General features: G+C 42.6%; 2 protein-coding genes across 10 annotated transcripts; both read right to left on the bottom strand.

The window, feature by feature from the left end:
- Nucleotides 1–554: 554 nt before the first annotated feature.
- Nucleotides 555–6,766, bottom strand: KRBOX1 (KRAB box domain containing 1). Of its 2 annotated transcripts, none has more exons than XM_007983836.3 (5): nucleotides 6,638–6,765; nucleotides 4,266–4,348; nucleotides 1,998–2,124; nucleotides 1,279–1,392; nucleotides 555–810 (listed from the first exon to the last, which is right to left on the bottom strand). In XM_007983836.3, exons 1-5 carry the CDS (start codon nucleotides 6,756–6,758, stop codon nucleotides 701–703), a joined length of 555 nt encoding a protein of 184 aa, XP_007982027.3. In that variant the 5' UTR covers nucleotides 6,759–6,765; the 3' UTR covers nucleotides 555–700. The 2 variants fall into 2 exon arrangements, with proteins under 2 accessions (XP_007982027.3, XP_007982026.3); XM_007983835.3 differs by having other exon boundaries at nucleotides 561–810; nucleotides 1,279–1,395; nucleotides 6,638–6,766.
- A 19,680-nt stretch (nucleotides 6,767–26,446) lies between these two features.
- On the bottom strand, nucleotides 26,447–35,561 carry ZNF662 (zinc finger protein 662). Of its 8 annotated transcripts, XM_073010303.1 has the most exons (6): nucleotides 34,988–35,095; nucleotides 34,275–34,481; nucleotides 33,282–33,408; nucleotides 32,536–32,652; nucleotides 30,073–30,174; nucleotides 26,447–29,747 (listed from the first exon to the last, which is right to left on the bottom strand). In XM_073010303.1, the coding sequence occupies exons 2-6, from the start codon at nucleotides 34,335–34,337 to the stop codon at nucleotides 28,720–28,722; spliced, it is 1,437 nt and encodes a 478-aa protein (XP_072866404.1). In that variant the 5' UTR covers nucleotides 34,338–34,481; nucleotides 34,988–35,095; the 3' UTR covers nucleotides 26,447–28,719. The 8 variants fall into 8 exon arrangements, with proteins under 8 accessions (XP_072866404.1, XP_007982017.2, XP_007982016.2 ...); XM_007983826.3 differs by lacking the exon at nucleotides 34,275–34,481 and having other exon boundaries at nucleotides 32,536–32,649; nucleotides 34,988–35,561; XM_007983825.3 differs by lacking the exon at nucleotides 34,275–34,481 and having other exon boundaries at nucleotides 34,988–35,561.
- Nucleotides 35,562–52,387: the final 16,826 nt, after the last annotated feature.

Here is a 52,387-nt window from a genome sequence, read left to right on the forward strand (position 1 = left end):
TATTAAGTGATGGTGAGGACGTGAAGAATTAGGAACCCTTATACATTGCTGGAGGAAATGTAAATTGGTATAGCCACTTCGGAAAAAGTTTTGGCATTCCTCGAAATGTTATACAGAGAGTTACCATTAAGACCCAACAAGTATCTATCCAGAGTATGTACCCAAGAGAAAACACATTTGCATTATAACTTGTATACCACTATACTGATGCATGTTACAAGATGGATTAACCTTGAAAACATTATATTAAGTGAAAGCCAGTGGCAAAAGGCCACATGTTGTATGACTGCATTAATACCAACTATCCCTAATGAGAAAATTTATGGAAACAAAAAGTAGATAGGTAGTTGCGTAAAACCAAGAGTTGGGGTTGGGTATGGTGAATAATTCCTAACAGATAGAGGTTTCTAAAGATCTAAAAGTAGACTGTGGCATGCCTGCACAACTCTGTGAATATTCTAAATACCACTTAATTGTATACTTTAAATGGGTGAATTGTATGATTTGTGAATTATATCTCCACAAAGCTGTTTAAAAAAGGACACGAGAGCCTGCTTTGTACATCAGAATGAGTTATTTTAATGAATGAAAAACATTAAATCTACCAGTCTACAGAAAAAGAAAATGTGTGTTTGATATCGTTTAAGGTGGCTCTTACATCAACTCCTTACTTGGAAAACTGGTATTTAAATATCAAGAATTAAGCCTTTCTCCTGTCTTCCCAGCATTGACGATTTTGAAAAATCTTTGATACTATTGTACGTAACACTGCTTTAGCTAAGTAAGTATATCTTCTTAGTTCCAAGTATCCTAGAGGGGAGGAAAATCGTAACAACTGTAAGCTACCTTAAAATATTTCAGTATAAAATTATTTAAAATTTTTAATATATTAGTTTTTATGAAAAACAAAAATAAATTTTTCTACTTGTTCTATTGGTCAGGGGACAAGATAATACTGCACCAAGTTTATCAATTTTGTAAAACTGGAGAAACTGGAAAAAAGTGATCACAAATAACCTGTGAAGTATTTAGAAAAACTGTTCCACATATCCCCAAGAGATAAAAGCATTCCAGTGTGTGAAATACAGAAGCAGAGTGTTGTGCACTACACTTTAAAGGGATGGGAAGCTATGAATAATACACCAGTCAGAAAGAATGTGATCGAGGATCCCAGTGTACTCCATGATGTTGGGCACAGAGAACATACACTTTTCATTTTGATGAAATGAAGGCAAAGGAAGAGACAAAGCTGGAGAAGACCCCCCTTGTTTAACTCACCTATCATGCCTGCTCTCCAGTCACTCCTGCTTAGGACTCCTGGTGGCCGAATGAAACAGGACTCTTTCCCTTGCTCCAGATGAGAGACCAAAGCTGGTTTGGAAGTGGGCGGCACTGCTTGAAAAGAAGAAAACATAACAGAATAATGAGCATAGTCATAGGGGTCAAAGTCAAGCCCACGGCTGCAAGAACAAGCAAGGGAGGTGAGGAGGGTAATTCCTGGGTGAGCTATAGAAGAGGTACCCTAAAGAGGTACTGGGAGGGATCCTGGGAAGAAGAGTCAGGATAGTTCTTCCAAGGAAGCCTGAAATACCCTGGAAGGCAGATTTCTATTTAAAGGGCAACAAGATTTTTTACCTTCTTTGTCAGAAGATGAAAATCTGCCACTATGGTAAAAAGACAAATGGCTCCTAGGAGTAACTCCCAGAGGGAGACAAAGTGGCTGGGTTCTCTCAAGATAAATTGGAGGTTCAATACTAGGCTAAGGGTATCACGATATAGCTCAAGCCCTACTGTACTCAGAATCACCTCTGAGGCAGGTAGGGAAGGAGGGCAGCTTTTACGACAGAAAAAGAAGGAAAGCCCTTTGCAGGTCAATAGACACCAGGGCTTTCTATACCTGGCAACCTCTGACGTCACTATTTGGGGTCAGCTAATAATTATAAAAGAGCCCTTCAACCTGAGGGCCCAGGCAGAAACCAACAGCAGAGAGGCCTTACCTACAAAGGCCACAGCCTCATAGTTCTCCAGCATCACATCCCTGTACAAGGCCCTCTCGGCAGGCACCATGATGGCCCATTCCTTCGTAGTGAAGTACACAGCCACGTCCTCAAAAGCCACTGATTCCTGAAACGACAAGTTCCTACTTTCCCAGACCTCAGTACTTTGGTGACGGTCAAATCTGTCAATGAGACACCTATAATGATACGTAATCAGTATTGGGTCCTTCACATGCCTACAGAGTTTTTTTGTGTAAAATTTAGGTGTGGAGGAAGAAGATGCAGAATTAAAGGTAGCCAGTCAGAGTTCAGGATACTTTCCCAGTAAGAACCAAGTACACCTCCACTATGAGCTTCTAAACATGTGACCTCCACACAGACACTGAACCTGCTACATAGGATCTGGGCTTGGGCCCGAGCATAGAAGTGCGCATGCGGAAGGAGAACTGACCCCTGAACATAGCTGTCAGCTTAGCTCTAAGCCCCTCCCTAATTTGTGTATATCCCAGTGATTATTTCGGTTACTCATATTACTTCATTTCCCAATTCTACTTTCATTCTAATCCTTCTTTCTTGCCTGTCTCCTTGCCCACTACCCCAAGCACAAAGCTCTCCAATCAGTCAATGAACTCCCACCCGCAGCCTGTCTTTAGAACTCCCACCCGCAGCCTGTCTTTATGCAGAGGTAGTGAGGTTAGAGAGGCATAGGAAAATACTGCTTACTTGAGAAAGGCTACGGTGGTGCATAAGGCTCAAGATAGGCCTAAAAAGGTGGCTATTTCAAGTTTTTAAGCCCTGGAGTCAAGCTCTGTATTTCAGAAATAGAGCTTTAGTGGAAATGGTCTTAACTTGGAGTATGAGATTAAGGGAACTTAAAATCTAAGGGATTTTAAAAACAGACACAGACGTATATGTTCACCAAATGTATGACAAAGTAACTAGAGCAATTCAGTGGATAAAAGACAGATTTTTCAATACACAATCCTGAATCAATTGGATATGTGTATGGAGGGAAAAAGAACTTTTGACCCATGCCTCACACCTTTAATTTGAGATGAATCACACACCTAAGTATAAAGGTAAAACAATAAATCTTCTAGAAGAAAACACAGAAGAACATCTTCATGATGTCTGAGTAAGAAAAGATTTCTTATACAAAACAAACTGATATACTGGACTTCATTAAAAGTAAAATCTGTTTATCAAAAGATACCATTAGGAGAGTGAAAATGCAAGCCACTGACTGAGAGAAGTTACTTAATAACACATATATCTGACAAAGGACTTATAATAAATAAGAAACAATGCAACTTAGGAGGAAAAAGGGTACAGTGTAATAAAAAATATGAAAAAATATCTGAATAGGGAGTTCACATAAGAGGATATGTCAATAAACCTATGAAATGGTGCTCAGCATCACTGCTTACTAGAGATGAGGAAATTTTTAAAACCCCAATGAGATACTACAAACGAGTGACAACAAGTATTGGTAAGGATGTGGAGCAACTGTACACTGCTGATAGAAATATAAATTGGAAGAATCATTTCAGAAAATTGTCGGGCAGCATCTACTAAAACTAACCAAATGTATACTCTATGAGCTAGCAATTTTACTCAAAGAGACATACCCAAGAGAAATGAGCATCTATGTCCACAAAAAGACAAGAATGTTCACTGCATTCTTATTCATGGTAGCCCAAAATGGGAACAACCAAAAGTCCATCCACAATAGAATGAATAAAATGTGCTATTATCACAAAATGAAAAACTACTCAGTAGTGAAAAAGAACAAATCACCGCTGTGTGCAAAGTCAGTGAAGTTCACAGACATAATGCTGAACAAAAGAAGGCAGATACAAAACAATGCATGTTTAATGATTCCACTTATATGAAGTTCAAGAACAAACAAAACTTTCCCATGGTGACAGAGGTCAGAATAGTGGTTAACTTTGGGATGAGCAGTGGATTGCTTGGGAGGCAGTACGAAAGGGCCTTTTGAGGTGCTAATAATGTTCTATGTGTTTCTGTGAGTGAAGTCATACAAGTGTACATAGTTCTAAAAAGTGAGCTATACTGTTAAGACTTGTGTTATATAAGTTAAACCTCAATGAGAAATATGTGTGTGTGTGTATATATATGCATATATAAAAGTATGTTATATATTTATGTAAACATGTATATATAGATATTTCTATGTATGTATCTAATAAACATATATGTATATACACACAGGGATATGTACAGAGACAGAAAAAAGCAGCAGCTCACCTGGGACCTGGTTGTTAAGGACACAGCTGTCATCATCTGACCTCTTTTATTCCTTTCTTGGATAAAGGTAAAAGTCTCAGGTGCTGAAGGTGAAGAAAAAAACATTAATGGCGATAACTTTATTGACCATAAGTCCTACATACAACCTCTGACCCATCCTGTTTTGAAGGCTATATAAATAACTGTTCATTAGTTGTTTATCATCAGTCTCACAAAGGCGAGATAGCAGGCATACAGAGAAATGCAAAAAGGAGGTAGAAACATCCAAGGAATGAGTCATTAAAAAGTGGACTGAGAAAACTGTAATTTCAGCTAATCCAGAGAAGATATCACAGGAAAGAAAACAGAAAAGGAAACTAAGGTAGACAGTGGACAGAGTGTTATAGGTGGAAAAGAAAGTCGGAATTCTGAACAGTTAAGATCCCTGAAATCCATACAGTACAGATAAGAATGAGTTATATAAAAGAAATCCATTAAACACTGTAAGACCTCAGCATGTTTTTCCTCCCATGCTACTTAATATTAGAACAAGACAGTTTCTACGACTGAAGTAATAAAAGTTTAACAGACTTTGAAAATAGTTATTAGGAATATTCTGATGTCTCCCTACTACTATTTTTCCCCTAAATACAAGATAATCAGTTTTATAAAGGTGTCGGGAGTGGGTAATGAGAAAGAAAACACTACCATATTAAAAGAATCCATCAACTTCATAATATGTCCCAAATACTCCAAGTTCCAAATGTTATAGTATAAGGAAACAAAACAATTTCATTTCTAAACTAGTTCCAACTCTCATTCTGGGTCATTTAATTAGTTCATCATTAGGAAGTAAGTCTTTTGCCTTTCAAGAGTGAATCATCAATATTTATGCATTAAAGGCAACACCTGAAATACAAAGAGCTGCCAACGGGTGGATCAGAGATATTCAAAAAGCATATAAACACATAAAAGTGCATGTACTCATAGACCTTAAAAACAACTTCCATTCCAACTCCGTATCTGCAGTTTGCCATAAGTCTTAGGATACTGCAACAGCATGGGACAAAAGACTATAAAGCCAGTGCACTGCCCCTCCCTCCAATGACTCTTCTTAGTGAATCCAGAAAGCCATTCAGGAAGGTAGAGGAAGCTGAAGGTGTCAAAGACACAGCTGTCAGGAGACGCTAGAAACGGCATCTTGGAAGTTAACAGGGAGTCCAGTAAGGAGAAATATTTATGAGTGTAAAGAGAAGTACTTTAAAAGAAAACACAATGTAAACCTACACAAGTAATGCTGCTAAATTCATGGATGGCTTCTGTCCAAGGAAGGGTAACAAAAGCAGTGATTCATACTGAGTAAATAGATAACCCTTGTAGTTGTGGTGTCTAATTCTCTAAAATCATGATACTACAATTGTATCGGCAATAAATGTCCCTTACAGTGGACACTTAATAGGATTAGCACATCAAACAAAAGGACTTAAGCAAAAAGGTCTGATGTGCACAGCTGACAATCTGTGAAAGGGAAATCATCTGGAAATGGAACTACAACAGAGGCCACCCTACAAAACACAAAATACTCCCTATGGAAGTGTCTTCCTATAGGGAAAACTATGTGGAGGTGAAGCATAAATAACAAGCCACATTGGAGAACAAGTCACACTCCCAACATAGTTGACTAACGGCAGGGACATCGAATGTTAACCTTGACAATTAAATTATAACAGTGGAGTAAAAGTTCCGAGAATGTAATGAAAAGAATATAATGAACAATGTTAAGAGGTCAAGAAATCTTTCTGGATACGACTAGTCCTTTCAGATTTAACATTCATATGAGCCAATCCAAATCACAGGGCTCCATATTTTCCAAAATGGGACATCCTGGGGACAGGTAGGGAATACATTTTAGTGTTCTCAAATTTTTGGTTGCTCTACAACAGTAACAAGTTTCAAGACTGGCGTACACTATGCCAGGTGAAAATAACTGATCACCAACCGATTTTCTGTGACCAACTGAAAACGGGGAAACTGACAAGCTGAGGGGTAGGGTTGGGGTTTCCGCATCCGGGGCAAAGACAAGGGGGCTGGAGCGACCGAGGGGCATGTTCTGTTGCTAGAAGGTTCTGGAGTGTGGACAGTTAAAACTTTTTGTGGGCTTCGAAGTTAACATGTGAATGTGTGTCAGTATCTGACTCTGAGTGGGCCACGGGCTACCCCGGGTACAGAGAAACGAGGGGGTGGGAGTCGCGGCCACCGTTCCGGGCCTCTGCCAGTTCCCCGTCTCGACGCTACCGAGCTAAGCTCGGGGATCGGCATGAGGACCCCAGTACCAGCAGTAGCCGCGCCCGCCTCCCTCGTGGCCGTTTCCCGTCCTCCTCAGACCCGCTCACCGTGGACTCCTGGCGGTCCCTGCAGCTTTTCAGCAAGTAGAGATGGTGGGCACCCCTCGCCGATCCTCACAAACCAAAACCTCACGCGACAAAAACGAAGGCGGTCCCGGAAGTGCGTCATCACACTGACTGGCCAACCCATACACTCTCTGGATTTCTCTCTAGGACTCCTGGAGGACCCCACATCTTGGTGCTTCCCGCCTAATTCCCGCGAGGAAAAGGGCACGCTGGCGAGATAGGCTCTTGGCGTTCCTCCAGAGCCCGATTCTGAGTCGAGGCACCTTGCTCGTGACACTGCATCATCCTGCCAACCTTGAATACTGGCTTCCAGTGCCTTTATTACTGTGCTACAATAATTGCAACTACAAGGCTTACCCAGAATATGCAAGAAAATGTGATTGGTTATGTGTTTTACTGATCTTGTTAAATTTAGCATTTGGATTGTTATAGCATAATCAACGAATCACACATTATACAACCAGGACTTCTCTTGAATTGCTGTAATGACTGCACTCCTAGAATGTGATATGTTTCAATGTTGCTGACGCATCTCACTTCCATACATTACCACTAGCAGAGAGGATTAGCAATGGACCATGGGCAAAGTGAGAGTGGTCAGTTTACCCAAGAAATATTCATCCCCTGTCCAGCACAGCTTAACACTGTCCCAGGAAAACAACATCACTGCATCAATCAGAGGTAAGAAAGGATACCTATCATGATGGGAAACCTGTTGAAAGCCCTTAGAGGATATAGGTGTGGCCACCCCAGAGAACTTCCTGACATGCTATGCCAAAGCCTGTGGCGAGGGTAGAGTAACTGCCTTGATGCCAGCAGCGAAGGGTGTGAAGAATAAGGGACATTTGCTCCCACCTCCATTGTCCTTGAGTGTTGTGTATCACATGACATCACTGTAGGAAGACAAAGGAGCACAGGCTGACACAGGTGCCCACACATGCAGCTCACATCTGCTGCAGGGGTTTGCAGTCTACCCCTAATAGCCCAGAGCCTTGAATTCACCCTGTGCCTGACATAAGTGAGAGCCACCCAAAGTCACTGCTGGCACCGTTCTGGTAGCTCAGTCCCTTTTCTTTATTTTTCAGTGTTTTTAAAAGTGTGATTCTTTTTTAAAAATCAAGACATTCACCTCAAGATGCAGAAAACTGAAAAGAGCATGGCCCCACCCTTACAACAACAAAAAACAGCCAGATAATCTAAAATTTTCTCTTGAACACATCAGAAAGCTAAGATCTGGGGACAAACAACTTAATCTAAAATCTGATGTAAGACAGGCACTTTCAAGGAGAGATGGTTGTAAGCACGTTTTATGTAGGACAGATGCCATTGGATGCCATGTAAGCTGTTAAGAAGAAATCAGCTAAAATGTATAGTGAGTTGCTGAGGTCCAAGTATTGGCTAGCCTGAGAATATAGAGACTACAGAACTCCTGTGAACCATAGACACAAGCACAATTTCCACCCTCTTGTATATTCTTCTCTATGGACATCATCAAATGTGTGCACACACTCATACACACATACAATTGACAGTAAGGCAAGAAGAATCTTAAGAATCCAGGTCCTTCTCCCCTATTTCCCCTGCAGAACAAAAGCCCTAAGCCTCTGAGGATGAAGAAGCAAATCCTGTCACCCTTAGGGACTGGTTAAGAACCAGTGGAACTGAGGGGAGGAAAGAGAACAAAAAGCTCTCTATTCATGAAGTAGGGGTAGAATTACATCCTGGGTCCAGACCATAGAGGTCTCCTACAGCTGGGGATAGGGCAACATCCCTTAATAGACCCCACCCTTAAGTCTCAGAGACACAGTGCCTACCTAAGATTAAAGCTGAATCACAACAGAAAATGCCATCCCTCCTACCACCATCAAAATATCAAATGCTGAGTCACTAAGAACAGCAGTCTACTGCTAGAAGGATAAGAACATGGAGAAAGACCCCTCTCTGAGGCACAGGAATGAAGGGAAGGCCTCAAGGTGAGAGTGGTGCAAACACTAAGAAAATCTCCTTTAGCAAACCATCCCACACACTAAACTGAAGGTAATACTGGAAGAATTCAAAGCCTGTGGATAACCATAGCAACAAAAACATCTAAACATAGTTTAACTCCTGATTAGATCAACTCAAGCCTCCACAATAAAGATCTACCAAAAGAAAAAGTATGCCTGTTTCATTTTTCCTTAGTCGCTATATGTATTTGTGTGTATGTATGTGTATGTGCATATATGAGTGTATACTATATGTGTATAGTATGTGTATATAAATATATATATACATACACAAATATTTGAATGCAGCCAGAGAAAAAGACACTTTACATACAGAGAAACACAAATAAGAATTACAACCAATTTTGCATCAGAAACCATGCAAGCCAGAGATAATGTAGTAACATCTTTAAAGTGCTGATGGTAGGTCGGAGAAAGGTCAGGAACTCATCAACCCAGAATTTTATATCCCGCAAAAATATTTTTCAATAATGCAGGAGAAATAAAGATTTTTTCAGATAAACAAAACAAAATTCATTGCCACCAGATCTGTACCATAAGAAATGTTAACAGGTGTTCTTCAGGCAGAATAGATATGATACCAGACAAAAACTTGGACGTAGACAAAGAAATGATGACCTCTAGAAATGTCAAGAAATGAAAATAAATATAAAATTAACTTTTTTCTTATTTTAAAAATTACTCTAAAAGATAAGTCACTGTCAAAAGAAAAATCGTATCAAGGTACTATGTTAATACCATATGTAAAAGTAAGACATGACAAAAAATAGCACAAATGTTGGGAGAGAAGTTTTGGCAGTTTGTGTTGCAAAACCCATACACTACATGAGAAGTGACATAATATTATTTGGAAATAGACTCTAATTATAGATATATATTGTAAGCTCTGAAAACATGCATTAAATTTTTCAGTAGAAATAATAAATCAATTATGGGGATAACACGGAATCACAGAAAATCCTCAATTCAAAAGAAGATTTAAAAAAGAGAAAAAAAAAGAACAGATAGAACAAATATAAAACAATTAGCAAATGATAGATTTTAATTCAGTCATATCAATAATTATATTAAATAGTGCTCTAAAGGCACTAATTAAAAGACAGAGGCCGGGCGCAGTGGCTCACACCTGTAATCCTGGCACTTTGGGAGGCTGAGGTGGGCAGATCACGAGGTCAGGGGTTCAAGACCAGCCTGGCCAACATGGTGAAACCCCGTCTCTACTGAAAATACAAAAATTAGCTGGGCATGATGGCGCATTCCTGTAATCCCAGGTACTCAGGAGGCTGAGGCAGGAAAATTACTTGAACCAGGACCCAGGAAGAGAAGGTTGCAGTGAGGCAAGATTGCACCACTGCACTCCAGCCTGGCGATAGAGTGAGACTCTGTCTCAAAAAAAAAAAAAAAGAATGTAAGATTTGATTTCTTTTAAAATGCAAGAATCAACTGCATGCTGCATACTAGAAACATGCTTTAAATATAAACACATAGAAAATGTTAAGTAAAAAGATGCATGAGGTTCTAGGTAAGATATAATTAGCCTATTCTACCTAGTTGTTTCTACTAAATGCAGGTCTAAAACTTGGGTAGAATGCATACAGTAGGTATTTGACTCTGAAAGATGAACAGGAGCAAGCTGTTTGAGGAGGAACAGAAGTGAAAATACCACAAGATCGACACTGAGCTTACCATTTTTTCTTCTCATATTCCCTAACCTGAACTGTACATAGCCCAAATTCTGAAAGTGTGCATCAGCAGAGACAGAAGTAAGGGAGAAGCCCTCGAGTTCTATGATAGCTCAAGGAGTGGAAAGTAGTCATCTGATGCTCTGGAAGAGAATAGAAATCCTCTGATTTCTTTTCTTTATACTTCCATGCCCCAGTCCCAAGTAATCTGTGCTGGGGATAGAAGCAAGACTAATGGGTGTTGTCCAAAACCTAAAACTCAGAGAGAGTAAGAATCTTTCTCTCTGATCAGAGGAGCTGTGATCTCAAGAGGGCGAGAGAAACTCAAGCTGCTTTTTTTGTTTCCCTGTCCTCTCACTGCTTAGTGTGACCATAAGGGAATAGCATACAGTTTCAACTGCAAAAAGTTTATAACAGAGAGGTCTAGATAAAACCTCAGCTTTCTACCTGGAGGATCAGAAAGGAGGGGCAAGGGCCGGGCAAGGTGGCTCACACCTGTAATGTCAGCGCTTTTGGAGGCTGAGGAAGGCAGATCACTGAAGGTCAGGAGATTGAGACTAGCCTGGCCAACATGGCAAAACCCCATCTCTCCCAAAAATACAAAAATTAGCTGGATGTGGTGGCGGGCGCCTATAATCCCAGCTACTTGAGAGGCTGAGGCATGAGAATCGCTTGAGTCCAGGAGGTGGAGGTTGCAGTGAGCAAAGATCGTGCCACTGTACTCTGGCCTGGGCAACAAAGTGAGACTGTCTCAAAAAAAAAAAAAAAAAAAAAAAAAAAGAAAGAAAGAAAGAAAAGAAAGGAAAGAAAAGAAAGAAAGAAAAGCACGAATAGACCAGAAACTACTAGCGAAGTTTCAGAGAAGGTTGAGGTCAGTTTAAAGAACCAAATGAAAAATTTAGAACAACAACAAAAAAAAACAATAAACAAGAAACTCAGTGCATGAGCTCAATGGCAGAATGGAGAGGATAGAGGAAAAAAACAGTGAACTTGCAGACAGATTCATAGAAATTATCTAATCTGAACAACAGAAGAAAAAGATGAAAAATGCAAGGTGCCTTAGGGGCCTATGAGGACAATATCGAAAGGTCTAACATTCACAGCATCGGAGTCTCAGAGGGGGAAGAGAAAGAGTGTGGTGTAGAATGAATATCTGCAGAAATGAAGGCTGAAAACTTTCCAGATTTGGTGGAAAAACATAAACCTACAGATTCAAGCTTGGTGAATTCCAAATAGTATAAACACAAACCCAGGCCTAAATACAGCATAATCAAACTACAGAATAAAAAATATTTAAAAGCTGAGCGCAGTGTCTCATGCCTGTAATGCCAGCACTTTGGGAGGCCAAGGTGGGAGGACTGCTGAAGTCCAGGTGTTTGAGACCAGCCTGGGCAACAGAGCATGATCCTGTCTCTACAGAAAAAAATTTAAAAATTAGCTGGGAGTGGTAGCATATGCCTCTGTCCCCAGCTATTCAGGAGGCTGAGCTTGGAGAATTGCTTGAACCCAGGAGGTCAAGGCAGTGAACCATGATCTCACCACTGCACTCGAGCCTGGCCAACAAAGTGAGACTCCATCTCAAAAATAGAAATGTATTTAAGAAAAAGAAAAAACTTGGAAGCAGTCAGAAAAAAAAATGCATTATTTATAGGGGAACAATGATTCACATTACTCTAATTTTAAATGGAACAACATATTTTAAAGTGCTACAAGAAAATAATTTAAATGAAACAATTTTTTGTTTTTTGTTTTTGAGACAAGGTCTCACTCTGTCACTGTCACCCAGGCTGGAGTGCAGTGGCACAATCTTGGCTCACTGCATCCTCTGCCTCTCAGGTTGAAGTGATCCTTCCACCTCAGCCTCCCGAGTAGCTGAGACTACAGGCATGCACCACCACTCCCTGGTTAATTTTTGTATTTTTTGTAGAGACAGGGTTTCAGCATGTTGGCTGGGTTGGTTTGAACTCCTGACCTCAGGTGATCCACCCTCCTCAGCCTCCCAAAGTGTTGGGATTACAGGCGTGAACCACCATGCCTGGCCATAAATGGAACAATATTTTTAAAGTGCTAAAAGAAAAGAACTGTTCAACCCAAAATTCTACGTTCAGTGAAAACATCCTTCAGTCAGAAAAATGCAATGCATTATTTATAGAGGAACATTGATGCACATTGCTCTAATTTTAAATGGAACAATATTTTTCAAGCACAAAAAGAAAAGAATTGTAAACCCAAAATTTTATGTTAAGTAAAAATATCCAAGGGCCAGGTACAGTGGCCCACGCCTGTAATCCTGCATTTTGGGAGGCCAAGGCCAGTGGATCACATGAGGTCAGGAGTTCAAGACCAGGCTCACCAACATGGCAAAATCCCATCTCTGCTAAAAATACAAAAGTTAGCCAGGCGTGGTGGCAGGTGCCTGTAATCCCAGCTACTTAGGAGGCTGAGGCAGGAAAATCGTTTGAACCCAGGAGGTAGAGTTTGCAGTGAGCCAAGATTGTACCACTGCACTCCAGCCTGGGCGACAGAGCAGGACTCTTTTTCAAAAAAAGAAAAGAGAAAAGAAAAAAGATCCTTCAGGATATTTTTCAATGTTTTACTTTTTCAGGGAGGTCTTACTCTGACAAACATTTAAAAATAGCAAACCCAGGCTGGGCACGGTGGCTCACACCTATAATCCCAACACTTTGTGGGACTGAGGCAGGCAGATCTCCTGAGGTCAGGAGTTTGAGACCAGCCTGGCCAACATAGTGAAACCCTGTCTCTACTAAAAATACAAAAATTAGCCAGGCATGGTGGTGGGCATCTGTAATCCCTGCTACTCAGGAGGCCGAGGCAGGAGAATTTCTTGAACCTGGGAAGTGGAGGTTCTGGTGAGCTGAGATCATGCCACTGCACTCCAGCCTGGGCAACAGAGTGAGACTACATCTCAAAAACAAAAACAAAAACAAAATAGCAAACCCATCCCCAGCACTCACAACTCCTTTCCTTCAAGCATATATGATTTATTCCTTTTGCTTATTGGCTTTTCCTCCTGACAACAATATGAACTCAAACACAGTCAATTCACTGTTCTGTCCTCAGCATCTGACACTTAACAGGCACTTGTGAAATACTGTGTCACAATAGGCACTTGTAAAATACAGAAGTATAATGTAGGGTGACCACATACATAGTAGTCTGTAGACTATGTATTGTGGTCACCCCATAGATACAGCATGGTCTCTCACCCCAAATTTGGTTTGGATGTCTAGACTTAAGACATCATGCTCACACCAAGGGGGTAGAAAAAGATTTACTACTCCCATAACGAGTAATGGCAGGCTCCCAAGCTGGTCTGAATGGCTTGAGAGAGCAGGGGAAAGGCTCTGGTTTTGGGTTTTATGGTGTTTGGAAGGTGGGGCTGAAGTGAGGGTTTCTCCATATGGGACAGGTAAGGAAAGCAGCACCTGAGGGTTTTTATCAGCTTGCCCAGATATGAAGCAGATGGAGAAGGAGGAGTGATGGGGCTTGAAAGCCGTCAGCAATCAAACATCAAAAATGGAGCCAGACTCCTTCTTTCACTGTGTAGCATGCAGTGTGGTCTTAGCATTTCCTGGTTATCTGGCTGTTGGGGCAGACTAGTGCCTAGTAAACTCACATACACTCACCAACTATCACTGTGTCTACTCACCCCAGTGCAGGGAAGCCTGAAGGCTATGGCAAAATCTGAGCCTAGAACGTTTGAAGGCTCATTAAACATTTCCAAAAATAAATGGGATCACCTCTCTCCATACTCTTTTTGTCTATATGTACTGCCAAAGCGAAAACCAAACATTACCACTTCCTTGCTCAAACACCCTCAGTGCCTAATTCAGTTTCTCCAATCCCTCACCCAAGGATTTAGGACTCCACAGTATGCCCCAAATCATCTCCAACGTGGCCTCCCTTACCTCCCTGCCCACACATTTCACTGCCACACTTAAATTTCATCTGTGCGATAAATATGTTCCTGCCTGTGCCTGTTCTCTCTGCAATGCCTGCCTGCCCTTCCTTTCTTTCTATCCATATCCCTATTGCCAAATGTTCAGATGTCACTTTCTCCGTGAATCTTTACTAAGACCTACAACTAAAATAACTTCCTTCCCCTAAATACATCTATTAATAACTCAACCTACCCATCCCACTTACAGAAATTCTTCTCACAGTTTCAGGTATTACAGACATTTGGTACTTCTAAGAGACTCTTAGTTGTCCCTCAAAATGTTTTTCCCTTGTTGACAGAGATAAAACAACAACAAGAATAAGATCCTTGTATTTAACTGGTCAAGGGAATGTTCAGAATAAAGGTATTTCCCAGATGCCTTTGCATCTAGACTTGGCCACAAAATGTGAAAACCAATGAGCATGTGAGTCAGGACTCAGCAATAGTAAGCTATCTTGGGCCACACACCCCTGTTCAAAATCTGCCATTGGCTTTCCTTCATACTTACAGCAGAATCCAAAGTGATTACCATAGCCAAGTGGGTCCTATATGACCTGACCCCTGGCTCTGTCTTTGATGTCATTTCCTCCTATAATAGTTTCCTGGGGCTTCCATAACAAAATACCACAGGCTGGGTGGCTTAAACAACAGAAATTTATTTTCTCACAGTTCTGGAGACTGGAAGTCCAAGATCAAGGTGCTGGCAGGGTGGGTTTCCTCTGAGCCCTCTCTCCTTGGTGAGCAGATGGCTGCTTTCTTGACGTTTCTTCACATGGCCATCCCTCTATGCATGTACACCCCTGGTGTCTTTCTGTGTGCCCTAATCCCTGCTTCTTTTTGCTTGTTTGTTTTTTGTTTTTTGTTTTTTTTGAGACAGAGTCTCTCTCTGTCACCCAGGCTCGAGTGCAGTGGTGTGATCTCAGCTCACTGCAACCTTTGCCTCCTGGACTCAAGCAATTCTCCTGCCTCAGCCTTCTGAGTAGCTGGGATTACAGGTGTCCACCACCACGACCGGCTAATGTTTGTATTTTTAGTAGAGATGGGGTTTCACTACGTTGGCCAGGCCAGTCTCGAACTCCTGACCTCAGTTGATACACCTGCTTTGGCCTCCCAAAGTGCTGAGATTATAGGCGTGAGTTACCGTGCCCTAATCTCCTCTTCTTATAAGGACAACAGTCAGATTGGATTAGGGCACATTCTAATGGCCTCATTTTAATTGTATTACCATTTAAAGGCCCTGTGTCCAGATACAGTTACATACTGTAGTACCAGGGGTTTGGGCTTCTATATATGAATTTTTGGAGGACACTATTCAGTCCACCTCCCATACTCTGAACCCATCCTACTCCTAAGCATTGCCGTCTCAATGTCTCTCTCTCTCTCTCTACTTACACACTGCAAGCATGCTCCCTCCTGCCTCAGGCCCTTCCTATTTGCTATTCCCTCTACCTAGAACGCTATGCTCCCACTCATCAGCATATCTTGCTCCCTATCTTACTCTGGTCTCTGGTTCAAATGTTCCTTCATCAGAGTTTGTCTTTGACTGCCCTATCCCTCTCTATCCCCTTTCCCGGTTTTGTTGTCCTTCATAGCACTTACTATTACTTGGCATAACAATTTATACATTGTGGGGTTCTCCTTGTGTTAAAAATATACCTGGGATTTGTTTTAATTGGTTACAGTAATTGACAGACAAAGAAACAACTGCCTTTGAAAGAAGAATTTATCACATACAGCTCCCAAGAGAAGGAGTATGCCACACCAGGCAGAGCCATATGGGGAAGTACCAGGTCAGGAGAAAGAGATGTGAAGCAAAATCATAGGAAAGGCCTTTATTACGTAGTGGCAGGAAGCTGTTAGGTGGGAATGTCCTCTACTGGGCAGGAAGTGAGACACAGATACTGGGGTCTATAGTTAGAGGTTTATAATATGATTTCACATGCCTGTGAAAGCCTTACTGCAGGAAATATAAACAACTTTGGCCTTTAGTTTGACCCTGTGATCAATGAATGCCAAATTATCAATCATATAATCTATAAGTGTTTGTTAGAACCTCTTGCATTTTGATGTTTTGCCAATATATTCAAATATTAGTTTAATAAAGGATTAGATTCCCATATAACTGGTTTAGTTTGCCCTTCATGTATTTCCACGTCCTAAGGGCATCTCTTGCTGCCACCACTCTGTTTCCAGGTTTCATCCTGTCCTCTCAGGCCAGGTGCACTTCTGTGCATCTATCTCATCCTACCTGGGACCTCTCAAAGGTCATCCTGCTGGTGAATACAAATGGATACATCTTCGCCTTTGGACACAGATTCAATGAAATGCCTCCATTGACTTACCTCAAAACTCAAGTGAACAGAAGTTTGAAGGAACCCAAGCTCACCTGAGGCCTGGCTTTAAAAGACACAACTGTCAACCTCTGGCTTAATTTCTTTCATTGAGAAAAGTATGATTCTTATGAGCTAAGGCAATATGTCAGCAAGACTGGACTGATCACAACTCCTGAACAGAACCTCTACCCCAGGCTCTATTTTAACATTTGACATTGTATATTGGTGGCATGACTCTATGCTCACAAAAGGGAGATAACAGGCACCTATCAGAATGCTGAGGTGAAGCACAGATTAATCTAGGTAGAAACCTGAGAATACTGGAAGTTCCATGGATCCAGGCCCATAATCACAAGATCATAGGATCACAGGAAAGGAGACTGGAGGAATCAATGGATAGAGGATTTATAAGCCAAGAAAAAAAAATGGAGCCCCAAACTGAAATCCAAGGAGGGGGTCATGTGAACCCCAGTTTGTAGCCAGTTGTGCAGAAGGATAAGTGACAACCTACTATTGTGATTGGCACATGAAGTGGGAGGTAATAGTGTGTGACTTAATATGTGGGAACTAACCCTACTTCAAGTAGTGTCGAATTGAATCAAATCATAGGACACCCAGTTGGTGTTTGCTGGAAAACTGGTTGATGGTGGAGTGAAACCCCTATGCATTTTGGTGATCAGAGGTGAAGTGTTGTATTAAGTGGTATGAGACTGGGAAAAACACTTTGTTTTTTTCTGTCTCTCACAGAACTAAAGCTTCCAAGAGAAGCATCAGAAGAGTGGAAGGTTGGGACCAGCAAACACAAGTCCTAGGCCCCAAACTAGGGTCAAGTGGAAAAGAAGGGTATAATGGTGAAATGGCCCTGCTCTCCACCTCTGCAGCTCTAGTGATGTTGTTCCTACTTATTGTCACACTCAAATGGTTGCAGGATGAACATGGTCCTCTGGAAATGGAGTGAGTCCTCGGTAAGGCAAAGTGACTGTCTCAGATTCTGCTTATTGGAGAAATTTCCCTTTTCTTGGCCCTCCAAGTTCACATCTGAAAGGAACACGAGGAAGGATACTCATTGAGAGGGTTGAAGGGGATACTGTTCTGACTTAACAAACCATTTCCTTTTGGCATGATATTGGGGACTCAGTTGACTGCATAAAACAGAGTACTTTTACTTATAATAGAAACATCTGAATTATAGATATAACCATAAAGCAAATTTATTGGTTCATTTAACAACAACAACAAAAAAAACTTTACAGGTAGTTTGGCTTTCAAATGTGGTCTGATCCAACAGTTCATGTTGTCATTAGTGCCAGTGGTGCTACAGCTCCATTTCTCTGCAATTCTCTTGACTCTATTTTCTTCCCTCTTGTCCTCATAGTGACAAGAAAGTTAGCTACCTCTTGCTTCTGGAGCCATATGTAGGAAGCTCCACATATAGTTATGCAGTTTTTCCAGGAAGAACGTAGGGGCAGAAGTTTAAACTGTTCTGTTAGGCAAGCTGTGGTGCAAGCTGTCTGCACCCATAGGTAGGGTCAACTTTGCTTAGTACAGAGACTCCAAACTTGAACCTATGGGGCTGCACCTGCCCAGGGGAGTACCTATTTCTAAGTTCTCCACCTAGATCAAGCATCTTTTTCAGTCCCCCAGGGGCTGTACTTTAATCTATTTTTCCACAGGGAAGCTTTCTTTCTAATTTGTACAAAGGCACTATATAGACTAGTAGTGGCCACGGCTATATGCTATTCAATTTAAATCCAGGGGCAAAGAGAGGAAATCTTTCCCTTAAACTATTTTTTAAAGTACTGAGCTTCACTCTGGGGAAACCCTGGTCACATGCCCATCCCTAACCAATAAACGTAGCAAAAGAAATGGGACCATTTGAATTGATTCAAGCCAGTCAGGGCTTACCTACTGGTAGCTGGTAGTGTAGTTAAACCCATCTTATATGGCTTTGAAATGTGGCTACCTATTACAAAGAATAAAAGTGAGACTGAATGCTGGAGGAGCAACCAATCAAATCCACTGCATCACCTAGTATTGATTGCAGGGAAGTGAAAGGGCTTCTGTTCGCTCTTGAGCACTACCAAAGATTTTGTTAAGATTTTTTTTTTAAATGTGGCCTTCCTGATTCTGTAGTTTTGGTCTTTAAGAAACAGGATTAGGGGTTTGTCCCTATCCTCCTATATCTCCATTAAATCATTTCCGTTTCAGCAGTGACTTCAGAGAAGTTTTAAAAATTAAACTGGCGAGAAAAGGCAGAGTCCCATACCTCCAGATGCTACCTCAGTTACCGGTGCTTTAGGACAAGAGCAGTATTGCATCAGTAAGGCAGAGGGTGAGCAGCAGTAGCTGTTTAGGAGAAATTATGTTGATTTTCTATTCCCACTTTTGTGGTTCCTCTTTAATATCTTCTAGTGTTTTCACTCACTTTGACTAAGAGAGAAAATTAACTTTCCAAGTAGGCAGAGTGACTGACTTTACAAATGATTTGAGTACCCACCATACACAAAAACTCTTCCTCTTAATAAATTTGTGTTCCATCCCCTGGTGTTCCCTTTATGCCGAAATGTATTCATCCGTTGTCACAGGCTTTTGCTTGTTTGCTTGTTTTTTCTAGATCCAATCCTAAATTCAGAGGTAGCAGGTTTTTAAAGGCTCCAAGACATGACTAACACACTTCCAGATGGTGTTGGTCTATACAAGGGTTTCTCCACAGCGGCACTATTGGCGTTTGGGGCCAGACAATTCTTTTTTGTGATGTGACAAGAAAAAAAAGTCACATAGGTAGGGTAGGGAATCTGGAAGTTACCTCAGAAAAATGGGAAGTTATCCATTAGAGAATCTAGAATTCAGAGTATATTTTCATCAAGTTTGAAACGTGTATCATGATGATAGAGACAGGAGTCAGCAAAATGCTGCCCAGGTCATTGCGCACATGGGGCTTGCCTAAACATGCCCATGGTGAAAAATTCCATCCCTCAACACATGCACAATATGGGAAATAAATCAAAGTGGAGGGGCTCAGACTAAGGGCCCACATGCACTGACAGAATGGGGTGGGGACACCAGGAATTTGTGCCTTATTTAGCGGGGAGGAGCCTGGCCTCTTCAATTCATGTGTGGGTGGCCTGTTATTCAATCTGTGAGGTGGAAAACTTGCATGCAGGACCCCTCTTTTTGTTGAGAATTTTTCTTTTCTCTTAATAAAATCTGCCCTTCTCACTTTTCAATGTGTCTGCACATCTCATAGTTCGTGAGACAAGAACCCGGATTTTAGCTGAACTAAGGAGCAAAAATTCTGCGTTACTTTGGTGGCTCATACAGGGACATGAGGAAAGGTGAGTAAAATGAAGACCCAAAAATCTGTTTTCCTTTCGTTTCTGAGCTTTCTCATCCTCGGACATCTGCTGAAGATAGAGGAAACTGCAGTCTCCCTGCCTTCCACTGACACTCGCAGGTGGTTGGGAATGTTGGCCTCGTCCAACCCAGTCTTTTCTACGGTATTTTCCTTACTCTGGGGGGGGACTGTAATGTCACCTATCTTTTCTTTTACAATATTGGGGGTGTTCCACCCCCACCTTAATGACCACAGGTATGTGCACAGGTTGGACAGGTGAGTGGCAGCTCCCCAACCCCGCTCCCCTCCCAGTTGGGACTGGGGCACATGGCCCAAGGGCTCCATGCGGCAGGCTGGCTGGCCAGCATTCCCTGCCACTCACCCAGTGTCTTCCCCTCCCCCGGCCAAGGTGTCCAGCTCAGTCCAACAGCAATAAAATGTTTCTCTCCCTGTTGGAGAAACCCATAGTCATACGAATAGGAGGATTTTCCCCCAGGTATCTTTCCCACCCTGCCCTTAAGCTGTTTTTTTTTCTTTTCTCTACCCTGTTGGCAGTTAACACAGACCTGCACTTAAGCTGTTTTTTTATCTTTCCTTTACCCTGTCAGGAGTTAACTTTTATGCAAGAGGCTTTTTTTTTTTCCTTTTAGAAGACATTTTACTAGGCCAGGACCCAAATTCACAAGATAAGATTTTCTCTCCCTTGTTGGAGGAGGGCTCAATTTTACAGCTTCACCTTTAGTATTTGGTTTATGTTAAGGAGTCCATGTAACCCCCGAGACATATTTTTGTCGCAAACTCAATTCCAAGTTTATAAACTTGAAGGCTACTGATAGCATGGGGACAGGGTGTACGTAGGCAAGAGTGGATAATCCCACCACCTAGACCCCTGTTAACATAGGTGAAAGCCGCACTGACACCCATGGGCAGCACTCTTTCGTGGTCAGTAGAACTTAGGGATATAAGGATGGAATAAGTAAAGAGGGTCCTTGTTCCTTCTCTTCCTCACATACCCCAGGCATTTGCTAGGAAGAGAAAGGGACCAGGAACATCTGCTTCCCTCTTTCTAGACAAGAAGCCATTCATCTTCAGTCTAGTTGGCTTGGAATTGAGCTTGGGGGATGGGGACCCAGAAGCCTGACATACCGGCAAAGGGTAAAAGTTGTTTTTATCAGTCAGGCCTTTGGCCTCTCTCTCCCTGTGCAAACCAATAAAAGGAATGCTAAGGATCACTGTTTATATTCTCTGTAAAGTTCTGATTAATGAAAAAGGATTTATGAGGTTGATCTTAAGCTGTAACCAACCTGGTGTGCTTTGCATGCCTTAATTGAGACTTGTTGGTATGACCTGTGAAATTACTTTCAATAAAGATCAAAAGCCAGAAATATTGGCTGCTTGGTATGGCTAAAGTTGGGTAATAAGGGATTTAAAAGGATTTTATTAAGGAACGCTCAGCTTAATTAAAAGTGGATATCCAAGGCTGGGCGTGATGGCTTATAACTGTAATGCCAGCACTTTGGGAGGCCAAGGTGGGCAGATCACTTGAGGTCAGGAGTTTGAGACCATCCTGGCCAACATGGTGAAAACCTCTCTACTAAAAATACAAAAATTAGCTGGGTGTGGTGGCAAGTGCCTGTAGTCCCAGCTGCTCCAGAGGCTGAGGCAGGAGAATTACTTGAACCTGGGAGGCGGAGGTTGCAGTGAGCCAAGATCACGCCACTGCACTCCAGCCTGGGCAACAAGAGGGAAACTCCATCTCAACAAAACAAAAGTGGATATCCAAGTTCTAGGCATATTTAAAAGGCCTTTATGTTTTTCTCTTCTTGGATCTTGTTTTGCTGGAAAAAGATTTTTTTTTTCTGTCAATTGAATTATTTTTCTCCATTTTGCCTTGCCACCCTTAATGCATGCATGAGAGGCCCTAAGATAATTTCTAAAGCCTGAACTCCTTGGGAAAAATGGAAAAGGCAACACAGATTCCATTTTGGGAGAAACCTCTGCTTTCCTCATGGAACCCCGGGAATTAAAAGCAGATCCTTCTCAAAATCTATTTTTGTCTTCTAGCCATACCTGTTTATTGGGCCCTGGAAACAGCATGATTTCCTGGCCATGCTCTTAAAGGGCCCATGCAGAGGCCAATAATCCAGTTAGGAGATTGGTAAACAAAAAAATCTTATAGCTACTGATCTTCTTCTGTCTATGTAGTTATATATGTGTTGTGTGTGATGTCTATTAAAAAGAGCTCTAATTAATTGGCATAAAGAAAAATAAGTGCTTAGATCAAATATATTTTGAAGGAAAAGTAAGAGCTGTAATGCCTCCTAGTTCACGTGACTTTAATCTTTGAGAAATAAAAACCATCTTAAAGATTATTGGTAAAATATAAATGTCTTCAAAATGTAAATATGTGATCTAAATTATGCAGTTCAGATACTAGGTTTGCTAAATGTTTTAAGGTTATGAAGTCCTTCTTTGGCTTTTGAGAACTGTTCCACTTGACTGCTTTACAGCTTGGTAAGGCCTGGGGACATATGGAATTAACCACTCCTCTATGCTGAAAAGAGTCAAGCCTGACCTGCCCCTAGAACAGAAGTAAAACAACTTACCAGGTTTTACATTAAAGTTAAGAATTGCTAAGAGTTATCATTGTAATGTGTAATTGAGACTCCTGAAAATAGATTTACATGCAAGGTGTGTAAGAACAGTAAAATGTACTTTTAGTAAAAGATTATAAGAAGGCATGGAAATGTAAATTTTTGCCTAGAGTTAAAGGATTGTTTTAAATTAGATAAGATAAAGCTAAAGGTTTAAACAAGTTATGAAAGGTTTCTAAAAGCTAATCTTGCAAAAGAAATTCTGTGTGTGAACATTAAATTCAAAAGGGTATTATATGGTTTTCTGTAAAATTGAGAATTAAAATAAAAGTACAATAAGATTTTCTTAAGGCACTAATCTGCTCTTTAGCAAAATGTGTAACAGGTTATAAAAGGTTTATAAGAATCTTCCCTCATGGTCAAACTGGTTAAGGTTTGATAGAATGGCCTATAAGATTTCATTTTTTAAATTGGGGTTGACAATGCAAGGGTGAAATTTGGTTTTCTCTCTCGAACAGGATTTTCATGTAATAGTAAAGGCTAATTAAAGGTTTTTGCTTTTTCAAATTTTTGAGTTATCATTTTGGCAAAATTAATTACTTATAGTAACCTGGAATTCTATTTTTTTTGTGAGATGGAGTCTTGCTCTGTCACCCAGGCTGGAATGCAGTGGCACCATCTCGGTTCACTGCAATCTCTGCCTCTTGGGTTCAAGTAACTCTTGTGCCTTGGTCTCCCGAGTAGCTGGGATTACAGGCACCTGCCATCATCTCCAGCTAGTTTTTGTATTTTTAGTAGAGACAGAGTTTCATCATGTTGGCCATGCTGGTTTCAAACACCTGACCTCAGGTGATCCACCCGCCTCAACCTCCCAAAGTCCTGGTATTACAGGCGTGAGCCACCATGCAGGGCCTGGAATTCTATTTCATAACATCAAGTGTTTTAAACATCTAACATATGTGACAGGCTTCCCAAAATCAAATTTCAGCTTCAAGGTTCTTTCCCTATCCCTTGCTGCTGGATGCTACAGAGAGCCCCTGAAGCATCCAGAGGAGAGGTAAACAGGATTATTTGACATGTTTATGCACATGGAATTGTCAAAATGATGTTTAATCTTCATATTATATTTTAGTGAATATTAATATTATATGTTCCAAAATTGTATGGGATGTCTACAATTCTAATGTCTGAGTATATGCTATCAATCATAATTAAAGTTATTATGTTATTGTAAACCACAGAGATAACCAAATTTTCTTTGTCAATCATGTTTTTAACTGTAACTACCCTGGACATTTTGTCATTCATAGACAATTGTCTTGTTTTGATCCTCTTCGAAGGATGGTTTATAATCAGCCATAAGGCTTTGACAGGTGCTCTCGAATGCAGGTTTCTGATAACCTTGGAGATTGTGACATTGGAAAGAAGGAAAACATGCAGGACTCATGAAGGGCTGAAATGTTAATTAATATCAAACAGAACAAGAGTTAACAGAACATACTGAACTAAAAGAAAACTGAAGTGATCTTTTTTTAAAGTTTTTGCTCGAAATGTTGCTGATCCTTGTTTTGTTTTCAGAGTCAAGGAAACTTATTTTGAGCCATTTACAGCCTTTAATAATTGAGTAAGGTATATTCATGTGATAAAAATTTGGAGCATATTTGTTTCTCTCCTACTTGTTTCTCCAGAATTTGGAAACTAGTTGCCAGTATTCTTAATTTATAGCAATATAGTTTTTTGCATCAGTGCAATAAGAATCACTTTCTTTTGCAACAGGACACCATTGGAGAAACTGGTTGCTTTACCAAGGCTTTGATTGGAAGGGTATGCTTCCCTTTTAGAAATCGAGCTTGACTTACAGAGCCGATAAAAGCCCCTTGGGAAAACTGACTTCATACCTTGTCTATACAGTCCCCATACAGGTTTCCTAATCTGCAGTGAGTAAGGAATGTCACATTCTACAAGGCCCAGGAACCCCATATTCTTGGGACCTCAAGAAGAGAGGAATTCACCCAACTCATAGGTATGTGAGGGTACAAACCCATGGCTGGGCTCAGCATTAAAAATCCTAAGATTCCTTGCAGAATAGAATTCCATCAAAGCCAATTTTAAAAGCCTATGTAAAAATAATTATTCTTGCTGCACTTTATGCAAATAATCAGGCCAAATACAAGACTAAAGTTTATTTTGCAAACAACTCCATCCTATTGTGATTTATTTTTAACAAAAATGAGAACTGGAGAGAGAAACTATGTTTCAAGACTTATACATTTGTCTTTAGATTCTAGACTCATTAGTTGTTTTTAAGTTTTTTGCCCACATTTTAAACTAACGCTGATTATTCCTGTGAACCAACCAGCAATCTCCAGCTGCAGCTCAGAATAAGTAAAAGGGATGAGTAACATAAAAATCTGGATCAATATTCTAGTTCTGGGCAATTACCCTGCAAATCCTGCCAGATGATTAGAGTAAATAAGGTGCTCATAACCTGGAGGTATCTTTTTTGGGAAAATAAGACCAAGGGAGCTAACCAAAGCCAAGCCCCATACACCCAAATCTTAGCAGGCATAACTACAGCTACCAGTTATCTGGGTGTGTCCACAGCTTTAGGATTTTTTTTAGCTGTCCTTACCATCTCCCCTTTGTTTCATTTTTATTATGTCTTCTAATAACCTAGTTTGTCTCTTCTCACCTTCAGGCCATTGAACTCCAAACGTTCATGCAATCAGAGCCTCAAACGATGGCTACCTTTTACCAGGGACCCTTAGATAGGCCTCAGGGAGATCTCACTGCTGTTTTCCCAAAACAGTGCCCCCATCAGCAGGAAGCAGTTAAGACTGATCACTATCCTTATCCATATTCTAAGAATAGATGTACTTATCCTTATCCTAAGTTAGATGTACTTCTTTAGAGGGGGAATGATAGAGTCAGGAGACAGACAAATGCTGCCCAGGTCTTTGTGTACAGGGGGATTGCCTAAACATGCCCATGATGAAAAATTTCATCCCTTAACACATACACAGTAAGAGAAATAAATCAATGTGGAGTGGCTCAGACTAAGGGCCTGCCTGCACACTGGGAGAATGGGGTGGAGCCACCAGGAATTCATGCAGGGGTAGAAGACTGGGCTCTTCAGCTCATGTGTGGTGGTCCGGTATTCAATTTAGTGAGATGGAAAACCTGCATGCAGGACCCCTCTTTTTGTTGAGAGTTTTCCTTTTCACTTAATAAATTCTGCCCTCCTCATTTTTCAGTGTGTCCCTGTGCCTAATTTTTCCTGGTCATGAGACAAGAACCTGGATTTTCGCTCAACTAAGGAGGAAAAAATCCTGCATTAATGGTATGACTTAAAGCATCAATTAGATAGTATGCATGAAATTAACCTTAGGTCATAAGAGCCACCTATTTATTATTTATTTTTTTTTTTTGAGATGGAGTTTCGCTCTTGTTGCCCAGGCTGGAGTGCAATAGCACAATGTCGGCTCACTGCAACCTCCACCTCCCAGGTTCAAGCAATTCTCCTGCCTCAGCCTCCTGAATAGCTGGGATTACGGGCATGCGCCACCAAACCTGGCTAATTTTTAGTAAAGACATGGTTTCTCCATGTTGGTCAGGCTGGTCTTGAACTCCCAACCTCAGGTGATCCGCCTGCCTGGGCCTCCCAAAGTGATGGGATTATAGGTGTAAGCCACCACACCCAGCAAGAGCCACCTATCTAGATGCTCAACTTCCAAGCAACTGAGATAAAACTGAGGAGCTTATGAGACTACTAAGCAAGAGGAAAAGGTGACACTGAGGAGCTGTATGAGAAAACAACGATTTCAAACACAAGACAGTATTAGTGTGGCTAAGTTGCAAATAACAGAAAACTCAACTCTAACTCGTTTGACAAAAGATGTTTATTGGCTCACATAGCTGAAAAGTTCTGAGGTAGCTCTGCTTCAGGTAAGGCTTGGTCTAGTGGCTCAAAAGATGTCACCAAGAACCTAGTTTCTCTCTGTTTAATCACTGTCTTCTTTGGTATTGGCTTTAATCCTCAGGCTCCATATGGTAGCACCTGTAAGCTTGAGAATCTCCCCTTTTAATAGAAAAAAAAAGTTGCTATAATTCTAGGCCTCACATTTTCCTATGTGCCACAAAGAGGACAGATAATATCTCTTCTGGTAGCACTCAATGAAGAAAAGCCTCTCTTTTCCAGAAAACCCAGTATCTCCTCATATCACAATGGCTCTGTGGCCAAGGGGATGGGATAAGCTGATTGACACAAGCCAAACAGGGTCCACTCATGAAGTTGGTGGTGGTGCTAAACCACATAGCTGAGAAAGGATACCTTCCCAAAGAACACCTGGGTAACTGTTCCCAGAGGGAAGGGGAAGAGATGATGGAAACCAATAAAAGATGACCACTTCTAAAAACGTTGTTTTATAAACTCCTGATTTCAAGTAGTTAGTTAACTCTATAATTCTTAACTTTCCTGTATAGACTCTACATGTTCCTCATGTTTATCGCTGGTCCTGGACCTAGGGAGGGCATTTCTGACGCTGATGCCGATACTGGATTATGTGAAAACTTTTAAACTACTGACTGGATGAAGCTATCTAACAAAGCATTAACCACCACCAGAAAGTGACCATTTCTCCCTCCCTTGGCAGTGGCCTCACAGCTTATCAGAATGTAGGTTATTATGGTAGTGAAGGATGCACAGACTGGGAGAGGATTTAGGATAGGAAGCAATGAGAGGGGCTGGAACTATATAAATTTTTATGAAAAAAATCTCCAGTTGAGTTTACATATTCCCAATCCCAGAATGATGTCTCATAAAACAAAGGCAATCAGGTCTCTTAAGACCTGGATTGGCCAGGCGTGGTAGCTCAGGCCTATAATCCCAGCACTTTGGGAGGCCGAGGCAGGTGGATCACAAGGTCAGGAGAGCAAGACCAGCCTGGCTAACATGTTGAAACCCCGTCTCTACTAAAAATACAAAAAATTAGCCAGGCATGGTGGCGGGCACCTATAGTCCCAGCTACTCAGGAGGCTGAGGCAGAAGAATGGCATGAACCTGGGAGGTGGAGCTTGCAGTGAGCTGAGATTGTGCCACTGCACTCCAGCCTGGGCAACAGAGCAAGACTCCATCTCAAAAACAAAAAAATTAGGAAAAAAAAAAAAAAAACCTGGATTACTCTCTGCTGTTTCCCTAAATTACTTTGGTGGCCTCAAAAGGAAAGTAACTTCTGAAGAAAAGGTCCTAGAGTTGATAATGTAACTGCAATGTTGCTTCCATCAAATAAGGTTTTCAGTGAGACAGAGTTATGAAAAGCAGTACTAATGAACACTTGTATACAAAGAGTATCTACAGAGATACACAACCAGTAGCAGTGATTGCCTCTGAGGAGAACTCAAGAGATAGGAATGACAAGGAAATTTTTCACTGAACACCCTTTTCAACTATTTCAATTCTTTTTTATCATGAGCATGTTATATCTAGTCAAAGATTAATGTTTCAGGATTTGAAAAACAAAAGAAATGCAGTGTTGGTCCTCAGAGTCATTTAGCTGGAGTTAAGATTAAGAGACTTGAGACTATTAGAAAAATATAAGATGGCACATAATTAAATACTAACTTGGGTGGTACTGATTACAAGTAGAAGAGGAAGAGAGATCTGCTTAGTTGAAGGAGCTGGATCTGAGTGATGAAGGGAAACTAGAAGTACAGGAAAATAAGCAAATCAAAACGGGCAGAGACATAAATATGCACAATTAAGTAAAGAACGGTAAACTCTGCAGTCAGAGAGGCCTGGCTCCAATTTCAACTCTATAACTTACTGAACAACCCTGAATGAGTTTTATAACCTCTTTCAACTCAGATTTCTCATTTGTAAAACAGGGAGAAGAGCACCTACCTTAATAGGATTGTTATGTATAATGTACTTAAAGTGGTTAGCACCTGATACAGAGTAGCTGCCCAACTAAATGATGCCTTGTACAAACATCATAGAACAGGGGGACCAGTCTTGCTAGACTAAATGTTCAAAACGGCAAGATAATACTGGCTATTAAAGTTAAGGGTTACAGCAAATTGTGAACAGTCATCTCATTTTGTCTCTGGGGTTCCTGTAGCATAAGAATTATAAACAAGTATCACCATTATGCACTCTCTAAAGTTCAACAAGGTGAGAGATTTGACAGTTATAGGGCTTTTCTCTAGCATGGCGCCTCTGGTGCTTAATTAAGACAGAATTCTGACTGAAGGCCTTCCCACAGTCATTACATTTATAGGGTCTTTCCCCAGTATGGATTCTTTGATGTCGAATAAGGTGTGCCTTGCAAAAGAAGCTTTTCCCACAGTCAGTACATTTATGAGGCTTGTCCCCAGTGTGGACCCTCTGGTGCTGAGAAAGATCTGAGTTCCACATGAAGCCTTTCCCACAGTCCTTACATTCATAAGGCTTCTCCCCAGTGTGCATTCTCTGATGTCGAAGAAGGGCTGGGTTTCGAGTAAAGCTTTTCCCACATTCCTTGCATGTGTATGGTTTCTCACCAGTGTGGATCCGTTGATGTTGTGTAAGGCTTGTGTTCTGACTAAAGCCCTTCCCACATTCCTTACATTCAAAGGGTTTCTCTCCAGTATGTATTCTCTGATGACGAATCAGGTTTGACTTCCAAACAAAGGCCTTAGCACATTCTTGGCATTCATAGGGTTTCACCCCACTGTGAATTCTCTGATGTGCAATGCAATGTGATCGAAAACTGAAAGCCTTCCCACATTCCTTACCTCCATAGACCTTTTCTCCATTATGAGTTTTCTGGTGTTGATCAAAGTCCTCACTTTGATCAAAACACTTGCCACATTCCTCACATATATAGAATATTTGCTCACTTAGAATTTTGTGATGTATACCAAGGAGGTTATTGACATCAGTATTCTCTGAACTCTCTTCTACTGAGATCATCTCATCCTTGACAATCACTTCTATAATATCATTTGAAGAACTTTCCATACTTCCCCCATTGAGGTAACCAGGCCATCTCTCTAACCTGCTTTTCTCTTCACAGGTTTTCCCAAACCATAATTCCTGGGATCCACACCACCGGGGTCCACTTGATAGGACCATGAGGTCTTGTGCTTCCTCAAGAATTTCCTCCTTCAGAATAAAATCTTCTTTCTTCCTCTTCAACACACCCTCTGAAAAAAGAAATCAGAGCTTCAAATGTCATCATTATCCATGACAGAGTGACAAAGGTCACCAAGTGGTATTAATACGTCTACTTCTCTCCAACTGCCACCTGTCTCAGTGGCCCTGTCCTAGATGAAAATGGCAAAAACAAGGCTAATACACAGAAAGAAACCAAAAGTAAAGACAGCAACTAGATAGAATCCCTGAGGGCTATGATTCCTGGCCCCCAAATTTGTTTAGAACATGAATGGCAAAATGGACTTTTACATCTTATAAAAGACAGACAGGAAAAGGTGTGACTGAGAGAAGAATGCTCATTTCCCTCTCACTTACCAGGACAAATTAGGCTTGGACCCTCTTTTTGCAGTTTCAGGTTTAATGGCTCTTCCACCTGCTCAAGATGGGAAACCCCAGCAGGTTTTAGAAATGGATATCCTGCCAGGGTCAAGATACAAATAAGGCTGGTTCAGTCAGAGGAGTGAGGCCCATCAGGAAAAGAGCAGACATGGAAGTGGTAAGGAGAGAATAAAGGTGGGTGAAAAGACTGGTAACATAGATAAGCAGAAATTTGAAGGTATAGAATAATAAGGATAGGCTGGGCATGGTGGCTCACACCTGTAATCCCAGCACTTTGGGAGGCCAAGGTCGGTGGATCACCTGAGGTCATGAGTTCAAGACCAGCCTGGCCAACATGGTAAAACCCTATCTCCATTAAAAATACAAAAAAAAAATTAGTCAAGCATGGTGGCACACACCTGTGGTCCCAGCTCCTCAGGAGGCTGAGGCAGGATAATCACTTAAACCCGGGAGGCGGAGGGTTGCAGTGAGCCGAGATTGTGCCACTGCACTCCAGCCTGGACGACAGAGCAAGACTCTGTCTCAAAAAAATAATAATAATAACATAAAGGATAGAAAATACTGGAACAGAGAAGTTGCAATTCCATCAGTTCCCAAAGATATGAAAACATATAACTCACTTGAAAATGTCAAGAAGAAATAGAAAAGACTAAGGCCTCTTCGTCACCTATCCCTAGGAGGTGAAATCAAGTTCACAAAGAAAACAATCAGGATAGGATGGAATTGCAAAGAGCTATTCTTGAGGACTTCCTGTCTAGGCAGGCTATTCTGGGAAACCATAATCTCCTAGTTTCCTTCCTATCCATTTATTGCTTTCTCATTCCACAAAGATTCAATGGATGGGGTCTCTCTATGGCATCCATAAGAAATGGACTCACACCTTCACTCGGCCACTTCCAAAAGTCACTTCCTACTCAATAACAGACATCTCTGTTCACAGAGATCTACTCTAATACACCTTACTTCTGCTAGAACTGTCGCTTTGTAAGTTTCATCCAAAACCTCCTAAGAAACAGATCAATTCTACACCTTCAAATGACAACCTTTTCTGTTGCCAAATCCAGGGACTATGTATCCTCCGAGTATTAACTTCTGTAAGACAAAAGTGGACTTTGAGTAAGGACAGGTATGTGCCAAGAAGTCAGCTGCAGGTCAGAGAGTTAGAACGCTGCTCAAGGAGGAACTTAGCTGTTAGTTTTCTACCTAAAGCAAAACAAAGCAAAGCAGAGAAATTCCCTTAGGTGGTGAGGAGAGGAAGCACTGAGAATGTAGAAGACACTGTGGTGGGCTCCCCACACCCATTCCACTCCTCCCCACTGTAAAGTAGCTATGCCCTTTGTAGGGAGCTGGAGTGGGGAGTTGGGTATCCCAACTCCACTCCCTAGGGTAGGCTCTGACTTACATAAGCCAAGCAGGTTAATCCCATTCCACTCGCTACATGGGAGACTGATTCAGAGATCGGCAATTCAGACCAAGTCAATCAGTGCACGGTAGTTACCCTGCCACAGTGATTGATTTAGAGTTGGCATATGACTTAAGGTAGTCCATTAGAGCATACTTGGCACTTTGATTCACAATGTTTAAAGCCTAAGGAAGGCCTGCCAGGTTTCTTCCCCTAGGTATGAAGCAGCAGAGTCCTGTTACTATCACCAATCACCTTACAACGAAAAGGGGAGCCAGACTGTAGACAAAGCCAACACATACAGAGACAGAGCAGAGAATGTAATTCTGATCAAACTGTACCTGCAGCCCACTCTACCTCAGACTTCCCAGTTACATTAAACAACAAATTCTTCTTTTTTGTTTAAGCCAGTTTGAATTGGGCTTTAACACTTGGAATCAATAATATTCTAATATGAAAAGACACAACAAGGAACTGTGAGAATGAGGAAATTGGGAGCACAGCTCAAGTCTCACTGCGCCCAAAGAAGAGCCCTATGGGAATATGAAATGGGGCCAAGGAGGCAACCAGGAAATATAGTTATCACAAGGAAACTAAGAGTAAGAAAGTCCTGTTGGGCCTAAAGTAATCCCAGGGCTTTCCCCTGAGGAACAGGAACTATTTGGCTGAGGGTTGAGAGTTCTTGGTTTCTAAAGATAAACATGGCCATTACATCCCAAGCTGGAAGACTGTAAACAGGCCAGGAAGCAGAAAGGGCACCAAAGATCGGAGTAAACAGGAAACTCATGGGTCAAAGATACATCATAGTCATGATAACAGCAGAGATGGGGAAGAGGCAGGTTAATGAAGATGGCACACAGAGGAGTCAGGATGAATAAAACAAGGACTCAAGAAGATGGAAAACTACGGGAACACAGAGAAGAAATGGAATCCCACTAGTGTCTACAACACTAGGTTAAAAGAACATCTATCTATGACATTTTAAAGATCATGACAAGCAAACTGGTCAGATGACCGGCATGTGTGCCCTCACTCACCTGAGGAGATGCCCCTTGGGTCCTCTCCATCCAGAGCTCCCCAAGGAACCGAGCACCAGGGTGCTTCCCCTCGCTCCAGCTGGGAAATCAGAGCCGGTTTGGGAAATGGAAATGCTGCTTAAGAGGAAAAAAATGGGACAGGCAGGTGAGTGGTGTGACACAGAGTAATCCCAAGGCTCCTCCCAGGCCAGTGTCTTCAGGGACAAGAGGGGAAACAACTAGGAAGAACAAGAAAAGGAATTTCAGGGGAAAGAACAAGAGAGGGGCCAGGAGACTTACAAAGGTCAGGAAGTTGACAGACTCAGTAACTGTTTGAGTTAGCAAATGGATGATTTCACTCATTGAGGAATTGCGTCCTCAATTCTTACCTGTCCTCTCCCTCTTAGAGCTCTCATGTTCAGACATCCTCATGAGGATGCTAGGAATTGGCCTGGATCTTGCAAACCGAGAGGGCGAGAAACTGAAGGCTCAGTGGGGCACCATGAATCTGCTCTCCTCTCACTATACCCACAACACAAGGGTAGGGGTTGGGCAGCTCTCACTCTGGGGCAAGGAAGTCCTGTATAAGGCCCAAACTGATACCAGGACTTCCTACTTCCCAACAACTGCTGAGGTTGGGTCATTAAAAATCCAAGAGCCTGAAGCTGCCACTGAGCTGAGGGTTATCAACAACTCCTGAGCCTTTGAGAAAAAAGGAGCCGGCAAACTCTGAAGGGTGGAGGCAGGGCCCAAAGGGAGACCCTTACCCAGGGAAGCCACAGCCCCATAATTCTCCAGCATCACATCCCTGTACAGCGCTCTCTGAGCAGGGCCCAGGCCGATCCATTCATTCTCAGAGAAGTAGACGGCCACATCCTCGAAGGTCACTGACTCCTGAAACAACATGTGTTTAAATGCCCTAGGACAACCTCAGGACCAGGCCAGGAGGAAGGGGAGACAGGGCACCAAAAGGTACTGTGGGGGGTGCCTGCGGGGATTCTGGATTCTGAATGTCTACAGGAACTCTATCAGCAGAAGATTTTTGCCTCCTATGTACAAAGAGACAGGGCATCAGCTATCAATTTTCTCATGTCTCTTCATCTCTATTTCAGCAAACATTTTCTCCTCTTTTTCATGAGTCTGCAAAAGTTTTCTCGTTTCATCCTTATACCCCAAATCACATCTGTGCTCTAGGTCCCATCCTTTCTCCACAATGTGTCCTCCTTCAGAGGTCACCCACCCTTGATAACAACTATCATTTCTTAAGCCTGTGCCAAGCATTTGACACGTATTGTTTATGTCTCATAGCCTACTATCAGATCCATTTTATGGAAGAGGAAACTGAGACTCAGAGGGATTAACTTCCCCCAAAGTTCCAGAACTGAGACAGAACCCAGGCCTGTTTGACTCTGACTCTTGCCTGTTATGCCACACTGTCTTCCGTCCCCATTCCTACCCCTGCTGCCCCTGTGTAGCACTCTTCCTCCTTTGTCCTCCCCAGTTACTGCCACTAGACACAGAGGCAGCTGGGGCTCCTCAGAACATTCAGGTTGCCCTGGACACTGTACTCAACAGGACAGATCCTCGTTGTGACTTTATTCCCTGCACCCCCCGACTCGCAACACACTCTCACAAAGATCCCACCTCACTTGCTTCCCCACGTCCCAATCTCCATGTTCCCATTTTCTATATCTCTAGGAGTCTCAGCTCCTGCACCTTCTTTCTCTTATCCTCTTCCTTAAGAAACAAATACTGCTCACCTCCAGCCATTGAGACTTCCTGTAATTCTCAGCTACTGCCTCCTTCAGGGTCTTAGTCTCCATACTGTGGAGGAGCCCATTCTGGTCCACTGCACGTCAGTCCTTGCGCACTACAAAGTCTCCACAGCTATTGATCCAGCACTCCAGGGCTCCAAGGCTTTGGCTGGCTCACCTTTGTCTGCCTAATAGAGTCCACATTCCTCTGCACTACAGAAAATTCCATTTACTACTCACAGACCCAGCTTTCCTGGCCAAGATCATCAGCCACCACCACTCTCATCCCCTATCCTCTCACCATTCCACTGGGAAACCAAATTCTTTCCTCGCCCTGTTCTGTGTCCTTGCACCTGCGGCTACTCTTGCCTGAAGATCCAGTTCTTCCCTCCTGATCCTGCACTGCAAATTCCTTTTCAACCTAATACCCAGCTCAAACATAACCAGCTCTGTAAAGGTGGCTCTGAAATTCTGGCCATTCTTCGCCCCCCACAGCACCCTGTGCGCTCTGCCCCAGCAGTCGGCTCAACCACGTGCCGCTGCACGTCTGCTCTCCTTGAGGCTCATGTCCCGGGGGTGTCGACTCCGCTGTGCTGCCTGTCCCTCGAGGCCTCTCACGCTGGGTTGTAACCCCATTTCCCAGCCGCTGCACCACCCGTCTCTGGGCCTAGAACCCAGGGCAGGGCAAGCCTGCTTCCAGGCTCCGGCCCCGCACTCACCGGGCGCGCCCGGGGCGGCGCCGGCTGTCCCTGCGGCAGCTCCAGGTCAGGGCCGAGACGTGTCCTGCTCGCCAGGGCCGCGGCCGCCATAGCCCGGGTCGCCCTCTGGGAAAGCGAGCGCGCGCCAGACCCGACCGGAGGCTGTTGGGGTCAGGAAGGAGCGCTCTGGACCTGGGCAGGTCTGACACGGCTACCCTGAACCCTGCAGGCACCTGAGTAAGACCCCGACTCCGCTCCCTGCCAGCCCCACGCCCAACTCCTCGTGCTCCTCGCCAACCAGACCCCCGCATCCGGGAGTCCGGGGCTCGGGCGGCTCCGGTTGCTCTAGGACGGCGGAGGGCGCCGCGTCTCTGTGGTCCTCCTTTCTAGCTCTGGAAGGGAGGGGAGAGCGGTCCGGTTCTCCTGGAGACACAGACGATCCCAGGGGCCGCTACCGGGGTAGGGGTGCAGGCGGCTGGGGAGGAATCCGTCCCCGGCGCTCTAGGCCATCCCTTCCTCTCCAGCTCGCTGCACCTGGGTGGACTGGTATTTGCTGACAGGAGATAGCGGGTACTTCACTGGACTGCACCTTCTCTTTTATCTCTCCTTTTATCAGTTTCTACATTTCCAGAGCAGACCTGTATTTTATGTTATGTCTTTTAACATTCTCATCTTTGTGCCTCTAACATGCGCCCAATGTCTAGCACCTCCTGGGGAGTAATTTCTTTAACTGCCAAGAAATATTTGTAGAATTGTCCACGAAAAGTCAAACTGTAAAATATTTGAAGAGATTTATCCTGAGCCAAATATGAGTGACCATGGCCTGTGCCACAGCCCCAGGAGATCCTGAGAACATGTGCCCAGCGTGGACGGGCTACAACTCGGTTTTATACATTTTAGGAAGACATAAGACATCAATTAACACATGTAAGATGTACGTTGGTTTGGTATGGAAAGGTGGGACAACTGGAAGAGGAGGCTTTCAGGACATAGGTGGATTCAAAGATTTTCTGAGTAGCATTTGGTTAAAACAGTTAAGTTATTGTCTAAAGACTTAGAATCAATAGAAAGGGATGTCTCAGTTAAGATAAGGGCTTGTGGAGACCAAATTTTATCATGCAGATGGAGCCTGCAGCAGGCTTCAGAGAACAGACTGTAAATGTTTCTTATCATTATCACACTACCGGATAGTCTGTGAGACTTAAAGAGGCTGTTCTATCAGTCTTAAGGTGTGTGTTGATGTTAATGCTGGTCAACTGGGCCTGAATTTCAAAAGGGAGGGGAGCATAATGAGCCATGTCCAGCTCCTCCTTTCCATCATGGCCTGAACCAGTTTTTCAAGTTAACTTTGGAATGCCCTTGGCCAAGAGGAGAGATCCATTCAGATGGTCAGAGGGCTTTGAATTTTAATTTTGGCTTACAGAAAAAAAGAATGAATAAATGTTGAACCAGTTTTTCAGTTAAAGAAAGTAAGGCCCAAAGAGAAAATGGCTTGCCTAACATCACGCAACATGCCAGGAAATTAAATTTTTTAAGAGTTGTGAAAATAAATAAAGACTATTCAAGTGAGAACAAAGACTATTATTCAGAGCTTACTATATATGACAAGAGAGTCAGCCCTCATCACTTGCATTCAGCAGACTGAAAGTCAGACAGAAGAGTGGGGAAGGCTTCACAGTGGAAAAAAGGAACGGCTTCAGGTATTCCCTTATTGGAAGTTGCTGGCATGGGGAAACTACAGGTGGGCTAACTAGAAGCAGGGCATCCTATGTAATTGGTTAGGGGGAAATATTTGGCTTTCTCTGGTCCTAAGTTGGAAGTAGTATGGGAAAAAGTAGGGAATCTGATAGTTTTCAATCAAATCGCTACCCCATCTCTACAAAAAAAAAAAAAGAAAAAGGAAGGAAGGAAAGGAAGGAAGGAAAGGAAGGAAGGAAGGAAGGAAAGAAAGAAAGAGAAAAGGAAGGAAGGAAGGAAAGAAAGAAAAAGAAGGAAAGAAAGAAAGAAAAGAAAGAAAGGAAGGAAGGAAGGGAGAGAGAGAGAAAGAGAGAAAGAAAGAAAAAAGGGTCAGGGAGGAAGGAAGGAAAAGGGAGGGAGGGAGAGAGGAAGAGATCAAATCCCAGCTGTTTGGGGTCAATTGCTACCAGGGTTACTGTTTTGGTTAGTGGACTGATTGCCACAGGAGTGGTTACCATAGAAAATGGGTTCGCTTCCTGGACTGGTTGCTACAGATTGTGTGACAGAGTCCTGTTTTTCTATGTAGTCTGGCCGTTGCCCATTTGTATATTCAGTGTCTCAGGATGAGCAAGGTAGGAAGATAAATATGGAATTCAAGTCCACAAGCTCAGATGCTCTGATGCATGAATAGCTCCCCAGGTACTGAGCACTTGCAGATACCATACCTGTAAAAAATCACAGAGCAAAAGAGACCTCAGATGGGCTCCCAGTCTTGTTTGTATGCAAGAAGATGCTAGAGAGGTTCTTAAATGGACAGTACCTGATAGTCTGTGAGTACTGAGATGGAAGTGGTAACTCTTACCATGGGGAAGATCACGAGGTAGGTTGAGGATAAAATGAAGTCTCTTAAGATGTTCTTGGTGACAAGATGGAGAAAATTGGACTGGGTGACAAAACAATTATGAGGGTTTTAGCTCAGAACAAGGAACCCTGGAGATGCATGATTACTAAGTCATGGTCCACCAGAAGGAAGGTCTCTTATGGCTCTGAATAGTGTTTTGGTTCAAAACTTTTAGAAATCTGAAGAGGAGAAGAATAGGTAGTCTATTGTATTTACCCATATTTTTACTCATTCCATTGTCCTTTCTGTCAAACACACAACAGCAGCCAAAGCCATGGCTTGACTGATTTGGCTAATAAAGATATAATAGGCGGGGTGCAGTGGCTGACGCCTGTAATCCCAGCACTTTGGGAGGCTGAGGCAGGCAGATCACCGGAGGTCAGGAGTTCGAGAACAGACTAGTCAACATGGCGAAACCCCTTCTCTAGTAAAAATGCAAAGATTAGCTGGGTTTGGTGGCATGTGCCTGTAATCCCAACTACTCTGGAGGCTGAGGCAGGAGAATCGCTTGATCCTGGAAGGTAGAGGTTGCAGTGAGCCAAAATCACGCCACTGCATGTCAGCCTAGGCAACAGAGTGAGACTCTGTCTCAAAAAAAAAAAAAAAAAAAAAAATACAATAAGCCATTTTTAGACTCATACAATGTATTATTTACATAGACAGCAAAAGGAAGAGTAGACAAACAGGCCAGTTCCCCAGGTCCTCATCCTACATGCTAAAAAGAATGCCATGAAACAAAAGGGAGCTGGATGCCTGCAATGTGAGTTGTTGGATACCCCGTTTCTGAGGAGCCAATTTTAGACTGCAACAAAGTAGACGATAGCACTACTTTGTTGCAGTCTAATATTGGCTCCTCAGAAACGGGGTATCCGACAACTCACATTGGGTTGAGTAATGAACCTATGTGGTGGCTTATGCTCTTGAGAATTCTTAACCATATGTGTGATAGGTTGGGAGGTGGAATTATGGACTTGGGAGGACCTACCCTCCTCAGGATATAACTGCAGACTACACTACTTCCTTCTGGGGGACAAAAGTCTCATGCTTCATCAGAACCTTGGAGGCGACGAAAACCTGTCTCATGACAGCCTCCCATAGGAGATAGGAAAGGGAGTGAGGGATGACCTTGTAAGGCTCCTCTCATCCCCTTGTGTTCTGGAGGATCAGAAGACTTAGATTAGCTGCTAAGACTTAGATTAGCTGCTGTTCATGCCTTTTCCTGTGTGGCCTATGTAGCTATGTGCAAGGTAGCCGGGGTACCATGGCAGAGTCATTCGCCTACAACTCTACCGCCCAACCTATCACACATATGGTTAAGAATTCTCAGGAGCATAAGCTGCCACTTAGGTTCATCAGATACTCTAGTTAATTGTGCTGATAAAGACTTGGACCAGATCCATTCCATTTCTTTTAGGCAACATCAAACCAGAGTAACCATGATTACGAGTCCCTGTAGTTTAATCAGGCCCACTGGATGGTAGACATATTCCCAATCCAGAACCAAGCCAATTAATATGGCTGAATGCAGGCGAGGCAGGAGGTGTTGGCAATGGCACGTAACGCAGCTGCACTGACCAGTGGGAAATCCAAAACAATACAATTGTCCACTATCAGTCATGCTAGAGAATTTAGAGCAATAAGTGGTCTGTGAAAAAATGTGCAAAAGAGTCCAGTGATAACAGAATGAGGCTAAAGGGAATAATATCAACTTTCAGAAAGTTAACTTTGTTATATTGTATCTTAGTGAGGCTGTTCCTTTCTGGAGCCAGTGGTTTTGGGAAGATTGTGATAGTTTTAAAATTAAGATTGTTTGTTGGCCAGTGGTCAAGTTGATAGTGGTAGCAGAAGTCTAGGTTAAATTGGCCAGATATCCTGCAGATAGTAGCTAAGAGAAATTAATGGACCTTCCTTCTGAAACCACCTTTGCAAAAATTATGAGAGAAAATTATGATGGTGAAAGAGATCTGAACTAATCGACTCCATCTTGCTTTTAACTTCCAAGCTGTCATTGTTCATTCCTGGGCACTGCCAAACTAACTTTGGGAGGCCCTTAGTTTATAATTTAACTTTGAAACAAAGATAGTAACAGCCCTTTTCCAAAACAAACCCCCTTCCTGCCTGCAGACTAGACTGCCCTTGCAAGACTAACAAATTAGCCACAAGATTAGAAATTATGGTTTAAGAGTCATGCAGCTGGAGGCTGGAAGATTCTGAACCTCCCCAAATTGTTCCTGGGGATCATATCACTCTTATAAAACCTAAGATCAGTGCTTGAGATGTTTTGCAGACCCTGCATGCAGTGGATCAACTGGCACCACCCAGATCGGTAAACTGGCCCATCTGGTATTGTGACCCCCACCCAGGAACTGACTCAACACAAGAGGATAGCTTCAACTCCCTATGATTTTATCTCTGACCCAGCCAATCAGGACTCTCCACTTTCCAACCCCCTACCCGCCAAATTATCCTTAAAAACCACAACCCCCAAGTTTTCAGGGAGACTGATTTAAGTAATGATAAAAACTCCAGTCTTCCATACGCTAGCTCTGCATGAATTAAACCCTTTCTTTATTACAATTGCCATGTCTTGATAAATCAGCTCTGTCTAGGCAGCAGGCAAGGAGAGCCTGTTGGGGGGTTACACCTCTGCCCTGACAACCCAAAGTCTAAGGTGTTCTCTTCTTACCAACCAGGATTGTTGTTCCTCTTGTTCCACAGCTACGTGATCAATATGACTCGTCTCTGCAACAATCACTCCACCTATTTCCCAACTCCCCTGTGTCTTGCCCACACCATACACTCAGACTCATCTCTAGTTAGTTCAGTAGTTTCTTTCTTATATAACTTGTAGAATCCTAGAATGTCTCCCACCTTCTGACATGTGGGCCACGCCAAGACCACCTTAGGAGTTGTCTTCTCATATTTACGATTTATGGTCACTATAATCATTATCTATAATTGGCCAAATCCAATTAGCACAGCTGGGTGGCAACACACACACACACACACACACAAACACACACAGTGTCAGTCTCCCGCTCCCTGGCTCTTATTTCCTACTGTCAAACTGCAGTAGTTCAGTTTCCCAGGGTTAAGCATAGGAGGGGAAAAAATAGAGAAGAATTAATTATGTAGTTATGTCTCTTGCAGTCAGGCCCTTCTCCCACTCCTGAACCTTGTGAAAGTGTTACTGCCAGCAAGTCTGCAAACAGTGGCGAATCTGCACTGATCCCGACCCTTGTCTTCTCAGAGGAAAGATTTCAACTGAAAGACTGAGGCAAGTTTTAAAGCAGAGGCAAAGGTTTATTAAAAGAAGCAAAGCACACTTGGAAGAGGGCCAAGTAGGGAACTTGAGAGATCAAGTGCCCTCCTCAGCCTTTGGCTGGGGATTTTTATAAACTGGCTTTTGGTTCCGGGATTTTTCTTCTCTTCCCTTGATCCCTCCACTGGGGTGGGCTGTTGCTCAGCTGCCGCATTTGCAGTACCCTGCTAGTACTTGGGAGGAGCTGCATGCACAGTGTGCTTACTGAGGTTGTGCGCATGCTCACTTGGAGCAATTTTCCCTTACTGGTTGATCACCCCCGGAGGAAGGTCATATACCAGTCAAAGACCACCATTTTGTCCCCTACTTTTGCACCCATGCTTAAGACCAGATCAGGGGCTGGGCACAGTGGCTTACGCCTATAAGCCCAGCACTTTGGGAGGTCAAGGCAGGTGGATCATTTGAGGTCAGGAGTTCAAGACCAGCCAGGCCAACATGGCCAAACACTGTCTCTACTAAAAATTTTTTTAAAATTAGCCAGGCGTGGGGGTGGGTGCCTGTAATCCCAGCTACTGGGGAGGCTGAGGCAGGAGAATCACTTGAATCTAGGAGGCAGAGGTTGCAGTGAGCTGAGATTGTGCTACTGCACTCCAGCCTATGTGACTGAGTGAGACTCTGCCACAAACAAAAAAAAAAACTGATCAGGGAATTGTGATTTGCTGGCTCCAGATGTTTTCTATCTGTTGGGGAACTCCTCTTCGTCTTGGTCCCAGTCATGGCGACTTCTCATTTCAGAGGGACAGTTTTATGATAGCTTGACCATCACCTGATGAGTGCCTGCCATTTTCAGAATTCTCTCTACTGCCACCTCCTGGGGCAAGTGAATGGCCTCTAGTAGCTCTAAGATTTGGGGCCCGTACTTAGCAGGAGTATCCCAACTTGCTGGGTATTCCGTTTCCTTCCAGATAGTGGCTTGGGCGTGAAGCACCAAAAGGTCATATTTGGAATCTGTATAAATGGTTATTCTTTTCCCTTCCCCTAGTGTTAGGGCTCTGGTTAACAAGACGACTTTTGCTAGTTGTCCTGAGGTCCCCGAGGATAGAGCTTTAGCCTCTGTGTATCCTGCATACATAGTTTCATTCTGAACAAAACTGCTCCCATCTGAAAACCATATTTTGTCCAGATTGTCCAAGTGATCCTTTAAGTCTTCCCATCAGGCATAAATTTGGTTATCTCACAACATGAATGTGTTGAGTCATCCTCTTCTGGTAATGGCAGTAAGGAGGCTGGGATGAGGGTAGATCACCACTCAACTGTTATCTGTGGGATTTCTAACAACAAGACTTGATACTTTAGCAATCTGTTGTCAGTGAGCCATTGTGGCACTTTTATGTCCAGTAAGGAGCTTATTTGTTGGACATCAGAGGAACTGGATTGACTGTATCATGGTGCTTTTCAGGACCTCCTCCAGTAGGAGGGCTGCTGCAGCCACTACCTTGAGGCAGTTTGGCCACCTGTGTGCTACTGGGTCTAGGTTATTTGAAAAGTAACCTACAGGACATTTGATTGACCCAACAGTTTGAGTTAGGACACATAAGGCTACACCTTGGCTTTTGGTGATGAAAAGCTCAAACAGTTTGGTTAGTATAGGTAGCCCAAGGGCTGGGGCTTATGAGAGAGCAGTCTTTAGCTGCCTAAAGGCTTGTTCCTAATCTTTTCCCCAGAGAAGTGAGTCCCTATCAGTCCCTTCTTTTAGAGCCTAATATAAGGACTTAACAATCCCACCATAACCCAGTATTTAAAGTCTGCAATATCCTGTGATCCCTAGAAAGACCTGATGCTGCTTTTGGGTGGCTGGGATAGGTATTTTAAGGATGACCTGTATCCGTTCTAGGGAAAACTTATGTTCTCAAGGGGTCAGGATTATCCCCAGGTTCTGGATCTCTTGTCTTAGTAGCTGTGCCTTGGCCTTGGATGCTTTGTACCCTTTGTCTGCAAGAAAATGTAGTGTCTGGACTAGATGTTGGATTCCCAGTTGTCTTGTGGGGGAGCAGATTAGCAGGTCATTCACGTACTGTAGGAGACATCTGCCCCCCTCAAGAGTTAGGTCCTGAAAATCTTTAGCCAAGGCTTGCCTAAACAAATGGGGACTATCTCTAAAACCCTGCAGAAGCACAGTCCAGGTGAGCTGTTGGCTCCTTCCTTTTTCATTTTCCCATTCAAATGCAAATAGCAATTGGGAAGATGGGTCTATGGGGATACAAAAGAAGGTGTCCTTCTGGGGTGCCTGGGTCAAGGTTAGTATGTTTCACTTGGGCCTTATGTAGCCTCTCTAAGAAAGCAGTGGGATTTTCAAGAGAGCCTTGATCTATTAAGGCTAATTTATTGTGGTTTACGGGCTTTCCTCTGCTATCCTTCATCCCCATTATGGAGATGTGGTTCACTGCCCATATACCGCCCTGGGTATTGTATTCCCAGTTGGAGGCCAACGTGGGGAAGGGCAGTGGCCCTCACATGGTAGCCACCAGGGTCAGTCATGTGCATTGCACTTGCAAATTGCTGGGCCGCCTCCATAGTGGACTCATGTTCTCCCTTAGAATTTGGCCTAGTGTGACTGTGAAGTCCTTCCAAGTAAGTTCAAATGTTAAGCCTAGTTAATGGAACCCTTCAATGTATTAGTCAGGGTTTTCCATAAACTTCCATAGCTCTATTTTGATCTAGCTCAGGTCTTACATAGTGAATGGTGTCTGGACTCTAGTTGGCCCACTGGAGCTGCTAACCTCCTGAAAGGGAGATAACTTAAGGGGGTGGTGTCCAGAGGGTGACCCTGGGTAAGCAGGGGAAGGTTATGGGACTGGGAGACTTGGATATAATGGGGATAGAAGAGGCAATGTTGTTTGAACTAAATTCCACCTTTGGTTCCTCTGGGGCTTCAGCCCTGTGCAAATCTGATAAAGAATCTCCCAAATCTACTGGAGGAGGTTGCCTGGCGATTGCTGCTATCATCGCTGGGTCCATTTTACAAGCCCAACAGAAGTCAGGTTTGTCTCTTAGGGCCATGAAAGCCTGCACATAAGGGATTTCTGTCCATTTTCCCTGCTGGCAGCAAAACGAATCTAGTTGATGGATAGTATTAAAATAAATACTTCCATTTTCTGGGCAAGATTGCTGGTCCCCAAGTTCATATCAGAACCAGGCTGTGTTACAAAAAATATTAGCCTTTTCCTTTTTAGAGTTTGGGGGTCAAACTTTTCCCAGTTCTTGAGGATGCATCCAAGGGGTGTGTCCTGTGGTATGGAGATGTGATTGCCCATCTGTGAAGAGAGAACAGAGGAGAAAAGGGAAAAAAAGATACCCCCTTGTTTCCCTACTATCTTTTGCCTGCATTTATGGCATCAGAGTGAAGAGGCCATCCTCCGTTCATTCTAGGAGTTCCTTTACTTATGGCAGACCGGAGTGAATAGAGTATCCCCATTCATCCTTGGGGTTCCTGCACTTATGGCAGACCAGAGTGAACAGGGCATTCCCCCATTCAACCTACGTATTCCAGAATGAACCAGTGCTTACCAGGTACCCCTAACTTTGGTCCCATCTTGTTTTATGGAGGCATGATTACCCACCTATGAAGAGAGAACAGAGGAGAGAAAGGAACAAGAAGACATCCCCCCTCATTCCCTTAATCCTGCACTATGGCAAACCAGAATGAACAGAGTACCCCCTGTCCCGTTCATCCTTGGGATTCTGGAATGAACTGGTACTTACTGGGTACTCCTAACCCTGATCCCATCCCATTTTGGGGGTCAGCCTTAATCTCTGTTCTGTGGGTAATTTGGTCTCCTGAACCTGTGGCCTTGGGCTGGCCTGTATCTCTGTCTACAAGACTTTGCAGTGACCTTTGTCTGAAGCATTCTTGCAATGAAATGGTTTCCTATCCTCTCAAGTTCCCATTCCCCCTGTCCTTTTAGGTAAATGAGGACCCTGTTCCCAGCCAATAGCCTTAAAGAGACTGGGCTCCTTTTTCCCTGTATGCAGGCTTTGAGATCTAAGTGAATGTTGAGGATGGCATGAAGGGAGGCAGAGAAAGGTAGGAATATTTCATCCTCTGTAGGCAGCATGCAAAAGTAATGTTTAAACAAGCAGGGCAATTCTTCTGCAACAGGTAGGAAGGGAGGAAGCACTGGGGCTGCTTATGGAAAACCTTTCCTTCACAGAAACAACACCACCCAGTCCCTAGGGGACAGTACTTGTCTACCTTCTTGATATAAAGGAGAAACCTCCAGAGAACCAGGGAATTTTGAACAAGGGCTCTTATGGTGACATTATGGTCACCATAATGGTGAAAATGGCAGAATAGGGACCTCTAAAAATTGTCTTTTCTTTAAAAAGGTAATTAGAAAACTAGCAAGAAAGAATTGTCAGAATCAGCTTTTTCAGGATTCTGGAAGCTAACCTAAGGCTTATAGCAACTTAGAGATCATTTATTCAAGAAAACAGCTGAATCTTGGTAGAAGCAACAAGCTTTGTGGTGTTTTAACTTGCCCGATTCCCATCCCTCCTCTCCAGTTTTGCAATATCCTTGAATACCAGCAGCCCACAATCATAGTGAAAATCAGCAGCCTGGCAGCCACCAGAGGGGGAAGATGGGGTTAGAGTTCCTTCAAAACCTCATTCCTGGAGAATTGTCATTATTTGACCTGTCTAGTGGTTCCCTGGGAAACCCCACTTGCAAGGCTATCTTTATTTGACCCAACTTGGAGTTCACTCAGTGCAAAAGGTTTTTCATGAATGAGTCAGTCAAAAACATTTAGAATTAATTGTTCAACTTTGCAGCTGCCTAAGGTGATGGATAACAATTGGAGCAGATCATAGGCTAATTAAAGAACTTAAAAGGAAAACCTGGAGAATGAGATGTCCATAGAGCTTTGAATAACTCTGACATATTCCTAGGAATATAGATGTCCCCATACATGCATTGAGCTGTGCATATGTCCAGGAAAGATATGAGGAAGCTCTAAGATCTCACCTCTGACTGACTCTGAGGGTCTGTGCAAGCAGGAAGTGAAAGCTAAGGCAGAGTTGTCAAACACCCCGCTGAATGTTGAGGGTGTACCTAAACATGCTTATATGGAAGTGGCACAAAGTTTTCTAAATGGTGAAAGAAAAGAACTGTCAACCCAGAATTCTATGCCCAGTCAATATATCCTTCGGGAACAAAGATGAAATCAAGATATTCTCAGGTTAAGGTGATAACCTACAGATCACATTTGCCAGGCTTCCAAATTAATCACCTGGGAAGGATCTTGTGATTCACGGCTTACATCCTGTTTCAGAGTAAACAATCTTGTGGTGAATTACCAAATATTATTATTAGTTCCTCAAACTGTTGATGTACTAGTTAATATGTAACTGCTGACGTTGAAAAGGACAATGAATTTTTTCTTTTTTTTTCTGAGACAGAGTCTTGCTCTGTCATCCAGGCTGGAATGCAGTGGTACAATCTTGGCTCACCGCAACCTGCACCTCCCAGGTTCAAGTGATTCTCCTGCCTCAGCCTCCTGAGTAACTGAGATTACAGGCACACACCACCACGCCCAGCTAATTTTTGTATTTTTTAGTAGAGATGGAGTTTCACCATGTTGGCCAGGCTGGTCTCAAACTCCTGACCTCATGATCCACCTGCCTCGGCCTCCCAAAGTGCTGGGATTACAGGCGTGAGCCACCATGCCCGGCCAATGATTTGTTTTTGAATCACGAAGTTTTGCTGATTTGTTTCTAAAGCATAAAGTTTTACTGATTGCCTTGCACATAAAACATTTTAGCCTGTATATTGTCATATGTAGCCGATGATTGGAACCTCTATATTATACTTGCCAACAAAAAAGGACAATGCCTATAAGTAGTACCCTCAAAAGGAAGGTAGGGTACCTATATAGTCTATTGACTCCTATGTAGTTCCAATATCTCTAACTGTTGCTCCAGAGTTCACTTTACTATTCACTTGTGTGGCTGGCAGTTCAGTCCCCACCCATCATAAACCCCAAATACCAGAACCACAAGAACAGAACAATTTCAAGGCTTTGTTCCTGACATTCCCATTTGGCTGCCCCAGCTGTGGCACAAGCAAGGCCCAGGTATTGTTTGTGCTGTCCCTCCAGAAGTCATAGAAGAAAAACCACGGCACCATCATGGAGCTAACTCTCCAAATGCACAGAATGCAAGAGCTGTGGGGGCATAACTAGATGATTAAATTTCAAATGATGCCCCAGAGAGCCTCAGGGCCCAGGCAGAGGAGTGCCACAGGGGCAGGGCCACCACAGAGGGCCCCCACTAAGGCAGTGCCCAGTGAACATGGGAGCAGGGCTGCCCCCAAGATCCTAGACTGGTAGAGCCCCAGCATGCAACTCTATCTAGAAGCATCACAGGCAGAAGACTCTCACTCATGAGAGCTACTTTGTGAGCTGCATTCAGCAAAGCTGTGGGACAAGGCTGCCTGGAGCCTTGGGGCCCCAGTCCCCACCCCAGTGTGTCCAGAAGTGGGAACATGGAGTCAAAGAAGATTATTCTGCAGCCTTAAGATTTAATGTTGTTTTCCTTGTTGGGTTTTGGACTTACTTGGGACCTGTTATCCTTTCCTTCTTTCCTACTTCTCCCTTTCAGAATGGAAGTATTTATCCTATGCTTGTCCCACCATTGTATTGTAAACTAAAAATAAAATTCTACATCCCACAGCTGACTGAATGGACCATCTCTTGGCCAAGGGAACCAGAGGGTAACCTTGAAAACTGAGTTCTTGGCCATGATTAGACTCACCTCATTACACCCACTCCCTTGCTAACCACAATGAGGCTTTCTTCCCTAAACGTAAACAGAAACCAGACCTTTCAAAATACTCCACCTTTGATATCAACAAACTGCCTAATGCTATCACTCCTTTTTGACTGATAAAAAACCCACCAACCATTGAGTGGTTCTGGTACAGAGAATGCACAGTAAGGGTGAAGCACATCCTCTGCTTCACCTTTTGACATCAGAGGGCCAAAAACTTCATCTTCAGCTCATGCTAATGCTGCCATTTTTTGAATATGGGTCCCATGGAGAAGCACAAAGCTCAACTGTGCATGTGCACGTGTCTCCTCAAAACTACTCATGACTCTTCCTATAGACTATTGAATATGTATATTTGGCTGTCTTGCTCAGCATAAATTCCTATTCCCTTTTCACCTCCCTCAAAGTGTCTGTTTCTGGCTTCTGGCTGGAGGCTATGCCTCCCAGCCTGTCAGAATGGCCACCCTGCAAGCTGCAATCCTATATAAGAAATAAAGGTCTCCTTACCAAATGTATGAACTTCATCATTCTTCAGTTGACAGTATTTTAGAAGCACATAACTTGTTTAATTTCACAGGCTTACAGCTGGAGGAGACTTTGCCTCAGGATGAATCGCTCCTTTGAGTCTCACTCATATCTGATTAGATGAGAGTCTGGACTTTAGACTTTTAAGTTGATACTGGGACATGTTAAGACTTATGGGAGTGACTGGGCATAATGGCTCATTCCTGTAATCCCAGCACTTTAGGAAGCCGAGGCAGGAAAATCACTTGAGGCCAGGAGTTCAAGACCAGCCTGGGCAACATAGTGGGACCCTATCTCTACAAAAAAAAAATTTTTTTAATGGAAAAAAAAAAAAGACATATGGAGTTATTGGAATGGAATGAATGTATTTTGCCTGTGACACGGATATGAATGTTTAGGGCCAGGGGCAGAATGCTGTGTCCTTCCAATATTGAAACTTAATCTTTTTTTTTTTTTTTTTTTTTTTTTGAGACAAAGTCTCACTCTGTTGCCCAGGCTGGAGTGTAGTGGTGTGATCTTGGCTCACTGCAATCTCCACCTCCCGGACTCAAGCGATTCTCCTGTCTCAGTCTCCCTAGTAGCTGAGATTATAGGCACGCACCACCAGGCCCGGCTATATTTGGTATTTTTAGTAGAGACAGGATTTTACCATGTTGACCAGACTGGTCTTAAACTCCTGGCCTCAAGTGATTCGCCTGCCTCAGCCTCCCAAAGTGCTAGGATTACAGGCGTGAGCCACATGCCCAGCCATGAAACTAAATATTTATTGTTATGGTATTAAGAGGCAGGACCTTTTGGGAAGTGATTAAGTCATAAGAGCTTCATGCATGAGACTAGTGCCCTTATAAAAGAGGTTGAAGTGAGCTCTCCAACCCCTTCTGCCATATGAGGACACAGCAACAAGCCACCATCTGTGAAGGATGGGCCCTCACCAGATACTAAATCTGCTGGTGCTTTGATCTTGTACTTCCAGAACTACAAGCAATTGATTTCTGTTGTTTGTAAATTACCCAGTCTAAGGTATTTTGTTATAGCAGCAGGAAAAGACTAAGACAAAGGAGCCCCCTGCAATTAAATATGAATTTGAGAATCAGCTTTTCTACGTCTGTGAAAAAGTCTATTGGAATTGTGATTGGGACTGCATTGAATCTGTAGATCACTTTGGATTGTATTAACATCTTAACAATGTTAAGTCTTCCTTCCTGTTCATGAACATAGGATATTTTTTCATTTATTTAAGTCTTTAATTTCTTTCAGTAATAGTTTGTAGTTTCAGGATACAAGCCTTTCACCAACTTGGTTAGATTCCTAAGTGTTTAATTCTTTTAGATGCTATTGGAAATAACATTGCTTTCTTAATTTCCTTTTTGGATTGTTCATACCTGCTACATAGAAACACAACTGATTTTTGTTTTGATCTTACATGCTGCAACTTTGCTAAATTAGTTTATTAGCTCTACTAGTTATCTTTTGGACTCGGATTTTCTGTATATAGGATCATGTTATCTGCAAATATAATTTTCCCTCTTCCATTCAAATTTGGATGACTTTTATTTTTTTTCTTCTACTATTGAGCTCTAACTTTATCCTGTTTGGGATGGAGAAGATATGTATAATATCTATCTTTATAAATCTATTAAGACTTGTTTTGTGGCCTAACATTTGTTCTGTCTGGGAGAATGTTCCATATGCATTTGAGAAGAATGTGTATTCTGCTGTTTTGGGGCGGAGTGTTTTATATTTACCTGTTAAGTCTAGTTGGCTTATTGCATTGTTCAAATTCTGTTTTCTTATCCTCTGTCTGAATGATCTATCCATTATTGGAAATGGGGTAAATAAGTCTCCAACTATTACTATAAAAATGTATTTATCCCCTCAATTCTGTCAATTTTTGCTTTATGTATTTTGAGGGTCTGTTATTAGGTGTGTAATGTTTATAGTTGTTTAACTTGCCTGCTGTATGGAACATTTTATTAATATATTGAAACTGCCATGGCAAAGTTATAACTGATACTGTGAAAGAGATCTGACCTAACCAACTCCATCTTGCTTCTTACCTCCAAGCTGTTCTTGTTCGTTCGTAGGCATAGACTGAACTAACTTTGGAAGAAACTTAGTTTATAGTTTAAAACAAAGATGATACAGCCCTTTCCCAAAACAAACCTCCTTCTTGCTTGGGGACTAGACTGCCTTCATAGGACTATCAAATTAGCCACAATATTAGAAATTATGGTTTAGGGCCGGACGCAGTGGCTCACACCTGTAATCCCAGCACTTTGGAGGCCAAGACGGGCAGATCACTTGAGATCAGGAGTTCGAGACCAGCCTGGCCAACATGGTGAAACCCCGTCTCTATTAAAAATACAAAAACTACTGGACGTGGTGGCAGGTGCCCGTAATCTCTTGGGAAGCTGAGGTAGGAGAATTGCTTGAACCCAGGAGGTGGAGGTTGCAGTGAGCCAAGATTGCATCACTGCACTCTAGCCTGGGCGGCAAGAGTCTGAAAAAAGAAATTATGGTTTAGGAGTCTTGTAGCTGGAGACCACAGGATTCTGACCCTCCCCAAATTATTCCTGGGGATAAAATCATTATTGTAAAACCTAAGACCAGTGCTTCAGATATTTTGCATACCCTGCACTTGATGAATCAGCTGGCACCACCCAGATCAATAAACTGGCTAAGCTGGTGTTGTAGCCCCCACCCAGGAACTGATTCAGCACAAGAAGACAGTTTCAACTCCCTGTGATTTTATCTCTGACCAATCAGCAGTCCCAGCTCACTGGCTTCTCTGTATCCACCAAATTGTCCTTAAAAACTCTGATCCCTGAATGCTCAGGGAGACTTATTTGAGTAATAACAAAACTCTGATCTCCTGCTTATCTGGCTTTGCATGAATTACTCTTTCTCTATTGCAATTCCCCTCTTTTGATAAATCAGCTCTGTCTAGGCAGTCGGGAGGGTGAACCCATTGGGCACTTACAATATAATGTACTTCTTTGTCTCTTATAACCTGTTTGTTGTATAATGAAACTATACCCATTAAATACTAATCCCCATTTCCCTCACCCTTCGGCTTCTGGCAACCACCATGCTTTCTGTCACTATAAATTTAAGCACTCTAGGAAACTCATTTAAGAGGAATCATACTATGTTTATCTTTTTTGTGACTGGCTTATTTCATGTCGCATAATATCTTTAAGTTTCATCTGTGTTGTAGGAAGTGTCAAAATTTCCTTCATTTTTAAGACCAAGTAAATACTCCACTGATGTGTGTATATACCACATTTTATTCATTCATCTGTCACTGGTTACTTCGTTGCTCCCACCTTTTGGCTTTTGTGAATAATGTCACTATGAACATGAGTGTGCAAATATCTTGAGTTCCTGCCATCATTTCTTTTGGATATATACCCAGAAGCAGATCATGTGGTAATTCTATGTTTAATTTTTTGAGGAATCATACCATTTTCCAGAGGCTGCATTTTACATTCCCGCCAGCAATACGCAAGGGTTGCAATTTCTCCACATCCTATCACTTGTTATTTTCTTTTGGTTTTTTAAAAAAATAATAGTTTTTCAGAGTTTATCTTACTTGGAGTTTGTTGAGCATCTTGAATTTGTAGATTTGTATTTTTATTGAGTTTAGGAAGTTTTCAGACATTATTTCTGTGGCAGGCCAGGTCTCACTAACGCAGGCCTCCATAACAACTGTTTCAGTACTAAGTGGTTAAGTTAAATATTCAAAGCTGAAAGAGCCAATGCCCTTTATACAAAGGCTGGAATGTAAGAAGTGCCCACCAAGAGTTTTGCCTAGGCCTTTCCTGGGCCTTGAAGCATTACAAAATAGCAAAGGAATTCTTAATAGGACCCATTTAGGATTAAACAAGTTTTACTGGGGATCTGAAGGAACTCCCCAAACCTCTGTGATTTAGCAGGAGACAAGATAAGGGTAATCACCCACCAGCACCTGGACCCATTTAGATTAAGTAAATTTATTGAGGCTCCCGAGTCAGGACTCAGACCTTAGTTATAGATTATAAGTAGCATCACTTATGTCTTTAGATGAATGCACACTTCCACATAGACATATAGCTTAGAAGGCATAGAAGCTCTGGAAAACTTTGTAATTTTGAGCTGGTCTGCCAATAATTTCCAGGCCTTCTCCCTGTAACCGGTTACAGAAATAAAAAACTCTCTGTCTCCCCAGTTCATCTGCATCTTGTTATTGGGC

Source organism: Chlorocebus sabaeus, chromosome 22 (genome assembly GCF_047675955.1).
Source record: "Chlorocebus sabaeus isolate Y175 chromosome 22, mChlSab1.0.hap1, whole genome shotgun sequence".
Lineage (NCBI taxonomy): Eukaryota > Metazoa > Chordata > Mammalia > Primates > Cercopithecidae > Chlorocebus > Chlorocebus sabaeus.

Coding starts and splice junctions, on each gene's coding strand:
- KRBOX1 (XM_007983835.3), bottom strand. CDS start 6,758: ATGACGCACTTCCGGGACCGCCTTCGTTTTTGTCGCGTGAGGTTTTGG. Junction 4,349..6,637: donor GGGACCGCCAGGAGTCCACG/GTGAGCGGGTCT, acceptor CTTCACCTTCAG/CACCTGAGACTTTTACCTTT. Junction 2,125..4,265: donor CCTTAACAACCAGGTCCCAG/GTGAGCTGCTGC, acceptor TTGTCGTTTCAG/GAATCAGTGGCTTTTGAGGA.
- ZNF662 (XM_007983825.3), bottom strand. CDS start 35,077: ATGGCGGCCGCGGCCCTGGCGAGCAGGACACGTCTCGGCCCTGACCTG. Junction 33,409..34,987: donor CGCCGCCCCGGGCGCGCCCG/GTGAGTGCGGGG, acceptor ATGTTGTTTCAG/GAGTCAGTGACCTTCGAGGA. Junction 30,175..32,535: donor CCCAAGGGGCATCTCCTCAG/GTGAGTGAGGGC, acceptor TGACCCTGGCAG/GATATCCATTTCTAAAACCT.